Source organism: Toxorhynchites rutilus, chromosome 1 (assembly GCF_029784135.1).
Source record: "Toxorhynchites rutilus septentrionalis strain SRP chromosome 1, ASM2978413v1, whole genome shotgun sequence".
Lineage (NCBI taxonomy): Eukaryota > Metazoa > Arthropoda > Insecta > Diptera > Culicidae > Toxorhynchites > Toxorhynchites rutilus.
In genome coordinates this window covers 189,385,846-189,446,793 of record NC_073744.1, presented here as the reverse complement: position 1 = coordinate 189,446,793, position 60,948 = coordinate 189,385,846, and the positions used below count along the sequence as shown (strand labels likewise).

Here is a 60,948-nt window from a genome sequence, read left to right as displayed (position 1 = left end):
CATGATCAGAATTGAGATTATCGAAATGCGTTAATTAAATGGTTTAGCTATGTAAATCTGATACAAACGGAGTGCAAGCATGATGTTTACAGTATTTGCAAGCGTTATAATCCAGAAAAGGTCTGCATACGTGCCGAATAATCATCTGGTGATTGATTGAAAGTTAGCTCAAATGAGGGGCGCAGTGACATCAATAGAAGGTGGATTTTATAATCCTTTAAAACATGTGAATCCGTAAAAATATGCTATTGAACTACTGTGAATCATGAAAAAGACAATTTTATTTATATGTTTTGAAACTTTCGAATACCTGATTTGACACAGCTGCGCAGAATTAGAGCATTCAAAACAGTGAACAACCCATGATCATATTTTCGACTGGACAAACCAAAATCATTTACCCTACTTCTGCTGCGACCAGATTTTGTTGATTTGCTTACCAATCGAAACGGAAGTTGCCTAAGATTTATTTACATTACAATTTCCTAGTTTGTGAATAGTTGAAATTAATAAAAAAGTGGAAGCATTCCTATTTTCCCATAGATTTATTCTACATATTTGTGTACTTACCTTTTCGTAATAACGTCAATGACGAACAACTAATGCATCGGCGAGGAACTATCTTTAAAAACTCCCACGAATTACTCGTGCGTAATCGTAGATTGAAAAGTGTGACTATTAAGCGGATTGAATGTTTTGTTCATTCGAATTGTGGAATATTTGTTTTGGGTATTCACTAACAGATATTTAGAGTGCCGTGATATTATATATAAAATTTATACACTAAAACGGGTAAAAACATTGTACGATAAACCGTTTCCAAGACATACTGGAAATTCTAATTGATTAAATAAAATAAAAACATCAAAAATACGAAACAAAATAATCTTAAGCTGCCATACGGTACCGGTACTGTCTTTCAAATATTCTATGTATATAAAACAAATGCCAAGTTCCTTCTTCTAACATAATTTTCTAATATTGCTACTGCTTCAGAAAAAATCCTTCCGTTCATGTAAAGGAATGATAAACTCTTGATAAACAACGACTGTATATAAACATAGAAATCTCTAAACAAAATGGGTGCGTTCAAAAAACGCACCCATTCATTAACTTCTCTAAAAATACACCTAAGCTTTGGTAAGTGGAAATTTTGGCACAAGCTCAGGTACTTAACACTACCTTCTAAAAGTGGAGCTCCCCTAAAAAACTAAAACATAAATTCCCTGGCGACAGTTTCACTCGTTACTATTGATTGGTTCCTTCTTCAGCTGCCAGCTCGACGTGGACAGATTCAGACTAGTTTCCTGTTCCTGGGGCTGCAACTGCGACGGGACGAGTATTGGACTAATAACGCTGCCGTTGTTGTTGTTGTTGATGCAAAGCGAATTGTTGTTACCACCACCTCTGAGCACACTCTCGCTGGTGGTGAGTCCCAAGCTGACCGCTTCCTGCTGCTGGGCGCGCAACGCCGCCAGGCTGGCGTTCAGTTGCTTCATCGATTTGTAGTCCTTGCGCAGATGCTGGCGAATCTCGGTGTGGCAGTGTTCGTTGTTCGTCACGATGATATCACCCGTGTCCGTCGTCGTGACCCGTGCCTTGCAGTTGTATTTGCGCGACAGGTTGCACTGCCAGTACTTTTTGTCTTTGCGGATGTACTGGATGCCGAACGAGTGGCCGTCGTGCACCAGCAACGGCTTGCCCCGCTGGCTGAGCATAAACTGGAGCCGACCCTGGAACCATTTTTCGCCCGGGGCCACTGCAAGAAGCGAGAGGCGGAATATGTGAGAAAGGATTAGGTGAGTAGAAGTGTTCAAGAATGAAACTCTTCAGCAACTGATTGAACTTAGAAATTTCATCAATGGTCTGGATAATGAGAATACTTCCCTAACCCAGAATCAGTGGAACAAAGTGATTGATCTGGAGAAGGTCCTGTTTCATCCGTTCAACCTAACTAAAACACTTTAGCTCGAAGAACTGATAACTGGAAAGTTTATGTTGGAATGAAGAAGTCTGATTTTCCGCCCTAGTAAGATAGAATGACCAATTGCAGATGGAGTTGTACGGTCCATGGAGAGAAGAGAAAGTACACTTCTGGCTAACCTTAAATTGTTAGCAGTAATTTACATCGATCCAATGAGCAGAATTTTACTTAACGAGAGTCAATTGACGATGGCCAACGAAGCACTATATGGAACATCGGGACGGATGAAGGGTTAGTTGTTAACGAAGGAGGAGGATGAAACTGTCGGCGAATTTTGCGATAATCCCGAATCTTCATCTTCATCAGAGAGCACAGATTTCGATGCTTACCTAAATAACAAAAAGGGGTAAGGGGTTGTATCTAGGACACGACCGCATATTTTCGACGTAGAACTATGCAATCCACTTGGTTTTATTACATATTTTGCACCACAGCCAAGAGGAAACTGCTATCAATTAGATCAATGGCATTCCTATATTTGAAATTTAACTTGACAATTCCACGTTTTATGGAATTAACCGCATCGAAAATATTTTTGTTTCAAATTGGAGCATTTTAGACATCCAAAATATTGTTTTATTTGTTTTAATTTTCGCTTCATTATCCGAACTTCTATCTCGCTGTCAAAGTTCAGTAGAGAAGTATGCCGAAATCCATTGGTTGTTTCTCCATTGGAATGTTTTTGGCACATTTTTCTTAATAGTATCTTGATTAGCTTCATTCAAAACAACATTCAATTATGCTAGATCATTTCAGAAGTCTTCAGAAAACTTATGTTCGATAGACACTTGTTTCTCGAAGATTTTCTGCAGGCGAATGATTCTATTGCTAAATAAGTTTCTTTAGATGTTCTTTCATGCGTCATTTGATTATAGTTTATTGATTCAGCTGTGATTTTAAGATTACAAAAAAGATTTTTCCTAGATGCAGTTCTACTACCGTACCGTTTTAACCATTAGAAAAGCAGATATGGTTATTAGCAACGGTAGCAATGGTCGTTGGTTTTCTCGAATGTTCTCTAAAAGCCATTTTGAAGGAGCAATATTTTGGGCATAATACCAGTTATCATAGTGGAATTATTACATGAATGATTAAAAAGTTTTCCATACGCATTAGAACAAATGAGATGGAAAAGAACGAATTTTTGTTTTAGTAACCTTATTCCACCATTTCATACAGTTGCCATTACCGAGCTTTTCCAGCAGCCAACGATTTCACATATTCTCAAACTATATATTGCTAGGTAGAGGTGCAATCAATCAAAGAATAGAAAACAACCGCAACTATTAATGATGCCTATTCGCATTATTTTTCTTTTCAAAATAAGGTTTAGCATTATGATCCGAATAAAACGATTTCAATGTTGCAGGCTCCGGAAGTAAAGCAGTTTGCGTTGCATCGAAAGAAAGATGCGCTGCCTGAGTCAAGAATTGTCTAGTGTAATTGTGCCTCACGAGCACTCCGAGAGAAATCTGGATATTCAATGCAGAATGGTCGCTAGGAATTTGTAACAAAAACAAGTTTTTAATGCGAAAACAACCAAAATAATTGCTTTTGCAACTTTAATTGTTTTTTATCATTATAAAAACACAAAAACACTAATACTAATTTAAAATTGAATATAGACATAATGCAATTATTCCTTTTTTTCAATTGAAATATATGGAAGGATGTCCACGTGGATAACAGGGGGGGGTTTAGTCAATGTCCACGCTTGTCCACGGAGGGGGAGGGGGGAGTCTAAAATCGTGCTTTTTTTGTCCACGTGGTATGTGGACAGCCCCTTAGTAAAGATATAAAAAACAAAATTCGTTTTCAGGGGAATTCAGGGAAATAAAATAAGTTTTCAATTCGTCAGATTACTTAAAATTGATTAGAAATGGTTGCTCCCCTCTCACTTGCATTGGTTGGAGTTGTTCCTCTGTGACGACAGAGCTGGTTGCGGGCAACGGGCGGCTAAAGTGCGATTCACATACAACATCCACGTCACGTTCACGTACCGCCACGTTCCGTTACGTCAGTTATTCTACCATGCAATTCCTATGAAAACATTCATATAAAGGGTGTGTCACATCAAATTGCATCACGGGAAAACGGTGTAGAAATTCGCCCAGTAGACCGATCCTTTTGAAAATTTTCGACAGTAAAATAAAAACTATTAAACAACTTTTGGCATTTTCTTTTTATTCATACTTCGAGCCCAAGCCCGTATGCTCGCATCTTCCTCTTTACCCCGTCCATAAGATTCTGTACAACGTCAGGTTGTAGTTTTTTTTGAACAGAAATCCATTTTCTCTTGAAGTCCGCCTCCGATTTGACAACTTTTGGGTTCTTCCGGAGGGCCTGCTTCATAATCGCCCAATATTTCTCTATTGGGCGAAGCTCCGGCGCGTTGGGCGGGTTCATTTCCTTTGGCACGAAGGTGACCCCGTTGGCTTCGTACCACTCCAACACGTCTTTTGAATAGTTGCACGAAGCGAGATCCGGCCAGAAGATGGTCGGGCCCTCGTGCTGCTTCAATAGTGGTAGTAAGCGCCTCTGTAGGCACTCCTTAAGGTAAACCTGCCCGTTTACCGTGCCGGTAATCACGAAGGGGGCGCTCCGCTTTCCGCAAGAGCAGATCGCTTGCCACACCATATACTTTTTTGGCAAACTTGGATAGTTTCTGCTTGCGAATCTCCTCCGGAACGCTGAATTTGTCCTCTGCGGAGAAGAACAACCGGCCCGGCAGCTGACGAAAGTCCGCTTTGACGTAGGTTTCGTCGTCCATTACCAGGCAATGCGGCTTCGCCAGCATTTCGATGTACAGCATCCGGGCTTGCGTCTTCCCCACCATGTTTTGCCTTTCGTCGCGGTTAGGAGCCTTCTGAACCTTGTATGTACGTAGGCCCTCCCGCTGCTTGGTCCGCTGGACGGATGAACTTGACAAATTCAGCTTATTGACGACATCCCGGACCGAGCATCTAAACTCAAAATCACGTCTAAACTGCTTAACTACGCGCTTGTGATCTTTTTCACTGACGGAGCATCCATTTTTGCCGTTCTTCACCTTCCGGTCGATGGTTAGGTTACCGAAGTATCATTTTAGTACTCTGCTGACCGTGGATTGGACGATTCCCAGCATCTTATCGATGTCCCGATGTGACAACTCCGGATTCTCAAAATGAGTGCACAGGATTAATTCACGACGCTCTTTTTCGTTCGACGACATTTTTCCAAATTTACGAAAAATTGACAGTGAAGCATGGCCAACGTGATCTATACACTCTTATCTGATTATAAGCGGAAGCTGAAGATATAATTCCTAAAAATTAAATTTCTACAGCGTTTTTTCCGTGATGCAATTTGATGTGACACACCCTTTATACCGGCAACGTAACGGCCCGTCAGCATACGTTCAACGAAAACGACCGGCAGGATTTGTAGAAAAGAATAATTGACGGAGACGGACGGCTCGTTGAGTTTTTGTCTGGACTTTGTGTTTCGGCTTTTGTTTTGATTTTGGCTGCATTTTTTATGCCAACATATCTCCCAGTTTCAAATTTCTTAATCAAAATCAATTCACGACTAGCTGAGAAAAACAGTCTATATATTATTATTGTTAAAAAAGGGTCGGGACTACAGGTTTTAGGCATTTAAATAATATAGTTCGATGATTTTCATAGAATTTTTCTACATTTAGGACTGACTCTAGGCATGCTGATTCGAAAGAGGGCATTGTAATTTAAAATTGTTGTAGGTGGCGATACCATGAATAACATTAAATAAATCATTCATTTGACATTTGACGTGACGGTGCTGATGCGAGCATTGACTGCATGTGTGAATTGACGAAGACGTTGACGGAACGTGGTCGTTCTTTTCCGTAACGTTCTATGTGAATCGCTCATAACGCAACCACGGCAACAACCCGCCGTCAACCGGGACATTGCCAATATTGTTGGACCGATCGGGAGCCGACGGTTGCAGGTGGAAAAATCTAAAGTCGATTGTGTCGGTTGCAGACGGAGTCGATTGGACAGCGGGCATATGATGAACAGTACTGCAGGGAAGGCGGTTCATATGGTTGCGCCGTATTTGGGAAGCCTTCCTGAGCGGCATAGCGACTTAGCAGTTGTTGCGGATGGTTATATAGGGGATCATGTGATGGAGGCCCCACCAAATTGGAGTAAGTGGTCGGATTAATCTGATTGAGAACTGCCAGTGGTGCCCGTGGGGGTGGCGTTCGCTCATGATGATCGTTACCACCGTTTGTGTACACTAGTTTTAACGTGCTTTTGAGTAAGACGCTTTCCACGTGTACGAGTTGGTTGAACTGCGGGGTTATGTTGGTGAGGACCGTGATTATGAACACCTGTTGTCGATGTCAATGGCCCACTACGGGTAGTGCAATTAGCCCAACACGAGGAACCACGACATGATTTAGAACTGCAAAGGGTATCGACGGTCTGATTCCGTTTAAAAATATTATTTCCGTGGAGGATGGATGTGGATGAGAGCATGGTGTATCTCGAATCTGTGAGAAAATTTGGTTGTTAACAGACAACTGCTCTGTGGTTGATTAACTTCTAGATGCAAGAGCATAAGGATTCACAGTAAAAGAAGGATAGCCCACATGGAAAATCTACAAGTCTACGATAGGATAGAAGTCACCTATGTTGAGATGTAAAACTCATTAAACGAAAGAAGAGAGCAATATAATTACTGATAAGTGAGCGATAAAGGATAAACCTTAAGACTTTCCGATAAACCCTCGAATCGTTGGTGATAAGTGCGGCAATATTTTATTTCCACCGTTGCCTGCTCTGTGCATCGCTATCTGCTATTGACTCGTTCTCAATCGTCCATCACATTTGCAGCCAAGTGAGTCGGAGAGAAATTACACTATCATTCCTTTCCTCAGGCCGTTCTGTTCTTAAAATTCAAGAGTAGCGAACAAACAGAAAATAACATATATATGTTGTTATTCGTAAACTCTGATAATAACTTTGTACCCGTCCAAAGTCACACAAGCGTGGAAGGTTTAGTGTATTTTCGAAGTCCGCGTATTTCCGGCTCCTAATGATCATCAATCGGCGGCATGATAGCTGGCAGCGAGACCATTTGTTTTTATCAGCCCCAACAAACAAAAAAAAACGATCGCATTGCTCAACAGCTAGAGGTCCGCTAAGTAGAGCAAATAAGATCTAATACACACATCGGACCAGACACTCGCCGATCGCCGATCGTCTCCAGTGACAGCTCATCGTTTGGATGTCCTCACCAAATCGAACGTATACATACATACACACACACATACAGCGAGCGCGCGCTTTTTGATAAGAAGAAGCAGCATTCAAAAGATGCGATTCTCTTTCTAAGCAAGACGCGCGCGCACGTCTTCTATCTTCTATCTTCTATCTTCTGGCTGTGAACGATAATGCCTGCTCTCATGATCGCGTAACCACGCTGCACCACGCGTTACTGTGGGATTTCTGTCTGTTCTCTCGATCGAAGCGGAAAATAGGGTCATGACATGATCTATTTTTTTCCTTTCTTCCTTCTAGCTACTTGCTTAGATACGGTCCGATGGAGGGGCAAGATCGGCTGGAGAATTGGAATTTCGTTTGCGGGCAGGATGTTTTTGTTTTCGTCTGTGAGGAGCCTTGGAACACGTATCAGATACTAATGATTTTACGCGAGCTGGATGAACTGTGGGAGGAGCTTCTAGCTATGAAGTTAGCCATGTCGGAAAGATTCGTTCATACCGCACTATCGACATTCAGCTGTAACTACCCTGAGCAAATAAAAAACTGAATTAATTTTAGTTCTGTTTTCATAAAGTGTAAACTCCACGTTTATAAAAATAACAAGAATTTTCGATGATTTTCACACAGCTACTCTGAAAATGAAGTTTTCATCGATTTCCGGAAAAAATCGCCCCGGTACACAACTTCAACAAAAACAACCTCTCAGAAAAAGTGTAAAGTCGACTAGAAATATTCTGATGCGGAAATACATCATGAGTATAAGACGGTCTGTGATACCGTGCGTGAGTATACGAGTTATGATTTTGCGCGCTAAATGTCCAAACATCAAGTTTCTTCAGATCGTGGTGCAATAGTTTAGAATTGCAATGAACGATATATTTCAAAACAAAAATTAACCGGACAAATATATGCCATCCGACGTTCGCAAAAGCTCGGACGGACCTTGCTAAAGGATCGTATCCTATGTTTCAAACTAACCGGGCAATCAATGGAACACAGGATTGCGTTCGAGAGACCGCCGCTTCTGACAGCGGGTCGGCGGTCGACTCGGATCACGGGCCAAGCCGCCAAGATGAGGATTCCTTATCCTCGTTAAAAGGGGTCTTCGCCCCATTACGTTGACCTTAAAATGAATTTCATTACGAAGATTAAATATGTAATAAAAATTACGCCTTTTCCGTGTGGCATTTATACCCATGATGTTTTTTCTGCGGCATAATATTTCTAGTGATATTTTTTCTCAGCGGCTTTTTTGTCGCTTTGATTTCCTTCGCGATTTTTCCCGATCACGATTTCGTCTCGTTCCATAGTGGAACAAGGACAGTCGAAATTCGCGTGCGCCGTTCAACTCTTCCATGTTACAATCTTTTCATGTACTGTTTCTAGTAATCATATCCGGATGAGAATCGCGCCCGGCGGAAGTTCACTTCATCGTGTTGTGGAGGCGATCTGGCGTAGTGGTAACAGAAAAACGGTAAAAAAAATTCTTGAAGATTGGGGTTTCTGTAAAGCCAATAATCGAAATTACATCAATGGCTTTTGATAAAGAAAATTTTACAGCTTGGTCGTCAATGGGTTAAGAAATTATTCGATGTAAAACAGATAAAGTTGCGCGAGGATGTTCTGAGTTTTGTTACAAGATGCGATTCAATGGAGAATTTAGAAGAGCGCAGCTGTTCACCAAATCCACCAAATCACCAAACATTCACCCTTCAATCGACACTCAGTTTCAATTCATCCAAAAGAGGAATTGAGCTGGCGAGGAAAGTAAACATCGTCAAGAAGTTTCGACCCTTGATGCCTGAAGGTAAAACATACTATTGGGATCTCCTTGTAATCAACCATTAGATTGATGAATCTTAACTATTTAGTAACAATCTCTATGTGAAATATGTTATAGAGGAATTTCATGCCAACTCGTCTTAGGAGTTGGCAGCACCATCTCAGATAGTAGTGAAACGTTGTGGGTGTAAAGACATTTAAGGTCATTTAAGCAACTTTGCATACTTGCATACTTGCATTCGAAAAATAATTAGACTACTTTATGAAAAAAACTATTTTTTTTTCTTAATTTTTTACAAAAAATTATAGGGGGTCTTCGTAGCCACTTGGATACGCGTTCGCTTACTAAGCGATCGATCGTGAGTCCAAACTCAGGGCCCTCAATCGACCATCTGCTGTTCTATAAATAACCCAACAATGATCGATATCAACTGTCTCCGCTGTCCGGTTTGCTGAACAATGGAAGAACAGATAGAATACCCTTACGCCTAAATGGCTACTACAGTGTAATTTACCATAATGAAATGTAGCAGAAAAACCTAACGCCTAAATGGCTACTACTACTATTGTGTAATTTAAAATTTATAGAAACATAAACATATGTATATGTACACGATAAAAACCCGGCTCTGTTACAGATAGAATGCTAATGAGCCTGATAAATAAATAAATGGGATAAAAAAAAATGCAAAAAATTATAACTTAAAAACTATGATACCTACAAAATTCTTGTTAAAGAATGAAATGTAGGAAATTGTTTAATTTTTTACAAAAAAACACCAGCAATTTTTTGGAAGAAAATTTTGCTGACAAAAAAGTTATTTTAAAAATTAAAATTCATTTTTCTCAAAAACGTATTTTTTTGAATTCCCAAAAATATATGTATGAATAGCCCTTAAAATTTCCAAAAATCGTCCATATATCGGAAGATGGGTACTTTTACAGCGAAAACGTTTTTCGAACAACAACTTTTGCATGGTTTTCTTTGAAAAAAGTACAACTTATCCTAATTTTGTTCAAAGTCAAGATAGCGATATAGTGTATTCGACAAAGATTTAAATCTTTGTTAAAATGTAAACTTTTGTCGAAGGCATCAACTTTCTATCTTTTATAGTTTTTGGAATATAAGTCATTTTTGTATGAAGACTCCTGAAAAAAATAATGTTTTGCCCGTAACATTTTTGAGTGTAAATTCTCACGTTTGACATGTTCTTGACATGTTTCTAAATAGAGAAAAGTTAGCAGAGCATTTAAAATGCGATAATTTATACATAAAAATGTAACGAATTGAACATTAATAGCATTTTTTAAAAGAAAAACATGAAAAAGTTGTTGTTCGAAGAACTTTTTCCATATAAATGTGCCCATCGTTCGATGTATGGAAAACTTGCTGGAAATTTTAAGGGCTATTTATATCTTTTTTTTTCAGAATTTTAAAAGCATATGTTTTCGAGAAAAATGAATTTTAATTTTCAAAATATTTCTTTTTCGATTAATCTTTTTTCCAAAAAATTCTTTGATAGTTTTTGATGGAAACCAAAATAATTTCCTACATTTCATTCTTTGACTAAAATTTTGTAGGTCTGATAGATTTTTTTGCAGTTTTTTTTTTATTTTGAGTTTTTTCAACTTATTTTAGAAAAAAATTAATTTAAAAACTATAAAATCTACAAAAAGTTGGTCAGAGAATAGAATATAGGAAATTACTTAGATTTTCATTATAAGTTATCAAAGAATTTTTTGGAAAAAAATTCATTGAAAAAAAATATTTTGAAAAATAAAATTTATTTTCCTAGAAAACATATGCTTTTAAAATTCGGAAAAAAAAATTAAATATAAATAGCCCTTAAAATTTCCAACAAGTTTTCCATACATCGGACGATGCATTTTTATGTATGAATTATCGCAATTTACATGCACTGCTAACTTTTCTCTATTTAGAAACATGTAAAACGTGAGAATTTACACACAAAAATGTAACGAGCAAAACATAATTTTTTTCAGGAGTCTCCATACAAAAATGGCTTATATTCCAAAAACTATAAAAAATAGAAAGTTGATGTCTTCGACAAAAGTTTATATTTTAACAAGAACCAAAAGTTTGTCTAATACACTATATCGCTATTTTGACTTTAAACAAAATTAGGATTAGTTGTATTTTTTTCAAAGAATATATAAAAAATTGTTGTTAGAAAAACTTTTTTCCTGTAGAAGTGCCCATCTTCCGATGTATGGACGACTTGTTGGAAATTTTAAGCGCTATTCATATATATATTTTTGGGAATTTTTTAAAAATAAGTTTTTGAGAAAAATGAATTTTAATTTTTTAAATAACTTTTTTGTCAGCGAAATTTCTTCCGAAAAGGTTTTAGTGTTTTTTTACGAAAATTTAAACAATTTCCTACATTTCATCCTTTGACATGAATTTTGTAGGTGTTATAGTTTTTAAGTTATAAATTTTTGTAAAGAATTAAGGAAAAAAAATTGGCTTTTCTAAAAATAGTCTAATTATTTTTCAAATATTTCAAGTATGCAAAGTTGCTTAAATGACCAATGTTTTTACACCCACAACGTTTCACTACTATCTGAGATGGTGCTGCCAACGGCCAGTCGAGTTGGCATGAAATTCGTCTATAACAGAAATACATTCCAATCTAGGCTAAATTATTCCTTTAAACTGACTCTGATTTTGAGAATTTAAATTTTTAACGAGATTTTTAAACAGAGATTCTAAATGCATGGTCTGCAGTTCTAATAGGAGATGGTTATCATAAATGTAGCACTGCATGGGGACGGACTGTTTTCCACTGAAACATTCCACTGACGGACTGTTTTCCACTGAGACATAACAGGCTTTTCGAAAAAGTTATTTTTTACAAGAATGAACGCATGTGACTCTCATTATGCTAAACATCCATTACGAAAACTGTTGTTGTGTGAAATTTGCTGTCCCGGCTTGTCATTCTATGCCATCAGATCAGATCGCAAATCACATCGCATCACAATCAACTTGATCTTAAGAGGCTTGCGCCACCGCTCAGTGGAAATGGCCCTTACGCCTCTCTGTTTTCAAACATTTACGGGGTCATTTTTCCACATTTCGGGTTCGATTCCTGTTCTGGCCGGGAGATTTTTCGTCAAAGAAATTTTTACCGACTTGCGACTTGAGGTCACGCGTATTCTAGAGCTTGCCACTCCAGAATACTTTCAAGGCGTGTTATTCGGCATAGAAATCTCAATTAAGTATAACTGAAAAAAAAAGACGCAAGTAATACCTATGTTGAGGAGGCAAAAGTTCCACTGGGAACGTGACTTCACCAACGTTAGCGCCTCGCGATTCGACTCTGTACGATCAAACCGAGGATTACGGTCAATCCGCTCGAGAGTTAAAAATGCTTTTGAAATTTCCAAAATCCACGGTTTGTGGCGGAGAGAGTGATCATCGCTCGAAAACCAGGAAGTGCCTGAGTAGCAAAGTCAGTGAAAGGAAGATGAAGTAGAAGAAAGAAAGAAGCAGAAGAAATTGTACAAACATTAATTACAAAAATATGCTTGCGTTGTTGCGTGATAGTTTTCGATCAAATTCTTTATTTTTGGTTTTTCAAAAAAAAAAACTCAGACTTTGACCGCCATGCGCCACTCTCCCCTAAACTCGATTGAGCTGATATTTTGCATAGGGTGTTTTTATGGGGCAAAAAATTTTGAAATTCTATATGGCCATTTTCATTAGCTCCCTAGTTTACACTCAACAGTATGTTATCGGATTGTTTTCACACTTACTCATCACTGAGCAAGAGGCGCAGCATGGGTCGGAAAGGTAAAATGAAGGACCCCTATAAAGACGAAAAGAGCAAGCTTATCCAGCAGAGACGAATGAACTCTCAGAGTTTAAAGTCTCTCTAATTCAATACCTTCCTTCCTTCCTTATCCAGCACTTGCATAAGTAGGGTCAGCCATCTTACGAGATAATGGGCCGTATTATAGAAATCGAGGCGATGAGAATTTTGCTCGTTAGCCTCATTTTGCTATTATACATACCGAGAAAGTCGATAGCATCGAGCGAGTGAATGCTATCGGTACAACTGTCATAATTTTTCGAGCAATTTGGTTTTGGTTTGATTGTTGTTTTTGTTTTATGTTTTGATTCGTTCGTTTGTTTTGATCAGGATTTGTTTTACGGGGTGCCACAATAGTCTTTACAAGGTAAGTGTTCAATCCAGAATCATTTATATCAACATGTTAATATTTGCAATGCATAATTTACTTACAGCACATATTTCGGTGGCTGGAAATAAGTGGACAGAAGAAAAAACAAATCACTACCAGTTTGAACGACTCGAAGACATTGCTCGAGACTTTTGTAGAGGCAGATGAAATAAGATCCCGGTTAAGGAAAAGTGGGAGGAATTCAGTGAGGAGCTTAATGCACTGGGACACCCCATGCGTCTTGGCTTAGAATGGCAGAAAGTAAGTGTTTTTTTCTATGATACAAACAGTTCATACGTGACTGTTGTTTTTATTACATATGAAACAATGCATGCCTATTTAGCTTCATTCGAAGAGGCAGTATCAGTTTTCTCCAAAACATAACCATATTAACACTTGGAAATACATATATTTAAAATTTTCATAGCAAATATCTCAAAAAAAAAGAATAGGCATCTTTTCTATAGAGCTTTGTGAAATATTTAAAACCCGTTTCATAATATTTCAAAGCCATAGCTGACATTCGTGCAACAGTAACGAATCGAGCAGTTTTCCTCGATTTCTATAATTCCAGATTTTACTCGGTGTGATCCTCGATTCGATTTCTATAATAGGGCACAATAAGACTTCTGATCCGTATTCATCGCAAAAACCATTGATAAAGAGAACACTCTGTGGATTGTGCGAAAAAATTGACAATAGGTGCACCTTCACTAGCAAGGGAGCTGGACAGAAAAGGCTCAAAAGAATGTACTAAACACAATCCCAGAAAGAAAGAAATATTCAGAAAGTAGTTCAGATATGGGAGAAATTTTAGGTGCATCAAGAAAACTGCAAACTAACACCAATTTGAGAAGGAAAACTTTTGGCATTCAGTCATACTTCCTGACGGAAGCAAATACATTCTGTTAAATATATACCAGAAATTTGTAATTTCAAATCTTCCAGCTAAATATTTTTCAATTTTGTTTATGTTGGTACTACTGTCAGTCATTTAGAAAAAAAAACTTTCTTTTTGTTTGGCGATTTTTGATATGGATAATTCTCTGTTTGCAGAAAACATTTGGTAACTCAAGCTGGCCAGTGAATTAGATATCGTTCACGAGACCGTTCGTCATACTTTGGTTGATGCTTTGGGCACGAAAAAAATCGCAGCACGACTAGTACCAAAAGAGCTCATTTTCGTACTCGATTCGTACAATTTGCTGTTGTACACGCAGTTTGGTTTCCGCAGAGGTAAATGAAGAAATGAAAGTTAAGCGCTGTCGGAGAACACGTGATCTTTTTTCATGATAGATCGAAATCTTCAAGATATAGTTTCAAGCTGGAGAGGATACACTATCATTGCTTGCGTATAGCCATAAGTTGTTCGCATTCGATACATACGATTAGTCTCGAAACTTTGGCAGGAGTATCCCTCATTTGAATAATAATCATCTGCATTCCAATAGTTAGTATCTCGTATCAATTGCTAACCCAATTTACATAGTTTCAAATTGACTGTTCCGTAAACATGTTCTTTAATAAAATGGATAAAATTACTGGTTGAGTAAAGAGAAAAAATGTTTTTCTCGAGAAAGACCGAAAAAAAACTCAAACATACACTTCGGAGCATCTTATCATGGGTAAAACCATAAGAATAAGCCGTATGAGTCACCTCTCGAGGGATGCAATCCTGCCAGCTATCATTATTACCGTACTGGAATGTTCGAATAGTCACTGATAAACAGGCAAACATATTGATCATTTCCCAAGTCATCACGCCACGCTGTGTCCCAGTTATCTGAACTTTGTACACATCGCAACGGATCCGGAGATCACAAATCTCTCCACAGCAGCCGTTCTCTAAACCGACCTCTCATTGATAACAACCATACATTGGAAGACATCATCGGCGCTAAACCCGAGTAACCGCGCGCATCTTCGATTTTAGTTTGTTTTACCCTCTAAATTATTCACCCGATAACGCGTGTCTCGTCTCTATTTGCTCTGCATCAGTACGCCCTACCTCTCGCTATTTCACTTGAGCCGACTGAATAGACTTGCTTACATGAATGTGACTCCCGGACGACAGCAGCATCGGTGGCTATCGGGAACCGATCGTCGTGTCCGATGCATGTGTATCCTTCTCTCTTCTGCGCGCGGATTTGTGAGAGATGCTCAGTCACAGCATCAGTAGTGTGCATCCAGAGGCTGTTGTTTGTTTCTAATGTTTATTATTGAGCCATTTTGCCTCAATATCATAACATGTAGAAACCGCTGATGGCGGAAAGGTCTTGCCAGAGGTTAACGGACACACAAATACAACACATATTTGCCGTGGACGATCTATCTCCTACTTTTCTGTTTTACGACTTTTTTTTTGTGTCTGTGGAATCTCAGTCTGATATTGGAAATAATGATTGAAAGCTCGTGTAAATGAGGTACACGTGGCGCGTGATTCAATATTTTGAGGAACAAAATAAGAATGCCGAAACTAGTAGAAACACAATGTACCCCTCTTTTTTACTACGCAAATAGTGATAAAACGTGTTATTCGAAACACTTCCTACTTAACTTATGTATTTTTTTCATTGAAAAGAGTTTTTGGTCCTTGTAAAACACGGAAAAGTATTTAAAGAATAAACCTGTTTTTCATATGATGAAAAACTTATAAATTTGGAGTACTACCGAATAAGGTTTTACGTTTAAATCTTTTATGTTAACACTGCAACATAATGTACACATTGTACCTCAAGTTTCACCTTCATTTCAATTTTAATTTTATACTATAATTAGAGTAAAAACACACTTGAACTCCAATTAGTTGACTAGGGGCGAAAAGAGCACCTTCTACCGCCGAAACTAACCTCAAATTTCTCTCTGGTGACCTTGTCAGTATTTTTGTTTACCTCGTCAGTGCGCGTTCACAGTGATGGTGCGAACATACAGAAGGAAATCCGGAAGACAGAATTGTTCAAAAACGACCTGTTCCGTAAGGCGAGACGGAACATCAACGAAACGAGCCGCCAAGTACCATGATATTCCGCGGCAAACGCTAGCTCAGTATGTGAGAAAATACGATGCGGCAATGTCGGGGCAGGAGGTGAGCCGTATTGGTTCCTTCAAAACTGTTTTCACCACCGTTGGAGAACAAGAGCTGGTGGACCATATTTAGGATATGGAGGTTCGATGCTACGGTATTACTACCCGTGAAATCAGAAGTCTCACTTACCAGCTGACGGAGAAAAACGGAAAAGCCCATGTCTTCAATAACAAAACGTAGCTAGCTGGCTGGGATTGGTTGCTTGGTTTTCGTGAGCGTCATCTGAAACTATCTTCGCTTGCTCCAGAGGCAACCTCTGCGGCTCGTTTACAAGGATTTAACAGGGTAGCGGTCAACATTTTTTTCGACATTTCGACCCGGACGCTGGCGGAAGGCAACTTTTCTCCAAGCAACGTCGACGAATCATCCGTCCTTACCGTAAGTTGAGCAATATTCGTTTTCATTAGTTTATAAACTAGGTTTCATGTTGTTTTAGGTACAAACGAAAAGATCCAAGGTGCTTGCTTAGAAGGGACGCCAACAAGTCGGATCGGTTACATCTGCGGAGAGAGGGCTGCTTTCCACAGCATGCATTTGCAGTCAAGAGGAGGATGCATCTGCCAAAGTTGACACGCAATGGACTGCGTGCCGGTTTCTCTCCAAAGCATGAACAGTCCGTTTGAAAGTGTTGGAAATAACACCATTCCGATAACTTTACCGTGCCGAGCGAGCGATTTCAAGCTTTCTCCATCTGAAGTCATACCTCTACCAAAAACAAGCACCAGAAAAATCGTTCGAGGTAGAAGGAGGGCAAAAGCCTGCAATATAACCACAAGTCCTTGAGCTGAGCTGAAGTCAGTGCAGGCTTTGAAGGATATAGGGAACCTGAAGAAAGCCAAGAAAGTCGAGCAGAAATCCTTTTCTAACAATGGATCCGAAACCCCAAGCGCAAACAAGGTCGACCAAAAGGAGGTAAGAACCAAGCAAAAACGACGGTCATACAAGATTCACTTTTCGAACATTGTGGCAGCTGCTTCAGTCTGTCGGAGGATGGACCACATTGGTTAAAGTGTTCGAACATTCAACGAATATTCTACTAATACAGAGAAAAAAGGATTGATATGGATTGAATCATTCTATGGTAAAACAACATATAATAAAATAATAAAAAATAAAGTATGTTACTAAAAACCAGAGCACAGAAAGGAACAGAGAACGCTTTGCGAAGTGATAAACAGAAACAAAACACTAATGAACTCAACTCACCCGCTGGAATGTCCATATGTCCGGGGCCAAGATTTTGTGTGTAATCATTCGGGTAGACATCGGACGCTTTGACCGAGTTTCCATTGCCTCCAGGTCCTCCATTGCTGGCCGCGGAGGCACCCATCGACGCGGCGAAACTGCTTGTAATTCCGCTGAAACTGTTACTGTTATTATCGAGCGCGGCAAACATCGGATGCAGCGCCGGATGGTGGTGGGTTGGGGTGCTTGAGAAACCCATCCGCATACCAGCTGCAACGGCAGCCGCCGACGAGCAGCTGGCGGTGCTCGCCCCTGAAGTGGCCAAGTTGGTGGGACTTTGCTGCTGTGGCGACGAGGACGAATCGTTGATGTTTTCCCGCTTAACGCTGGCCAGATCGAACTGACGGGCCGACGAGGACTGCTGTTCGACCATCGAGATCTGTGGCGAAGCCGGTACGAACACTTCGTCCGAGCTGAGGTTGTCCATGCAGTCGGCCGAGTTGCTGTCCTGATCGATGATGCTATCCGTAGAGCGTTTAACGACTTTCTTCGGATAGTGTATGGGATACTGATCGGCGGCCTGAAATACGGCTCCCGCTGTTCGTTTGAGGGTTTCTTTTGCGGCGGCAGCTAAGTACGAGTTTAGTTTGGAGGGATCGAGCTGATGGCTGGTGGAGGGTCCGGCCAGTTCTTGTAACGGATTTCGATTGGTTTGGTTGTTATTGCTGCTGGAGTGAGCGGGCGCTGGTTGCGCCGGAGGCGATGTACTGCGACCGGTTTTGTGAGATGATGTTAGGCCCTTGATTTGGAGTGTTTCAGCAATTTTCATAAAGCTCTGCAGCTCGGAGTGTTTCACGTTGACTTCGCCTTGGTACATGAATTGGAGCAATTCTTGCATCACGTTCAACGAAACATCTTTCAGGACAACTGTAAAAGAAAATGCATTATTTTAAGTGATGTTGAACACGTGGTTATGATAGCTTCTAGACCAGCTGTACGCACCAACGGGCCGCGGGCCGCATGTGGCTCGACGAACTCTTCTGGATGTCCCATGTGGGGTTACTTTATTCCAAACTATTTTCTATTTGTAACAATAACGAAAGCCTGAGAAATTCTTATCTAGTTTTATGACAAGCCGAGTTTTTAGTTGAGTTTTCGAAATAGACCTTTTCCAAGCCTTGAAGCCTTGAAGAAAAAGCCTCTATAATTCAGACCATTATCATCATTATTCTAGTCGTATTCTCGTTCCCGCAAACAAGAAGCGATCTTTCTCAATACTGTTGTCAGACACAGCTGTTTTGCTCGACCCAATGGAAGAATAGAAGATAGATATCGCACACAATGGTACAATTTTGTCCGGTGGAGGCCCCGCGCCATTTTTCATGCCTTCTGGTGGAGAGTGCTTTTGTATTTTTGCACCACATCATTTCAGCGTCTGTATCAGAATACGATTCGATGCCAAAAATTTTTTGATGCCAAATGTCTCAAAATTGCATAAAACGTCGAGATCTAGTGTGATCTCAAAAATTTTTTTTTGTCAAAAATCGGCACTCTGGGACTTACTATTTTTATTCGGAATACGAAACGAAAAGTATGGTTTTTGGGTGCCAATAAAAATAGTTATCTCGATTTTTCATTCGGAACTTGCTACAAAATGTTGATTTGCACGATAATATACCCTATGCAAAATATTAGCTCATTCGGACTTCATTTACCGGGGTCACAAACATTAAAATTAGAGTTTTGACGTAGGATTACGTCTTTCGGGAACATATTGGGGTACAAATTGGAAATCGAAAATCAAGCACATCGTAAAAATTGTCCAATTTCAAACGCTTATTGCTCATTCATTTCATGATGGATTGATGAAATTTTTGCGTCAATCGATTTCGGCACTCCATAACAATTTTTTGCATTGAATAAAATAATATATGTCATGAAACTAACCATCGAACAATTGAAAAATCTCAACCCCTATCCTAACGGAAATACCCACTTCTGATTGGTCAAATTGACGACACATGCGACGGTTCCCTAAAAGAGACTTCAAAACTAAGCTGCCTGGGGGAAATCGACATTGCAAATACATAAAAGTAGTGGAGCTTTTGCTCCCACCGAAATGTGTTCCCTAAATCGGCATTGCAAATACTTGAAAGTAGGGGCAACTTTTGTTCCTACCGAAATGTGTTCCCTAACAGAGACATCTAAACCAAGCTGCTCGGGGGAAATCAGCATTGCAAATATATGCAAGTCGGGAGCATTTTTATATTGCAAGTAAGGTGAGTGAGTGGAACCTTAATGTTGGTTGCTTCGTGAAATTTCATATCAATGACCGATCTGTATTGTGAAAAATTTAGCACAAGTGTAAGGGTAAAACTGTATAAGGTAGCAGTTGTGTTAAAATGACTTAATATATGAAACGGTTTATTTAAAATTTCATAAATAAAAACCAAGGTATGTTCCCGCTCGAGAACGGGTCGTTCCGTTTAAGTTTTCTGTTTTGTTGTGTTCATTTTCACTCAAGGAAAGTTCGAGGAATGTTGGAAAAATGAAGAAATATTCGAAAAAGTGATTTCCCATATGCTCTACATATACTATTAGGTTTTGTTAGTCCAATTAAAATTCGCATTGGGTTGAATAAACACTCAGAAAGTAAAAATTATGTAAGAAATTTACCTTTTCCATCTCAAATATGTTTTCTCTATATTAAGGTAACATGTTTTACTGATGAGAAAAAATAATAATTGTGTTCGGTATTCATCTTATATTACATTGGTGAGTTTTTTTCTTTATTTCATCCATACATGACACAGGAGGCATCTCGTCTAGGGTTACGGAGGGCGGTTTTCATCATATCTCATTCCACTTTGGCATCTTCTATCTGATACGCACCATCTAACAACTAATTACGATCCTTCTGTCATCATCACTCGGTTGTAAACACTGGTGAAGAGAACAAACAATACCCAATAACCAAACGTCTCTTCTCAGGGCCATCAAATCATTATCAAAGAGTTTAATTCTTCAAACATATTCAAAATCAACAGATAGCCTAACGGAATCCTACGTCAACTATGCGGTCGTGTCTCAAACACAACCCTCCTGTGACTTTTTTTGAAAAATGAAAAATCATCGAAAATCGTGTTGCATGCTGAAGAAAATCATGAAACGGTAAATCATATTAGATCCTAATAAAGAACATATTACATCATATTGAAATGTCAATGAAATGCTTTAACATTGACAAGTCTCATTTCATAACAGCAATGTCTAAACACAAAAAGGGACTTCTGAATATCAGCACTCGAAATTGCTGATGTTCGATGAAAGTAACAACGACAAACATCCCTTCTAATGAAACATGCAGCAAAACGAAGTGAACTACGCCATTGAACGCCAATCTTAGATATATATACCACATCGAATTCGGCACATTGCATCGTATCGCTTTGCAAGATTGCCAGATTGGTTTATTATATTCATTATAATAGTGATCAAAATTTAGTAATTAGTGTTTGTAACGGAGCTTAGCGTTTATGAAGGGAATTAGTGCCGCACCTTATTACGATTCTTACGTGGATGTTAGGTGTTGCGGGTAACGGGGAACTCACCGGGCGGTACAACGGGGCGGGGTTTTTACGGGCAGCGATTCGTGAATATTAGCGGTACAAGGATAGACCCATTTGATATCTATCATTAAGTGACAAGGTTTTTTTACGCGGATTTCCCAATTAACGCGGATTTTCGAATTAACGCGGTTTTTTTTACGCGATTATTTTCCGAGGTACGTACCCCCGCGTTTTAGTACCTGCGTGTACTAAAATTGTAAATATTGGATAGAATGATTCTTTAAAGTCTTGACAGATGGGTCATTAATGATTTTGTACATCAAATTTTTTTTCCCATTCGAATTTCTATGTTTTCGAAACAATCTCTTATTTACACAGAGTGGGGGGGGGGGGGGAGAATGGGTCAAGCACAAAATTGAATTCCATGCCAAACCGATATAGTGATTGTCAGATTTTCATAAAAATTGGTAGTTTTATTCTTCATCGTAAAATATTAGACCCATTTTTTTTCATTAGGGTGGGCATTTCCATTTTATGTTGGTCCGAAAAATCAAATTTTCCCTCTTATGACGTAAAACTACGTCTTTCAGGAAGGGTGCCAAATCAGAAAACAGGTCACGTTTTTATGAAATATAGTTAACGTTAATAACTTTTTTCACTGTGAACGAATTCTCATGATTTGCATACCAATCGAATCGGAAATTTTGATTTGTTTGATATGCTATACATTACAATTCGCTAATCTCCAAACGGTTTAAATTCATGAGAACTGGAAGAACCTCCTCTTTACCATACATTTGTTCTGCCGATTTGTGTTCTAAGCCTACCCGTATTTCGAATGCTTATAACTCAAACATTTCCTAACAGATCGGAAAGATGTTTGCATCAATTGGTAGGAAATATGTCCACGGGGTATCACAATTAATAAAATATTATTTCATGAGATGATCAATTGAATAACTGTAAAATGTCAAGCGTTATCTAAACGCCCTAACTGCCAAGTTTTGATTGGTCCGATTTACGGGTTTGTGTCTGGGGGAATCCGCTTTGTCAAAACATGCATGTTGGTTTTTTTTCTCCACTGAGCTGTGTTTCCCTAGCACGCACTTCAAAATTAATGTGCCTGGGGGAATCCGCTTTTCAAACAAATGCAAGTCGGGGTATTTTTGGTGTTGAGTACTTTTGTACTCGCTTGTCGTTGTGCAGATCGAAATATGTTTCCCTAAAACGTATTTCTAAACTGAGAAGCCTGGGAAAATCATCATTTCAGATACCAGAGGTGAATGAACTTTCGCGGTTCGAGAATTACGTAAACACGAGATGTGGAATAATTTCAGAGGGAAATGTGAATTACAATGATCGTTTGACAATTCTTTCGTTTACATATTTTGGTAGTCCTAGATTCCTAAAGATTATGTTACAAACCTGACAACAAGTTGTATTTCTGTTATTCTTTGTCATGAAACTATCAGTCAGGCTGATCTCTACAATCGTAAACCGAAACTACTGATGTTCCCGTGACACTCCAGAATCTCATTGGAGATAATCAATGCCTTGTCAATACCAAGGCGAACACTTCAATGATTGAGCGTTGTTCAAGCTAGAATCCAACGGTGCACGTAGTTCAAACAAAGTAGGGAAACGTTCGTCGATGCCGATCAAGTTCTAACCAAGTAGCAAATCGACTAATATTTCCAAACCAATACGGTCTGAATGAAAAAACACATTGTACACTTAGCTACAACTGTTTTCTCTCAATCGATAATGTTTAATCATTATATCAAGCTTCAAATTTCCAAATGTATCATAAAATAAAGTGACCAGACGTCCCGCGTTACGCGGGACAGTCCCGCATTTCAACAAAATGTCCCGCGAAACGTCCCGCATTTGGCAAAAGAAACGAAAATGTCCCGCGATATCAGTATATTTCAATATCACAATCTAATCCTGTTGATTTTCTTAAATGGATGAACCTCAAAAAAAAAACTTGTATTTGGCAGACTGTTCAAGAGCGCTTCTAATACATCCTAAGACTAATACGTTGAGCTGGTTTCATCGCACCGACAGTGCGCTTTTTGTTTAGAGAGTGTCAACTGGAAGCGACAGCAACAAAAATGGAAAATGATTTTTATAAAAGTCCCTTATTGATCCGCAGGGACCAACGCGAGTCAAACGAAAAGATCATCTTGGTCCTCTAGCTCGGTCAGGGCTTAACGTTTTAAATAAGCCGGAAAAACTAGTGTATACTCGACAGGAAGAGGGAGGGTTGTTTGATGAAGTATCGTGAATGAAGCGCTAGGCGGTCTTACGGAAGTTGGTCGGAACCTCAACCATGGTCGATGAAAAGGTGTATGTCGGCGTGTTTTTTTACATTTTCGTGGCTTTAGTGGTCGACTGTCTCTCCATTTTGGCCATTCACCCAAAAGTTTTTAACGGTCGCAGTTAGGGAGTGTTGAGAAGGTTGGCGGTCTTCGCGACAATGTTTATCTCCAGCCGATCCATTCTCCAGTGATCTTTTGGCATAATGGGCTGATCCCAGGTTCGGCATAAAGACCACATCACCTTCGCAACTTCCGGCAATCACTTCGTACTATATATCTCCCCGTTCAAAATATGATTAGAAAGAAGAGCGGCTTGGACATTCGCTTCACATCTGTCAGAGAAGGACCTTCTTCGAGAACTTGGTGTGGATGATATATTCGAAGTCATCGCTTACCTGGGGAACGTAAAGTACCCCATCCCCTGCCATTCGTTAAATTCAAGCATCAAGTACGTCTCGTCTTTCATTATAAGCACGGAAAGAAGTTTTTCACCAGTGAAAAAGAAGTTTTTCACTTCTTTGGCCGGAAAGAGGATTTTCACCAGCACCTCAAGCTACTCCTTCTGGGTGATTGCTTGCTGCTCAGATACGGCCGGTCTCATCTGACGCTTCCACATAAAAATGTCCAGTTTGACCAGATTCTCCTTCACCGTTTGGCCGGTTGCTTCGATGTCCCGGCTTAAGGAGCAGCAGGGATATGATGTTGTAAATACCAGATCGGCTATATCTGGCGGACACAAAGTGCCTCAGGATGTCCAACTCCTTCGCTGTGGGGTGGAGCTTGCAGTATGAAAAAATCATCAAGTTGCTTGACAGTGCTGCTGCTGCGAATCAACAGCCTTGAATAATTTTTGTTTTAGGCTTAATAAACGAAAGATTTAAGAAAAAATTCGAGCATTCCATTCGGTAATATTCGTAATTTCTTTTTCAAAGAAAATTGTAGAATTCGAATCGTTCTTGCCAGGCGTAAATGCTCTGATTGAGCGAGTGATTTTCAGGCGCAAACAAAATCTAAACAACCGAAAAATCACAACTGAGTGCCGATACTTAGAAAAAAATAATACATATCAGTTCAGACTCGCTAAACTATGGTATATGTTCCCATAACGTATATAAATAACGTTTTGTTATTTGTGTCCCGCGTTAGACCTCTGACCATCTGGTCACTTTATCATAAAATAAAAGAGTTGATTTTTGGACATTAAAATTTGATGCGGCGTGATTTGGTAAACATACTTATGTTTATGTAAAGTAATACAAGATAATATTACAATCAGTAACAGTATTCTGGGATCAATACCCGGTCTCTAGGCTAGATTCCAGACCAGAAAATTGCATTGAGAACATTTCGAATTCTGCATGGATCTTTTCACTGTTTTTCGAGTATTTTCAAACACTTTCGATGCTTGGTCAAAGAAAATCCGTCCTTGATGGCATGCGTTGCTCTTTCAAGCTCCTCCTTCTTCCAACGTTGTCTGCCCGTCCCTTTTCTGTAATTCAACGGCATCTGGAATCAATTAGATCAAAGGAAAGCCTCAAATTTGTAGGACCAATTCACCCTACAGAAACGTGTGCATGTCACCCCACACAACATGCGAAAATTAAAATGCAATTAATTTCATTCATTGTTATCAAGCATACAGTTTCGCTGCATCAATTTGTTCCTCCTCTGTAGGCGAACAGAACTTTACTGTACAATACACTAAAAAAACATATGTAAAAATGGACATTGGACAAATCCCGGGTAGGCATCATATCAAACATAAAAGGACGTTCATCAAATTTATTTGTAACGAAGAACATGAACTATTATAAAAATTTCGGTGCATTCTAAAATAATATTCGAAGTGGTAAACAAGTGGATTGCATAATATAATTGCGTAGTTCTACGTCGAAAATATGTGGCTCTGCCCTAGATACAACCCCTTACAATTTTTTTTCAAAAATTCATAACATTTGAACTACTGGACCGATTTAGATGATCGATACATAAAATTAAAGCCAATGAGCTAGTTTTGTTTGGAAAACATTACGCTTGGGGAAAAAACCCGATTTTGTTTTTGTAATTATTGATTGTAATTGTTTTTCATAGCCTACACGGTTTCGGAACTAAGGTCACCATATTTTTCATGTTTTTTCTTGAAATCTGAGGGTTTTTAAGATAACATATCCGAATATTAGAGAGGTGTCTTTTTTGTTTTCGAATGATTTTTGACGTAGAACTACGTCTTTCATTAAGGGTGCCAAATCAGAAAATAGGTCACGTTTTTATGAAATAAAGTTAACGTTAATAACTGTGTTTGCCGCGAACGGATTTTGGCGATTTACATACCAAACGAATCGGAAATCCCCTAAGATTTGTTTGTTATTCTATACATCACAATCCCTTGGTGTGTAAATGGTTAACATTCATAAAAACTATAAGCGTTTCCATTTTCCCATACATCTGTTCTGCCGATTTGTGTACTTTCCCGAACAGAGCTGTCAATAACGAGTAACTTATCGATGAGCAACGAAGGGGAAATCCATGAAAAAAGGAAAGGAAGAAGAAAAAAGAGGAACATTTGCCTAGAGTATAAACAGTGGATCTCGCAAATTTTCAGTCTCGTTCTGTTTTCAAATCAATGAACATCGCTTGTTCTTCCTTGTTTTGCGTCATCACATGCCTTTGTTCGGGTTGAGCTGTGGACGCGACCAAGTTATTCATTCGCTGATGACAAATTGCGACATACGATCAGCTAGTGTTTTGTTCTGTGAGGGCAAGAACGAATCATCGATCAATTATCGTCAATTGATTCTACAATAAAAAAAACCATTTCAGGGCGATCAAACCATTCTACTAAACAGTTATTTCTAAAATTTCACAGCATTATAAAATAATATCCGGATTTATTAACAAGCGACTTATATAAAATAACAGCGTAGTTCTACGTCAACATTGCGGTCGTATCTTAGACACAACCTCTTAAAATTTTTTAAAGTTTTCGTTCAATATTCCTATGCGACTGGACTACATCTATGCGGCTAGAATCCAGTTTTTATGCATATGTGGTATTTCATGTAGATTCAAATTAGTATATCGATCATCAGAATTACCGGTCAATTTACAAGATATGAATTTAAAAAAAAAAGTCATTTTTGGAAAAAAGGGAACAATGATTTTTCGGACCATCGGTTAATTTTAAAAAATCACTTACATGTTGTTTAATTATCTTGAAATCATTGAGAAATTGATTTCTAAACACAATTCTTAATAGAAAGTAATATTCACTACATTGACCCATTGTCACCCCCTCTAAGGGGTGAGATTGGTTCAATTTTAATTTAATCTTAGTTCAGTGAAAATTTAATATCATTCAACAATTCCTTGAACACTTACGAGTGTTCATCATTAGAGAACATTTCTATGTAATCAGAATTTGGCTTTACTCTAATTTACGATAGTTGTGACGGTACCTAATGTTATCCCGTATAAGAATCGCTGCTCTTGGTGCAGTTTGTGTGCTATCGAAAAGAAAGCCTACATTTTCGTGTAGAAATTCCTCGAATCCTACAATTATTAAACCAAGTCTCCCTTGGCGAAATGAAATGAGTCTTCGTCGATCAAGAGGGTGAGAAGCTCGCTTACGATATCGGCCAACAGTGCAATTCAAGTATCGTACAGACGATAAGTACGATTAGATAAACCCCAACAGAAATCTCTATTCGTGGGTAACTCATACACTGGAGAAAAACATTAGTAAACCCAGCTACCAAATCTTTAGTAGTCGAATGATTGGTAAAATGTACACATTTTTAGTAAATATTACCAGAATTATGTAAAAACTATGTCAGATACAATATACATCTCTACCAACGATTCGTACATTTTACTTCAGAGGGTAAGTAACCTTGTTGTCATATTTGGGAAGTTGCGAAATGCGCACATCGTGATTGTGATTTCTCCGGTGGAAAAGAAGCCGGGGATGCAGTACGGAGGTGAACATTTGTATTTTTTCGGATACTAATCAAACCAGAGCCGTCCGATATAGTAAAGTATGGACATATTTCTCGAACCGTACCTAGTACGCACCTAGTGAAATCGTATCGCTAAAACAACGTCGATGTACTTGATTCAGAAGAGGAAGAGGAACTCATTGAGCATTAACTCATAAAATCTCTACCATTTGGTCGCACATCCGACGGAGCATGTTTTATACGATTTGCGAGGACAAATCATGGAGGAAATTGAGGTAATGTAATTGTTTTTGCCTGATTGGAAACAAACAGATATGAAACTGTATATTTCAGACACACATCCGTAAGGACATGTGCACACAATGTTTTATGTGATGGATTCTTCGTTTTCCTGGGATGATTGGCACAAAATTCACTAGGAAAATCCGCCTCGAGATATGTGGTTCTTCACGATAAGGATTCGCCCAGATACACTTTTCTTCAAGAACAAGTTTGTAATATAAATATTTTACGACATCAAGTCCAATGATATGGTCAGTAGTAGATGATTTTCTGTCTTTATAGTTGTAATGAATAGTTTGATTCGAATGGAACTTTCAACGGACAACTCAAAAACAAAGATACAAATACGAACAAATACAAGTGATTAAGTTTCGTCATTGCACATTGCAAGACACTTCTCGGTCACACAATATGCTTTTGCTAATTTCAGATGATTCCTCTCTCTGAATGACGAAAAGAAACAGGATCATGATCGAGTACAGATGGCAATGGAAGAATCTTATGGGATCGACTTAGTTGACGCTGCTATTAGACCTGTTCCCTAGTACTCTGCTCGTAGAATTATTGTAATGACAATTATTGTTTGTTTGTTATTTACTTATTATTGAAGAATTATCCCAACTGTATATAGAATACTATTGATGTATTTGAAGTATGTAGAATAACATGTAATAAAACATAGCATTTTGAACATAAATCATTTACAAAAAAAAATCCCTACCGAGAATACCTTACAAATGAGAAACCAAACTAGGCCAACAAATCCTATATAATTGAACCGACGTTGTGTCGATATTGATCCAACTTTGTATCAACAAATCGTGCTCTTGTTTGACATGCTGCCTACCAATTTTTTTCGTAGGATGTACCAATGATTAGTACGGTAGAAAATTACTAGCGAATTGGTAACATGTACCAAAAAATTTGTCATATTTACTAGTGTTTCCTCTCAGTGTATCGACAAATGGATAGGTGTTACCGAAATACTTATTCTTAGGAGAGAGGGAGAGATAAACGACCAATTGAATCAAAACTTTCGGTCACGGAACAAATGATAAATATTTATCTCTGAGCCCCACTTCATTACGCATCGATATGTTCGGACAAGGTTATAAACATCATTTATCGTTCTACCTACATGATAAAGGTACCCTGTTTCCCCCTCCCGCTAGCCACCGGTGACACTTTCGTTAACAATACATCATGTACGACAAGACGTTGTATCTGTTCGGGGCCTATCTATTGGCCCACTTGAGGCGATATTATTGGTTTTTATCTACACGTAAGATATAGCGATATCGACCGGGGTGAAGTTGCTAATCTTGGGCTTCTGCGTGTGCGAGTGATTGGTTGTTTGCGTTTCGATTTTAGGGGGGTAACAATTTTGTCTCATTGTGTAGATACTGTGAGTCATGACGTGCAGCTGTAGGTAGATATTTGGCATCTTCGGAGGAAGGATTCTATCAATGGAAATGATCCGATAAGAAGGTTCATCTTTATTTTTTTGAACAAAAATCAAAAGAGGTAACAATCATTGATAGAAAGGTATGCCAAATCATTATGGTATAACCCTAATTAATTTTATCATTTTGCTTATCTTAAAACTCATTTGGGCGATAAAGTTATGCTATTCAAATTGCCTATTCATATAGATATCGTAAAGCATCGAAGTCCGGACACTTATGCGCTTACGATGATAACTTCATCTACTGAAAAATATTGACATATCATTGCATGAAAAATTACCGTTCCCATAGAATTATAAGGTTTTCGTGTAAATCACGATTCACAGAATTGTGCCGTGATTTTAAATCCGGACACTATTTTATTCATTATTTGAATTCCGGACACTTCTGCTGCTCTTGTACAACTCCTACAAAAAGAAATTTCATCGTTTACTCATATCAACACATCTGGTGATCCTTTTTTTGGTATAGATAGAAGACGATATGGGAGTGCGTTTCATCACATGAAAATCCATTTCCAGTTTCGAACAAAGATCAATTTCGCTAGCGCAAACATAAAATGGACTAACAGCACTTGTCACTATCTTATTGTAGAACATATGGGAATTTAATTTTTCCTTTTTCCTTCAGAGTTTTCCGAAAATTTTCAATTGTCATGTTTGACTGGAATATTTTTGGTTGAAATATCTGTATTTTTTTTATGGGACCCTTCTCCGTTCCAGAGGAGGGAGGGGTGTCATACCATTATAGAAACATTTCTCATACCCAAAAACCCTCACATCCCAAATTGTGCTAGATTAGCTTTCGAGTTATGCAGAAATTTGTGTTTCATTTGTATGACAGCCCATCCTTAGAGAGCGGGAGGAGTGTCTAACCACCATAGAAATATTGATTGCACCCTAAAATCACAATATGCCTAATTTGGTTCCGTTTACTTGAATAATTCTCGAGTAATGCAGAAAATTGTGTTTCATTTGTATGGCAGCCCCCCTTCGAGAGGTGGGTGGAGAGTCTAATCACCATAGAAACATTTATTGCACCCTAGAACCTCAGTATGCCTAATTTGATTTCATTTGCTTGATTAATTCCCGATTAATGTAGAAATTTGTGTTTAATTTGTATGGCAGCCCCCACTTAGAGAGGGGGGAGGGGTCTCAAACTATCACGAAAACCTTCCCCGGCCCCAAAAACCCCTACATACCAATTTTCATGTTGATCGGTTCAGTAGTTTCCGAGTCCATAAGAATCAGACAGACAGACAGACAGACAAAAATCCATTTTTATATACAGGGTTTTCCATTTCGGGCTTCCGAAAGTACACAGCCCTGCGCTGACAACCGTTTGACATAGCTGTCAACCAAAGTGTCATATCGTTAGTTGAATGTCTGCCATTTTACAATATGGATCGTTTTAGCATCGCACAACGTGTTAATTTTGTTAAATACTATAAAAATTATGAAAAACCGGCAAATGTTTTTCGAGCATTACGGACGGATTTTGGTCGTCATGGACGGCCTACAGAGCACACAATCGCTAATGTAGTGCGTAAATTCGAACAAACTGGATCCGTAGCGAATATTGTGAAACATGTGCATCATCGTAATGTGCGTTCGGCCGAAAATATTGCTGCTGTTGCTGCCAGTGTGGAGGATGACCCGAATGCTTCGATTCCACGGCGTGCTCAGCAATTGGGCTTGTCAAACACATCATTGTGGCGAATTTTGCATTTGGACTTGCACCTACATCCATATAAAGTCCAACTGGTACAAAAATTAGAGCGTGGTGACCATGGAATGCGTCGGGCATACGTCGATTGGGTGAACGAACAACAGCAGCAAAATGCTGAATTTTCGCATCAAATTTTCTTCGGTGATGAGGCACATTTCGAGCTTGGTGGCTATGTGAACACTCAAAATTTCCGTATATGGGGCTCAGAAAATCCACACGTGATTGTTGAGAGGCCATTGCATCCGCCAAAAGTCACTGTTTGGTGGGCATTATGGTCTGGTGGAGTCATCGGGCCGTATTTCTTTGAAAATGAGGACGGCGAGACGGTAACTGTGAATGGTGAGCGCTATGGCCGCATGTAAACCGATTTTTTTTGCCACAAATTGAAGATATGGATACGGATGACATGTGGTTTCAGCAGGACGGCGCCACGTGCCACACAACACGACCAAACATGGCCATATTGCGAACGAAATTTGAGGGACGCATCGCGTTTTGGTGATGCCAATTGGCCGTCCAGATCATGTGATTTGAACCCGCTAGACTTTTTGTTGTGGGGTTATGCGAAAGACCGTGTCTATGCCAACTCTCCGCGCACTCTTGAACATTTTAAAGACAACATTCGTGAAGTTATGACCGAGATACCCCATATGTGCCGAAAAGTCATCGAAAATTACCTGTTCCGGATCAAGGTGTGCGAGGAAGCCCTAGGTGGACATTTGAATGATGTTGTGTTTCACACATAATGACATAAACCAAACTTTAATTTGAAATAAAAGTTTCATCGAAATTCGAATTCTAAGTGTGTTCTATTTCAATTTACTTTCGGAATTTAAATATGGAAAACCATGTATATAGATAATGAAAAAGTGTCCGGATTCAAAAGCATTACGGCATTCGATATAGGGCGCTTGCAGCGTGCAATATGTATTAGTGATCTGTTGGGCAGACAAAAGAGATCGCTGCACAGGATTTATATGGATCAACAAGATTGAGCTTTGTTGAATTAATTATTCTAGCAAAATACACTCGACAAAAAAATAAGAGGAACAGAGTGCGAAGTCGGAAATTTTAAATGATTTTTGACATGCTGTAACTTCGTGAAAAATCAACGCATATCGATTGGATGTACGTCATTTTGAAGCTATAACTTTCAGGTATTAGAATAATTTACGTACATATTTTTATCTTGTTGTGTATAGGTTTAGTGGGCAACAATATCGGGAAAATCGATTTTTCTTTGTTTTTTCAAGAAAATTCTGGACTAACACAATTTTTTGCTATTCAACTTAATAGCAAATCTAATTAATGTTATCAACCAGCTTTTATTTGGTTCCAAGAACGTTCCTGTAGGATCTTCCCACACAGAGATATTTCAATTTGAATTAAAAATTGCCCCTTCGTCTTTGATGATGAATAATTAAGTAAACAACCATTGCATCGCAAATCGAAAGGTAGTTTTAAAAATTCCAATAAATTTTGCACAAGGAAAATTTGTTACTTTGACGAAAAAAGAAATTTAAAGTTTTTGCATCGATTTCAAAAAAGTGCCAAAAACAGGATTTTTATAGTGCTTTACAAAATTCACTGTAATTGTGCAAATATCGCAGCAAGTCCTAATGTTTGCAGGCAAATTTTTAGCCTAGTGTATTCTCTAAATATCTGTGAACGTTTCATATTGATACGTTTAGCCGATTTTTCTAGCTGATTTTCAAAAATTTGGAGTAAATTAGACAAGCATTTAATCGCAAATCGTGTCACAAGTACAAAATCCTACGCGATTCAAATTCGATTCGAAGCCATATAAACGGAGAAGAATGGAAATTTCTGTTACGGTTTTGGTCCATATCAATGGAATCAGATTGATTATTCTATGATTTTCACAGAAACAGTGCAAACTGCACATTGCGATTGTATAGCCGGATTAGGTGAAGTGTGTTCCCATTTAGGCTTTGTGCTTTTTCCCCTGGAATGTTGGTCTCGAGACCTCTAATGAGCTATAATGAACAATCGTGTGCAGGTATCCTTAATCGGTGGTTAGTTTCGCCGAAAAAGCAGTTGATTATGTTGAAATTAAGGACATATTCAGTCAGAAAGATCAACCAGCCTTCAGATATGATTTTCGGATACCTGAATGCTCTACGGAGAAGTTAAATATGTTTAAAAGAAAATTGATCGGAAACGGAGAAAATCCATCAATTAGCCAATTCGTGGAAAATACAAGGAAGCATTCGAACGTGAGCTCGAGCCTCTGTGACTTTGATCTAGTAGCGAAAATGTTGATAATTTTTTCTGCTAATTTTTCGATTCAAATCTAGTGGGAAATTCGTTCAATGAACATCGCGAAATAGCTGCTAGTAAATTAACTAATTTGTGTTAAACAAAATCTCTTGTTCATGAAACAGCTTGCCTAACTGTTTCACAGAGTTCATGTTAGTTCTATGAAAAATCTCGCGCTAGTAGAAAGGCTGCAACTACATTTAAATATTCTACAAGAACGCCGATTTATAATAAAACCGCTTCTGCTGCATAGAAACTACGAATGTAAACAAGTGTGTGTGCTCTGCATGTATGTGTAGCAAGAGCCCTATTCTCGCTTCAAAAAAAAATAAACATATCACGTTTTCAATGAAATTGCCAATTTTAGTCACTGAACCAACGAAGCGCGGGAGTGTCATTACTACCGAAATATATTCACCTGAATTACACATTCCACAATCAAAACAGTAACCGCAACAGTAAACATGCGTGCGCAAATAACGAAGAAGTGAAAAAAACAACACTCACCGATTGGATGCTTGCAAGGATTGCTAATAAACATCTCCTGGAAGTACGGGCTACAGATCGCCAGCACGATCTTGTGCGCCTTCAGAAGCTTCCCGTCGCAGGCGATCGTCACATCCACCAGATCACCCCGCTCGTACAGATTCTGGAACCCATTGGCGATGTTATCCGCGAAGTTGTTCCAACATAGGGCAAATTCATCCATTCTAATTTTTTTTCCTTTCTCTGTCGATATTCACAAATCACAAGTATATCACTGTTATCCTGTTCTTTCCCCGCGGAGCCACAGGAAGGATGGTTACTAATCAAGAAACGGTCGAAGAAAACGGAATCGGTTAAACATCCACCGCCTGCTAGAGACGACTTAAGACTGATGCCGTCTACGCGCAACACGTTCAACTTTTCGACGACTCGCTCTTCGTGCTGTGACGAATCCTTATCAGTGATCATCGTGTTGCACCGGACTCTTCCTTGCGTTACGGGCGGCCGGGAGCTAAGATGCCGATGATACGGGGTAAGGAACGCACTAATTACGATAAGAGAGAAGGAAAAAGGAAAAATGATCACTATTTTACGAGCACTGTGACCTAACGAAGATGAGTAGTCATCGCTTTTGGTTTGTGATATCCTGCAGCAATCGAATTGGAAAAGCGATAAGAACGGAAACACACAAAAACCCGGCTTTGAAGAAAAACGAAACAGCTGAGGCAAAGTCAGGTGCGGGAACAATCACGTTGGGATGGCTTCTCTTCTCGGAGTGGAACTTCGGGGTGCGTTTAGCAATGCTCGTTGCAACGATAAAAAGTCAGTAGTTTTACCAAATTGATGATGATTTCTTTCGACAATAGGAACAAAAGAACAAAGAACCTTTTGTTCACCAAACGGCACCCTCGGGGTTATTATATGACGAAAGATGTACGCAGAAACCTAAGAATTTCACCAAGCTTGGAGTAGCGTGGAAGAACAAATCCGAATGGTGAAATGTATCACTATGTGTGAAGTTCGTGCCGTCTTCAACCGCAATCATACGCATTTTGAGGCCTGCGGGTGCATCATTAGGGGCTGTCCACATACCACGTGGACAACTTTACGAAAATGTCCACGATTGTCGACGGTGAGGAGGGTAGGGGTATAGCCAATGTCCACGTGGATACGTGAAATAAATATTTGAAAAAAAAAAACAATCACATCTATCTTCAAAAATCAACGAATTCTTTTTTTCATTTTCAAGAACTTTTCAAACTTTCCTATCATGCTTGTTCTGCGTATTTGACAATAAAAAGTTTGAGCTGCCTGATGTTTTTTTTTCTCAAATACTTGTTAGTGTAAAGTGACTTTTTTTTTACAACTTAAATGCATTTTTATTCAGATGTTTTGCTATTTGAATACATATTTTACAGTTCAAGTGACACAGTCTGGGCTTTACATCTTTGGTTCACCTTTTGGATTTAAAATCATACTGTTGAGCAAAAGTTCCTTATTTTTAATTTGACAGTTGTTCACCATTTTAATGGTATTGTTTGAATAGTGTAAAGTGACCAGATGGTCAGAGGTCTAAAGGCCCATTTATACGTTGCTAGTAGCTGACTTGACAATGAGCAGCTACTGACCCGGTGGACTCGCTTGACAATTGGTTGACTCGCCTTGTCCGTTCACACAGTGTGAGCTGCTGGCGAGAAACTAGATACTACGGCACGGGTTTACCAGGGATGCCAGGCGACTTTTCAAATGTCCATCAAATAGTCAGAAACAGCAATCAGGTCCGAATTTGTCAAATGATTGGTCCAAAATCGACTTCTTTATTGGCAGTTTGCATCTTAGGTTTTCAGTTGAATGTATCATCACACAATTTTATAGCAAAACAAACGCTGATCGTGTTTAAAAATACATACTTTGTGCTGAATTTCTTTGAACTGAAGGTACTATCCGAAAAAGCAGAAAGAGAAAAGGATTCGGGCCAGGAATTAGATGCAAAGAAAAGGAGCAACAAATACAATATTGAAGGAACTCTACGATGAGGATCCCCGTGATTACAGAGCAGTGTTGATAATAACACCTGAACAAGTGAAAAAACTGTTGGATTTAATTGCTCCACGAATACAACGCCAAGATACAGTCATGAGGGATGCTGTACCTGCAAGAGTTAAATTAGAAATGACATTGATGTGCCTTTGTTTTGGAATATCGTTGGGATGGTTGTCGATATTTTTTAGAATCTCGAAAACATCCATAGCTCAGATAATTCCGAAAGGATGTGATGTTATAAATGGTAGTCTAAAAGATTTTTTTTTAATTTTATTTATTTTGTGAAATGAAAATGACAGTCGATTTGCAGGTGCAATAAATACGCTTCAAAAATTTTAATAATGAATGAAAATGTACTTTTTTAAATCGAATATGTATTCTGTTTCTTAGAACAATACTTTTTTTTGTAAGTTGTGATCTGATAATGATTCTATATTAGAGATTCTCAAGAAAACTATCTCAAAAAGAAAGCGTGCCCCGCCAGCGTGCAAAACGAAATAACAATTATTTCGTTTAGAAACTATGAGGGTTTTATTTGTTTTTCCAATAATTTTCAAGTCTATAAATATCTTCACATATTTTCAAATATCTTAAAAATAGAGACATTTCATTACATTTGGCATCACTGATTCGAACGCTAAATTCTGTTTTTGACGTTGTGAAGCATGCAAGTGCGAGTAAATTCAAAAAACTTTGAAGTAGCTCGCACGCCGGATTTGGAAGCGTCAGACGTGACTGGCCGTATCCTAGCAGCAGGCAATCACCCAGAAGGAGTAGCTTGAGGTGCTGGTGAAAAACTTATTTTTCACTGGTAAAAAACTTCTTTCCGTGTTTATAATGAAAGACGAGACGTACTTGATGCTAGAATTTAACGAATGGCAGGGAATCGGGTACTTTACGTTCCCCAGGTAAGCGATGACATCGAAAATATTATCCACATCAAGTTCTCGAAGATGGTCCTTCTCTGACAAATGTGAAGGGAATGCCTAAGCCGCTCTTCTTTCGAGTCATATGGTAAACGGGGAGACATATAGTACGAAGTGATTGCCGGAAGTTGCGAAGGTAATGGGTCTTTATGCCTAACCTGGGATCAGCCCATTATGCCAAAAGATCACTGGAGGATGGATCGGCTGGAGATAAACATTGTCGCGAATACCGCCAACCTTTTCAAAACTCCCCAGCTGCGACCGTTAAAAACTTTTGGGCGAATGGCCAAAATGGAGAGACTGGAAATGGAGTCGACCACCAAAGCCACGAAAATGTAAAAGAACACGCCGACATACATCTTTTCATCGGTCATGGTTGAAGTTCCGGCCAACTTCCGTAAGACCGCCCAGTGCTTCATTCACGATACTTCATCAAACAACCCTCTCTCTCTTCCTGTTGAGTATACACTAGTTCTTCCGGCTTTTTTAAAACGTTAAGCCCTGACCGAGCTAGGGGACCAAAGATGATCTTTTCGTCTGACTCGCGTTGGTCCCTGCGGATCAATAGGGGACTTTTATAAAAATCATTTTCCATTTTTGTTGCTGTCGCTTCCAATTGACACTCTCTAAACAAAAAGCCCACTGTCAGTGCGATGGAACCAGCTCAACGTATTAGTCTTAGGATGCATTAGAAGCGCTCTTGAACAGTCTGCAAAAATAGAGTTTTTTTTGAGGTTCATCCATTTAAGAAAATCAACATGATCAAATTGTGATATTGAAATATACTGATATCGCGGGACATTTTCGTTTCTTTTGCCAAATGCGGGACGTAATCTTACGCGGGACATTTTGTTGAAATGCGGGACGTCTGGTCACTTTATGTTAGTGTGAACACAATGGTAGAATTCGTGGTTTTCGAAGATGCTTTAAACGAAATTGCTACGAAAGTAGATAACCTAGCAATTTGGTGTTAGAGAATTAATCATAAAGCAGTTTGTGAAGATTTATCAGGTTGATCAAGAGCTTTTTGATAAGTTACCAAATACCCTATGTACAGTGTTGGAAAGAAAAAAGTAAACAGCATTACGCAAAATACTTTTTCATTATTTTTTTTAGAAAATGAACGTATTTTTTACAAGGATGTAAACAAGCCATCGTTTGTATTCATTTTCAAGTTTACATAAAACTCCAACTCATTGGATTTTTTCATCCAGTATTGTGCATAGATGCTCTATGGGGTTGGGGTCTGGGGACTGGGATGGTCACTCAAGCATTTTAATCTATTTGGACTGAAAATAGCGCACCTTCAAGGTGTGTTTAGGATCATTGTCCTGTTGGAAGATATAGCTTTTATATTCATTTTCCTTAGTGACGGCTTTAAATTTCCCTCCAAGACATTGACGTAGGACTCAGCAGTCTTCTTTACATCGATCTTGACGAGATTGTCCACGCCATTCCAATAAAAAAAACCCCTCACAAGCAACTATTCTCCACCCTGTTTAACTGTTGTTTGAGTAGGCTGGATAGCTCAGACTTCAGGCTATCATTTCTTTCATACTCTAGTTGCAAATCAACCCACCCAGCAAACATTAAATCGCATAACAAGCGTATATCCCAGCAAACATTAAATCGTATAACTTTGCACATGATAAGTCACATATAATTTCGTATCAAATCACAATCGCATAAAATATCAATCAAAATATCGATCATATATATCTAAAATCGCATAAAATGCAAAAACACGATTTTCCATGTCATCGATGGATTGAGTGGTAACGTTGTCGTATCAAATCGCATATCAGTCCAAAAAGCATCGCATATCGTTATATACGGCTTTATATGCGTACAAAATATGGCATATACGTATATCGCCTCCACTTTTGTGTGTATATGCTAGTTATCTGCATCATATATCATACAAATGTGTCTTGGTTGTATGTATATCGCCTCCAATTATAGCTATTCATACGACTTAATGTTTGCTGGGATATAACATCATATGCCCTAAAATTTGGTTGGCATATAATGCGCCTAACTGGCATATGCATGCAAAAGTGGACGCCATATACATACATGGCAAATGCTTACCGAATTTGTTTGGATGAATATGCAACTTTGACCGGCTATAATAGCGATTATGTTGGAATTGAATTGCGATCTAATATGAATATATTCATGAATTGTCAAAGCACCAAATACGACTTTTGCCATACCTATATACGATTTATTACAGACATAGAAAAAAACAAATGGCGCAAAATATTTTCGTGAAACGTTTATTACAACCTCACGAATCGCCATTTTTATATATGAGTATTTATGTTCGTAGAAATAATTGTTTGATTGACTTGTGTTGGGAGTGGAATATGTTTAAAATGCCACAGATTGATGTTCGGTGAAAACTGCTCCGACGTGGGCTCGAACTCCGGTCGTCTGGATTATCATCCACCAGCTATCTCGCGCGGCTATCTGAAATTTCATTCAACACCGGTTAAAACTTTCGAGTGCATCAGCATTTCAATGACATTTCAATATGATGTAATATGTTCTTTATTAGGATTTAATATGATTTACTGTTTCATGATTTTCTTCAGCATGCAACACGATTTACTGCAGTACTGAATCGATTTAAATTATACGCTTATACGACACACAAACTGCATCAGCCTAATATACGCATATGATGCGGATTAAATATGTTTTACGACAATGTCCATCATAAAATTGATGTTTATTATACCGAATTACGACTTAATTTGATAATGGCATATAAAATCGAGTTTTGACATTTTATGCGATTTCAAATATACACGATACATACTTTGATTGATATTATATGCGATTATGATTTATTCTGATTTATTGTAAGACTTGGCACATGCAAAATTATACGATTTAATGTTTGCTGGGCAGTTTTCAAATGTTAAAATTTGAATGAAAATGTTCACATCATGTTATTTAATCACTTAAAACACTTTTTTCCGACTGTTATTTAACCCTTTGTCTATACATTTCCAACATCATTACTGAAACTTTTCATTATAATATAAAGTTGTCTTCAAAAACAATATCGTACAAGAGTTTTTTTCACCACCTGCAAACAAAAGTGTTTTTCATTTGAACAGAATGTCAAATTGGTACGGAAAGGTTATTTTTCATTAATTATTTAAATTTTAAAAACGTGTTCATTCCGCCTGAAAATCAATCAATTTTTTACGCTCCCCTGAACTAGTAAACGAAGCTCAATGCCATCAATGCGGATCGTTAACTTGTTTAACTTCAAGCGCAAGATAGCAACATTAAACATAAATCGGATATGACATCAAAACGAATGATAGTGTTTTCAGATCCAAAGTAAGCTCATGAGCATACCTGATAATAACGAAGTAAATACTTGATGAATGCTGTTTTATTCATACGAAATCAGCTAAACATCCATTTTCGAAAAGTAAATACTTTGTTGTTTCTTTTATTCATACCAAACGTAGTAAAAACTTAATCTCACTGCTCGACTGCTCGAATGAAGTAAAGTAAAGGTGAATTTTGTTTTTATTCATACGGCCTACTGTGTCTTATTGGACTAAAAAAACTGTATTACGAGCATCTACTCTCCCAGATGGAATCCCCTATCTTACGGGCTCTGCTTGGAAAATGCCAACATCTCAATTGCTAGTTGGCTTAAGAAACTGTTGAAGTGCCTAAATCTCAGCTTTCAGTGGAGTTCGAGAGCTGTCCAAGTGCCTACATAGTATCTGAACATTAGGGTGCCAATGAAAATGGTCATCACGACGGCGCCAGTGGTTGTGTGGTTAGCGTAACAGCCTCACAATCCGATCGGCCTGGGTTCAATCCCAGCTGGCGTCGTTGGGATTTTCTGAGGCGAAAAATATCTGGTTACGTCTTCCTTCGGAAGGGAAGTAAAAGAAGTTGGCCCGGCTCATGAGTTGTTGAGTCTGATAGGTAGGAACAGGTGGAGTTGCCTCCCTGATGTCGGTGATTGCACTAAAGTGGCGGAAATAGGCCGACGAAAAATAAGCGAAGATAAAAAAAAAGGTCATCACGCATTTCAAAAAGTTACCCCATAAAAAATGTTCACTACCTCAAAAAAAACATCCAATGCAAAATATAAGATCAATCGAACTTAAGGGAGAGTGGCGCAAAGCGGTCAAAGTTTGAGTTTTTTTTTTAAATTTGTCCTGGAGGAATTCGACCCCCATCATATTGGTTAGTTCTATACAAATCTTTACAAAATTTTCACCACCTCTAAAAAACACCTAAAGTTTAATTTCAGTTCAATCGGACTTAAGGGAAAGAGGCGCAAAGCGGTCAAAGTTTGATTTTTTTGAAAATCGAAAAATCACCCAAGAGAGAAAAGGAAATCGGGGTTTTCGAAAAAAAAAATTTATGTTAAATGTCTTAAAATGTCACATTCCGAATGAAAAATGAAATATGATGGGGGCCGAATTCTTCCAGGACAATGTCACATCTAATGTCTTGACTTGACAATCGAGCAAACATTTTTTGTTTTCTCTGGGACTCTACCTGCCGTATTCACCAGATATTCCTTCTTCAGATTATCATTTGTTCATGATCTTATAAGAACTGTGGCTCACCAGACAGCATAAAAATACAAAACGGTGCATATATAATCGAATAAAGGAATGTCTATAAAAATGATGCATTAGATTTTTTTCATAAAATCGGCACAAGTTTTCTGAGCAACCTAATATTTCCATTAATCAACGAATCTGTACAGAAAAATCTTGGTTAATGAAATCATCAATCACGATTATACTGCAGTTGGTTAGTTTTGACTAGGTTCATTGTAGCCGCCATGCACTACCCAACCAAGTTTTGTGTAATGTAAATAATGCTTAGAGGAGAAAATATTCTACATTAATAAACTGATCTTGATAGCTATGATGAATCTGCTGATCTGCTAAGTGGACGGAGTCAGAAATCAGACACTGACTAACATCTATGAGCAATTCGCCCGCAAAGCGAATTGAAAACTCAAAAAACTCAGAAAACTTGTGTCGACTTTTAATAAAAATGTGCGAGATTAAATCCATGACTAATATTTTCATATGGACTGTAGCGGACAAAAAAAAACTAAAAAGCTTCACGAACTCGGTAAAAAAAAAAAAAATAGTACAAACCACCAATAGTAATAGCTGACATTTTTACCAATATAAAATATAGAATTCTCGCGTAACTTTTGAAAAGGTCCTATGTAACAAATGTAAACAAATCGAGTTAATGGATGCACGCTATTAGTTTTCAATCATTGAATGTATTACAAAAACAATCGTTCACGTATCTATCTTCTTCATCTTTTTGTCGCCGATACAAAAAATATCCAATGTACAGATTCGAATTTTATACTTATGACAGACATACAGCTGTACTACCGTTGTACTTCGAAAATTGTATGTCTGTCACCATGTACAGCGCTAAAACCATGCAAGCAACTCGGTACTTGTTTTACCGCTGTACATGGCTACAGTTGTACTGTGCGCAGCGCCATAGATGGTTAGTGGTGGGTAGCATGAACAAAACGAATCAAAACATTTGGTATACATTCTTTTAATTGACTTTCTCTTGAGTTAATAACTCAGAGTGGAAACATATTTGTTGTGTTCGATAGTTTAGACGCTAAACCTTTTTCATTGAAATATTGGTGAAAATACAATGCAATAAATTCAAACTTCTGATTGTCAGTCTGACATGCGGTACAATGTACAACCAAAGTATGTGTGTCATGCTATCGCGGTACCTGTACAACGCTGTACACGTACAGCGCTAGTACAGTTGTATGTCTGTCCATGGTATTAAGCACCCGGCTGTTACTTCGGACGCCACTTTCCTCCGACGGCCGAAACGTCCGAAGTAACAAAGCAGTCAATACAACTCGCAGTCGTACTTCGATCGTTTTGGAATTTGTTTCTTACAGGTGTTGTTATCGATTTCAGTGCAATTCAACGAGTGATAACAATAATAATCAGTCTTTAGAACGAAATGCTGATATTTGGATTGTTGTTAGTTAGTTTCAAATTTTTATAGTGCAATGTAATATGTCCAATGTGCAAACGCGGACTGTCAAAACGTCCAATGTAACATGTTTCGCTCCGAGGCTTCAACCTTAATCTCAAATCACGGAACAATAGTTACGATTGGTTTTACGGAGTTATTCTTGAAAGCTAGTGGTGAAAACAGTGATAAAGATTGATAGCTTTTAAGACAATTCGCGAAATAATGTTCGGGTCTTCAACTACGTTTTTCTCGAGTTGGCGAAAATGTTACATTGGACCTTTTCAAAAGTTACGCGAGAATTGAGCATAGAAAATTGAATTATTCTCTCTAAAAAATGGAGAGATGTCCACAAAAGATAGGGAGGGTATCAGGAATATCCACGCTTGTCCACGGAGGGGGAGAGGGGTATCTAAAATCGTGCTTTTTCTGTCCACGTGGTATGTGGACAGCGCCCCTAATAATATTGACCTTCCGTTGCGGTAATTTCCATAGGTATAGCGTTTCCTTCAACAATGGGAAACATGGGGCAGGCATGGTTTTACGGTTTTTTTACGCAATTTTCTTATTTTCTAGTTTTGCTCGAATAGACAACTAGTTCTGCACAAATCGGGAAACAGCAAACCAGCAAATATGAGCAAATTGTTTTTCATCGCATTACAAAATATAAATTTAATACAAATTCAGACAATTTTGCAATTAATTACGTTACCAATCTATTCGAGGACTTTAATATCATACCTGTGTAATTGTCTATGTACGTTGGCTCTCATTTACCATTCCGCCATAAAACTAATTTCAATTTTTGACGTAGGACTACGTCTTTCATTTCTATACCGGGGTGTAAAATCAAAGTTTCGAAAACGAAAGCGTTACGCCGGAGACCGAGATTTTGAGCGTTAATAGCTCCTAAACAACTGAACGAAATGGTATGATAAACACTTCATTCGAAAGATAAAATGTCTACGCGTTCTATACTTGTTACTTTTTGATCCAAAAACTTGTTTCAATAGTCTTAAATTTGCTTTCAAAATAGGCTATTGAAATCACCAATCGGTATATAAGCGAGCGCCGCTCGGAAATCCACTCAGTTCTAATTGAACAGCGATTGGAGCATGTTGTCGCTGTTGTGGTGAAGCTCTTCGTTTATCATGAAAGCGCGGATGAACGGTGTCACCAAGAGCCTGTTTGTGCACCTTAGGCCAGAAGGGAATCCATCAGGAGGAGAGTGATGCCACAAACGGTTCCCCGGGAAGATCTCGAAGCAGCCGCCACACACACACATACACACACACACGCGGAATTCTTTCCGTTTGGATGCCAGAAAGATCCGGAAAATAATCTGCCAGTTCCTCTGGGAATTTAAAAATACATTCATGTGAAAGAGTTTATTTGAATGTTTTCTATCCATGTAACACTGTGACCAAATACATTTGGTTTTGTGATTTTTCAATCAATCGCAATTAACAGGATAGCTTCTGAAGATTATTCTTCCCCATCAGTAGGATATTTCCGTATCCAATATTGTATGCGCCCGCAATCGATTATTGCTCAGTCGCCGAAAGTTCCAAGCTCAGAGAGTTCATTCCCCTCTAGTTTGCTTTCCAAATTGCCATCGTAAACCACACCTTCTCTCGATTCAATCACACACAAAAAGCATACTTAAGCGATATTCTGGTGGTGAGACGCATTCATTTTTCGTGAGGACATCGACAAGACAACATCGTTGGCTAACGTGCTGGAGGAGGTGGACGGCGAAGGATCGAGATCTGCCCTGAAACGCAAGCAGTTTGTTTGAAACTGTGAGGGAGCACAGAGAAGCCGATCCTTCAGGAGAAGAGAAGGTGACCATCGAAGCAGCCGCTACACACACACACATACACGCACGGAATTCTTTCCGTTTGGATGCCATTCAGCATCGAGAAAGATCCGGAAAATAATCGGCCAGTTCCTCTGGGAATTTAAAAAAAAATCATTTGAAAGAGTTTATTTGAATGTTTTCTATCCATGTAACACTGTGACCAAATATGTTTCAATCAAGTGCTATTAACAGATGGTTATCGAGTTAGCATTAACCACTGGTGGGCTTCCAGTATCGAGGAAAATGTGAAAATATCTAATCGTTACTGAAAATAATCTGCCAGTTCCTCTGGGAATTTAAAAATACATTCATGTGAAAGAGTTTATTTGATTTTTTTCTATCCATGTAACACTGTGACCAAATACATTAGGTTTTGTGATTTTTCAATCAATCGCAATTAACAGGATAGCTTCTGAAGATTATTCTTCCCCATCAGTAGGATATTTTCGTATCCAATATTGGATGCATAAAACCTTGTACCTCCAACGTAACGCTCTCGTTTTCGAAGTCCCCCAAATATTCATTTATTCATTCATTCAGAATGGATTCAGATTCAACTTCAAACAAAGGATCACTGAATCAACGATAGTCCTACGTCACCATTACGGTTATACCATAGATATAACCCACTTTCTGTTTTTCTTTTTGGTTAGCAACCAAATGTTATTATTGAAAAACCATTTGTCCTATCATTATTCAAAAATCGTCGCATATTTTACGAAACATGTTCGCCATTACAATTTTCTACACGCCGCGGTACATTTTAACCGAACTACTTACGTAAATAATCTAGTACTTCGTTATGGGTAAATACCACACAGCTCTGTTAGCTCTTTTCAGTCTGTCAAAAATTTTCGCCTAGTGTTCCAGTGAAGACGGTAGTGAGGTTCGGTGAGAGAAATAAAATTCTGTATTCCACGGTATAACTGCATGAAAAAGCGTTAAAAATGACTTCAAAATACAAGGACAAGGATCGTGGCCGGGACCGCGATGGAGAATCGAGCCATTCGTTGGGAAAAGGACGCGACCGAGACCGCGAATGGAAAAGGTACGTCTGCGACAAAGTGGAAAAAAATGCCATCTTGAAACGGCGTGGCGCTACGCCATCGCAATTGGGTTCGATTGTATTGAAGGGAAAGAATTTGACTTATTTGTTTATTTTTTTTTTTCAGATCTCGTTCGGGAAGCCGTCACCGGGAACATAGGGACCGCGAACGTACCCGTGGCCACGAGCGTGACCGTAACCGTGACCGAGACGGTCATCGGCGGCGCAGCCGGAGTAAATCGAAGGAACGTCGTCGTCGCAGCCGCTCTCGCAGCCGTGACCGCAGGCGTTCCCGCGATCGGGGCTATGACCGGGGAGGAAGTCGTGCCTCGGATCGGGGATCAACGCGTGGACATACCGAGAGCCGGGACAATGATAATAGCGGGTACGATTACAAGGGATTGGAGTTTACGCAAAGTGTGATCGAGTCGATGATGTCAACGGCGGCGAATGCCAAGAGTTTTGCCGAGTTACTGAACAGTTACAACACGCAGCAGCAAATTCAGCAACAGCAGCAACAGATTCAGGCCCAGAAGGCACTGCTGGAAGCACATAATGAAAATAGTCAGTCATCGGATCTTGGCAGAGGTTGTGCGTGGTTATGATCAACAATTGAATCCGAATAAATGTGATTCTGTTTTTATAGATGGTCCCGGAGGTAGCGGTAACAATAGTGGCAGCGAAGCTGACAGCCGACGGAGAAAGAAGAAATCTCGCTGGGCTGGTGGTGATCACGATAAAACCTTCATTCCGGGGATGCCCACTATACTGCCAGCAGGAATGACACAGGACCAACAGGAAGCTTATTTAGGTGAGTGCGCATTTCCGATGCATCGTATCATTTTTCGTTTCAGTTTAGGTTCAGCGTCTGGATCCCATAGAAGAAGAGTCATCGAGACATCGAGTCAGGACGGATATTGGTTTTGTGGTCAAACAAACGATAGCTTGAATATTGAACTGATTCAATCGTACACACACTCCCTTTTCTAGAGTCACCGCAGGATGGTTCCACATGAGTTGGAACGGTTGAATCATGTGCCCCGGTCGTAAGTACTGGATCGAGTATCAATCGAGTAAAATATTTCCGTTTCTTTCTTCAGCGTTTTTATAGCCATTCTCAATCTAACAACTCATCTAATGGCAAAAATAATCTAACATCGGGGGGTTTACCCTCGATCTAATCTTTTTTTTGTACTTTCATGTTCACTACTATTATAGTTCAGCTACAGATTGAGGAGATCAGCCGGAAGCTTCGCACAGGGGATCTGATGATACCGCAGAATCCGGAAGAAAGGTTTGCAATATGTTTTCACTTTTTCCCCATAATTTTATCTTTTCCAAAAGCGAATCTAAATTTATCTGTTGATGAGCCTTTCAGCGTCGGGAAAACGGAACGCTAATCAGCTGTGTTTGGTCGGGGGAAAGCATGGTTGTGAACATGAGTTTTTTTTTCTTATAACTCGGTTTGCGCCTTTTCGCAATTACAGGGTCCGTCAGTTCAAACGCAGGAAAACGTATGTCAGCTTGACAGTGATGGCAAATTTAGTCATGATATTGCGTTCGATTGAAGGTTGTTTTGAAGTTATTGAAGAACGTTATTTTTCTATTTTCGTTCATTTGATGCAGGCTTCTGAGGCTTCGATTTAACAGAATCGGGTTGAGTTATGTACATGGTTATCTTAAACACGCTAATGGTAATTTGCACGCTATCGGCATTCCGGCGTACGAGATTTTCCTTTGTTTCTGTTGAGACGAAGCTTTCTTTGTAGTGTTTTTTATAGCATAAACAGACCGATGTTTCTTGTTGCAAGCAGCAGAACGTGTGTGGATGGAAAGCAATTTGACCTCCATCACTTGGTGATCGTTGAGTAGTTATTCTATAATAACACGCAAAGATAATCAATTGAGGACCACATGTTTTGAACTCATGATCTCGCTTGCTTGATAGTAAGCGGACATGGGCACTTACGTCTTAGCGCAACCAGAAATGCGCATTTGGGATATGCGGTACTTACGTATGAACGCCATCGGAGCGTAATTTTAATTTTTTCCGTAATTAAATTTATTCGGAGGACAATGTAATGGAGATTATCTAACGAAGATAACGAAGATAACGAGGCGGCCCCAAGTCGCCGAGGTGACGCAATCCGAGTCGGCCGCCAACCCGCCGCTCGAAGCGGCGGACTCTCGCTGGCAAACCTGTGTTCCCACGATTGCCCGGGTAATTTTAAATAAGGAAACGATCCTTTAGTTTGGTACCGTCGAGCTTTAGCAAGTGTAGGACGACACACGTTTCCTTGGTGCATTGCGTTGGCCCGGTTAAGTTTTGCTTTGAAATATGAGTGATATACCCTAGATCCCGAATATACATTTTCGTAGCACCAAAAAAATATCTAAACACTGTAAACAACAAGCATCATGAGCGTCCTCATCTTACAAATCCTGGTGAAAACAGGCGAATTCTACGCGCAGCTGGAACGCGAATGCAGCTGCTGTTTCATTCATTACATTCATTACATGTGGAAGATCATTATTGAAGAGTACAATGCTCAGATGAGCGGAAAGGAAGAGTGCAACGTTTAAGTGAAATGTCTTGGCGTGATCCTAGATGCTAAACTGAACTGAAACGCTCACTTAGATTCAATCATCAGTAAGGCCAACATTCCCCCTGAGCATGTTCTAAAATGACAGGAAAAACATGGGGCCTGAAATCAGAAATGATTATGTGACTATTGTGCGGCCTAGGATAACCAAAGATTAAGGAGACAATAGCTACTAAAAAGCTAGACAAACTGGTCACATGAGCATCATGAATCTCTTACCCGTTGGACCAGCCTCAGAGATGAACAGTGATTGGATGAAACCTAGGACTTATTTTGACATTCCATACAGAGTGATCGAACTTTCTCGTTCAGTTAGGCATGAAGGCGGACTCAATGTTCGTAATGGTGCAATAATGTTTTATACCGATGGATCGAAAATGGGTAACAGAACAGGTGCTGAAGTGTGTGGTCCAAAAATACGAATTTCTGTAGCTATGGGATACTGGCCAACAGTTTTTTAGGCAGAAGTAGCTGCGATAATAGAATATTTAAATGTCTGACTCAAAAGAAATTATAGACATGAATTTGCATCTTCTCAGATAGTCAAGTAGCACTGAAAGCTCTTAATGCTTTCGAGTGCTATTCAAAAATTGTCTGGGAATACATTTGCCTTTTACGGCAACTAAATCAGATAAGTTCGGTACAACTGTACTGGATTCGTGGTCATTGTTCATCGAGTATGAAAATTACTCAAAATTTTGACTTGAGAAAGACTTCAGAAAATCTTATAACAGGACACTGTCCGAGTAAATAGCATCTCAAAAACATAGGTTGAGCACAAGATAGTTGTCGCTTTTGTTATGCCGAAGGCGAAACCTCGGAACATTTGCTCTGCAATTGCAGATCTCTAACATGACGCCGACTTCAACACCTTGACAAGGCTATTCTGGTGCCCAAAGAAGTTTGTCGCCCATCAGGATTATAAATTTCATCAGACAGATTATTCCTGATTGGCACCTATTTCGCTATAGCTTTCTACTTCTTATCAATTAGCAGTAGATAAGTTTGAAGCGTAGTAGCAAAAAATTGGACATACCATAATGGTTCAAAATAATGGACGCAGTGGTTCACAACCAACAAGGAAAAAAATTTTTTAAGAGGTTGTATCTAGGACACGACCGCATACTTTCGACGCAGAACTACGCAATTATATTCCCCCTTATCCCACGCGGCGAGTGACGTGAGATAGCAAAGTTTCTCGCTTCATTGTGGAAGTTACCTAATTCTTTAACTTCTTTTTGATACCCGAGTCGATAACATATGAGGACATGACTTCAAATCTTACCTAGTGACAAACTATAGTCACGCCATTCGCCAACGGCAATGCAGTGACTTGAGCCATCTCATCGCCGCATGGAATAAAGGGGATTATGCAATCCACTTGTTTACCACTTCGAATATTATTTTAGAATGCATCGAAACTTTTGCAATAGATTATGGGCCTGATCACGAACGTCACTTCACGGTGAAAACGATATGAATTGCATAGAATACATTTCGTTTTCACCGTGAAGTGACGTTCGTGATCAGGCTGTATGTTCTTCGTTACAAATAAATTTGATGAACATCCTTTCATGTTAGATATGATGCCTAAGACTACCAAAATATGTGAACGGAAGAATTGTCCAACGATCACCGTATTTTACATTTCCCTCTAAAATATATATATAAGTAATGACCGAAGTGGCGATTACAATATAAAAAACAGGAAGTGGGTTATATCTATGGTATAACCGCAAGGGTGACGTAGGACTATCGTTGATTTAGAGATCATTTGTATGAAGTTGAATCTGAATTCATTCTGAATGAATGAATATTTGAAGAACTTCGAAAACGAGAGCGTTACGTTGGAGGCACAAGGTTTTATGCATCCAATATTGGATACGGAAATATCCTACTGATGGGGAAGAATAATCTTCAGAAGCTATCCTGTTGATTGCGATTGATTGAAAAACCACAAAACCAAATGTATTTGGTCACAGTGTTACATGGATAGAAAACATTCAATTAAACTCTTTCACATGAATATATTTTGAAAATTCCCAAAGGAACTGGCAGATTATTTTCAGTAACGATTAGATATTTCCACATTTTCCTCGATACTGGAAGCCCACCAGTGGTTAATGCCAACTCGATAACCACCTGTTAATAGCACTTGATTGAAACATATTTGGTCACAGTATTACATGGATAGAAAACATTCAATTAAACTCTTTCACATGAATATATTTTGAAAATTCCCAAAGGAACTGGCAGATTATTTTCAGTAACGATTAGATATTTCCACATTTTCCTCGATACTGGAAGCCCACCAGTGGTTAATGCCAACTCGATAACCACCTGTTAATAGCACTTGATTGAAACATATTTGGTCACAGTATTACATGGATAGAAAACATTCAATTAAACTCTTTCACATGAATATATTTTGAAAATTCCCAAAGGAACTGGCAGATTATTTTCAGTAACGATTAGATATTTCCACATTTTCCTCGATACTGGAAGCCCACCAGTGGTTAATGCCAACTCGATAACCACCTGTTAATAGCACTTGATTGAAACATATTTGGTCACAGTATTACATGGATAGAAAACATTCAATTAAACTCTTTCACATGAATATATTTTGAAAATTCCCAAAGGAACTGGCAGATTATTTTCCAGCAATGATTAGATCTTTCCGGAACTTTCTCGATGCTGAATGGCATCCTAACGGAAAGAGTTCTGCGCGTGTATGTGTCGATCCTTCGCCGTCCACCTCCTCCAGCACGTTAGGCAAGGATGTTGTCTTGTCGATGTCCTCACGAAAAATGATTGTGTCTCACCACCAAAATATCGCTTAAGTATGCTTTTTGTGTGTGATTGAATCGAGAGAAGGTGTGGTTTACAATGGCAATTTGGAAGGCAAACTAGAGGGGAATGAACTCTCTGAGCTCGGAACTTTCGGCGACTGAGCAATAATCGATTGCGGGCGCATACAATATTGGATACGGAAATATCCTACTGATGGGGAAGAATAATCTTCTGAAGCTATCCTGTTAATTGCGATTGATTGAAAAACCACAAAACCAAATGTATTTGGTCACAGTGTTACATGGATAGAAAACATTCAATTAAACTCTTTCACATGAATATATTTTGAAAATTCCCAAAGGAACTGGCAGATTATTTTCAGTAACGATTAGATATTTCCACATTTTCCTCGATACTGGAAGCCCACCAGTGGTTAATGCCAACTCGATAACCACCTGTTAATAGCCGCGCGTGTATGTGTGTGTAGCGATGTCTTCCCAGGGAACCGTTTGTGGCATCACTCTCCTCCTGATAGATTCCCTTCTGGCCTAGGGTGCACAAACAGGCTTGGTGACTTGGTGACATCCGCGCTTTCATGATAAATAAAGAGCTTCACCGCAACAGCGACAACATGCTCCAATCGCTGTTCAATTAGAACTGAGTGGATTTCCGAGCGCCGCTCGCTTATATACCGATTGGTGATTTCAATAGCCTGTTTTGAAAGCAATTTTAAGACTATTGAAACAAGTTTTTGGATCAAAAAGTAACAAGTATAGAACGCGTAGACATTTTATCTTTCGAATGAAGTGTTTATCATACCATTTCGTTCAGTTGTTTAGGAGCTATTAACGCTCAAAATCTCGGTCTCCGGCGTAACGCTTTCGTTTTCGAAACTTTGATTTTACACCCCGGTATAGAAATGAAAGACGTAGTCCTACGTCAAAAATAAATTTATTTTCACTAAATTTAAAGATTACACATCAACGTTCATACTAAGACTAAATGCTATCTTCTGTTCCCTGCCTTTTTATAATGTCGGTATCTCGCGTCAGCAGATTCCTTGTTATCCGTACGGTCGCGTTGTTTCCAGATCGGGTTCCTTTGAATGATGTCGCGTGGTCAGCCGTTGTCGTCAGTTGTTATGGCTCGCGATTGTCTTGATGGGAGGCCTCTGGATGCAATCTGATCCTGGTTGCATCGGTTGTTATGATTCGTTGTTGCTCTAAGTGGTCGTGTGGGGTACATCTGGTTGTAACGTCTCCCCCCTAAGTTTCAAGCGTCCTCGATTGAAGTTTCGGCAGCTCGATCCATGGTTTCGGGATGCATTTTTGCTCTGCCTTCTTCCCCGGAAGTAGGGATAATGGAATACTTCCGTTGTTTTCAGTTTCGTCCATCTGAGTAGCCACGAGAGGTTCTGGCGGATTTTTGGTTACTTCATTTCTTTTATTACCTTTTTTGTAGAAATATACAGAAAAGAAACAGATAAATGTTATTATGAGGAGGGTTGTACCTCCAATTGTTACCCGGTGTTGTGTGGTGTTCAAGTAAAGTTGAACTTCATTGAGTTCTTCCAAGTTCTGTATTCGTAGCATGACGTTTTCATCGTCAAGATCTGTAAAATTTCCATTTTGGAGGGGCTTGCTGTATATTGGGATCAGGTATTCTTGCTGGTAGATTACGTCAGGTTGTCCAAAAAATGTGAAATTTCGTATTTTGACGGTACAGTTTTCGGTTTCGATTATTGTGGCATCGCTAACCATCCTTGAATCTCCGCAAGAGTCTTTTACTTCTACGATTTCTGTTGTGTCGATCAGGATGATTCCTTGCTTGACTTCTTTGATTTGTGTTGTTTGTTTTGATTTTACAAACGAGCATTTGGGTGTTTTGGTGAGTTAATATTTTATAGATGCAATCGTCCTCAATTAGGTTATTTCCATCGCAAATATCGCATTCTGTTGGTTGGTAATAAACTGTGTTGCCATATTTCGTTACCAGGTTGATGTTCGTATCGATCCGTGAATTGTTAACTCTCAAAGTATGGATTTCTAACAAATCGTACGTCTTTTTATCCAAAATGGGGGTCTTTACTAATATGACTGCTTGATTGTTGCTGATACCGACACTCGCTGAGGTATATTGGAAAATTTCGTCTAAGTAATTTAGCTTTATTGTTTGTGTCTTAAGCCTGTCTAAAATTAACTGTTTTTCCTCCAATGAGTGTATGTTTTTGTTTATCAAGCCTACTCTAGAAAATTCTACTTGCTCCTCGATGTCCTCTAATATGCTGATAATTTTGTCCATATTCCAGATAAGGTTGACGAATTCTAAATCTGTTTTTATTCCCTGTACTGTGTTGTATTCCTTAGTAATTTTTGATTCAATTTTACTAATAGAGTCTGTAATATTATTCAATTTATTTTGAAAAAGTTCATTGATCTGGATTTGTTTCATCTGATTGTTCACTGATTTGTCTCCTTGTGTTTTTAATATTCCCAAACTTTGATGCATGACTATTAGGTCATCGTTATCAGGGTTTCCCGTGATGAGTTTAATGGCTGTTCCTAATGCGTTCATAAGTCCTCTTTTTATTCTATGTGGTAGGAGGCTCCTGAGTTTATCTTTTGCTAGTTTGGTTTTTTCTAGTAGTGTTTGCTCTAGGTGTTCTATAGTTTTAAACGATTTCATGATTTTTTCTATGTTTTCTATATTGTCATTTATCTTATGGGTGAGAGTTAATTTATCCGAGTCGGTATAAAGTATTTCTCTGTTGGCATCTATAACCCTTTCCAAAGCTTTTTTCTCCTCATCGTTCATGTGTTCACTCCTAAAACAGTATTTTCCTTTTGGTGAAATTTTTGGAATGTCCTTCAATCTAAAACAATCGGTTCCAATTTCAATTTCATTAGAGTTCAGTTGTACTGTTCTATTGGGGTAATGACTTTTTATTGCCACTATAGCTATGCCATTTTTGCTTTTGTATAAACCGGGGAGAATTGAAAAATAATCAAATGGAGTTTCTTCCTCAACAAGAAAGCTACCTTTTTGCTTTATTGGTATTTCTACAAATTGGAACTCTTGTTCCGAAATGTTGATTTTGTGGTTTCCTGGAAATTTCTTTTGGAGGTTAAAAGTTTTTCTACCAATTTTCAATTTGTTTCTGCCGATGTCCAACTGAGCATTGAGGTCTCTCAGTGTTTCGTACCCTATTAATCCATCGAAAAAATCGTGGTAATCGAATACATAAAATTTTACTTTCTTCCTAATTTGGAAGATGTCAAATGAAGCTGATCTATTGATGTCATGTTTGCCATTGATATTCGTGACGTGAATTCCTGTTTCATCTTTGCAATTTTCGAGTTTAACATGTTTGGGCGAAATATAATTTTTATTGGCACCTGTGTCCATTAAAAATTTTAAATTGCCCTTAGTTGTTTGGATAGTCAGATAAGGAATAAAATTATTATTCTTTGTGTTTTTTGCTTTTCCTTTCTTACCATCTGAAAATTTAATTCGTCGCCTTCAAAATAATCGTCGTCTTCTGATTCTAAAATTGAATCGTTCGACGTCAAATCCGCTTTAGGTTCCGGTTCGCGCACTTCATTATTATGAACCTGCATTTTCGACTGGTACGTCCTCATAGAAACGTCCTCGTCATTATTTACTTTTTGAGATCTGAATCTCTCAGATACGGGTTTATTATTCTGATTGGTTTTTGGATTATATGATTTTTGATTTTTTGAAATTGTCTGAGCCTTCTGCTCGGGAATTCTGTAGGTCGAAGGACCTTGTTTGTTTTCCAATTTTTGCCTGAATGCGGCATTGGAATGTTGCATAGTTATGTCATGGGCCTCTTCTAATGAATTCGGCCTATAGCTACGCACGTATATAGCCAGCTGATCCCCATTCAGTCCGTCTATGTACCTTGTAAGTGACATTAAACTTATTATCTTTATGACTACTTCCATGGAATTTTTATAGTCTTCCATGTGTGCAGCAGAAGATTTGATTGCTGAATCAATCGTCTTAACTTTGTTATAGTATTCTGTGAGAGATGCTTTCCCTTGTTTTACATAAAAAAGAGATTGGATATGTGAGGTGATATCTCTCTTGTCTCCAAACGAGTTTAAGAGAACCTCTTTAATTTCGTCCCATTCCGTAGGGTTACCGGAGGAAATCAAAACCTCTCTTGCTTCCCCAATAATTTTTGACCTAACAACACGTATGATTTGCTTGTAGGTTGGCTCGAATTTATAGTCACTGAATAAATCTAGTGTTTGCTGCGTGTCTTCCACCCACGCGAGCGTTTCTTTTCTATTTCCGCTAAAGTGCGGAATATTTTTCACGGGATCCGGCGTGACGAAATTTAAAAATGGATCCTTCGCTTTGTTTTCTAACTTAGTTATAGTATGAATTAGAGCGGCCTGGTTTTTCGTTAACTCTTGTATTTGAGCGATTAATTGCTCCGCTGTAATTTCCACTGGTAATTCAGCTTGCGCTGTTTCTTGCATTGTTTGGTTCTCTTGCGTGGACATTATGCTGGCTCTATGCTGTTGAAACCGTTCGTGTTCCGAATTTTTTCTTCTTGAAGCAATGGTTGCACTTGATCACTTTTTGGTTAATTAATAACGAGAGTGAAAATTACTTACAGTATCAGTAACCTCATTCCCGGAGTCTGTTAATGTTATCGATGAGCTTGTTTCCGTGAGTTGTTCGGCAGCTCCCGTAACTCCAGCGATGTCCTTTCGCGGATGGTTTCACTACACAACACTTTCACAAAGACTGCGCCAGTAATGACCGAAGTGGCGATTACAATATAAAAAAATAAATTTATTTTCACTAAATTTAAAGATTACACATCAACGTTCATAGTAAGACTAAATGCTATCTTCTGTTCCCTGCCTTTTTATAATGTCGGTATCTCGCGTCAGCAGATTTCTTGTTATCCGTACGGTCGCGTTGTTTCCAGATCGGGTTCCTTTGAATGATGTCGCGTGGTCAGCCGTTGTCGTCAGTTGTTATGGCTCGCGATTGCATATATATATATATATATATATATATATATATATCTATATATATATATATATATATATATATATATATATATATATATATATATATATATATATATATATATATATATATATATATATATATATACACAGTCAACTCTCCCTTACTCGATGAATTTCATGGACCTTTGATTTTACATGCTTTCTTCTCTCCCCAACTCGATACCTCCCTTGCTCGATGCCTCTCTTACTCGATGGGCTTTGTTTCATTTTTCCATGGATTTTTACCTCGCTAACTCGATTGATTTTCGCGTACTTGTTTTTGTGCGTTTCTAGCTGTCATTTCAATTGCTCTTGAAAATGGAGACGAAGTGTTCGTATTATCAAGGATTTTTTTTTTAAAGTATGGAAAACCAGGGAAAACCTTTCAAGCGAACGATTAAAACGCTAACCATAGCGCAACGTTTGACCATCATCGAGCAGGTCGAAAAGTATGGGCGAAAGGTGTCTGAAGTTGCAAAAGATTTCAGTATTGCACAAAGTACGGTGTCAACACTATTCAAGCAAAAGGAAAAATGGCATCGGATTGGAAAATTGAATGTGGATAATTAGAGGCGAATGAACTGAAAAGTTTAAACCCTCTTAAAGCCAAAAAGAAGAAGAAGAAGAATGTGGACAAAAAGCGTATAAGGTTGGTTGGGAACGAGAAGCTGGAACGGTCAATGGAAATTTTTGTCAATCAAGCCAGAGAGAATAATTTACCTCTCTCAGGTTCTATTCTTCGGGAGAAGGCTTGCGAATTTGCCCAGAAACTGGGAATTCCCAATTTTAAAGGAAGTTCTGGATGGCTAAGTAAATTTTTAAAACGGCAAAAGATGACATTTCGGAAGCTATGTGGCGAGAGTGCCAGTGTAGATCTCTGTGTAACGGACAACTGGATTTCGCAAACCCTACCCAGTATAATCGCCGAGTATGATGCACGTGATATCTACAATGCAGACGAAACAGGACTTTTCTACAAATGTTTGCCAGACAAAACATTTGCATTTGGATCAGAAACTTGCCACGGAGGAAAATATTCGAAACGTCTGACAGTCATGTGTGCAACCAACATGGACGGAAGCGATAAACTACCATTGCTGGTCATTGGAAAGAGTAAAAACCCACGGTGTTTCAAAAAGAAGAAATCATTACCAGTGATATACGAGAGTAACACCAAGCCCTGGATGACCTCTATTCTTTTTGAGAAATGGATTATGCAACTTGACGAAAGATTTTCCAAAGAAAATAGAAAGGTATTGATTCGGGAATTATGTGTAATGGGAATGTATCATACTTATATCTCTTTCTCCTCAAAGGTTGTCATGTTCGTTGATAATTGTACAGCGCACCCAAAATCTCTCCAACCAAAGCTTAAATCGATAAATTTGCAGTTTTTTCCACCAAACTCTACTTCAGTAGTTCAGCCGCTGGACTTGGGCATAATCAAGAACCTGAAACAGTACTATCGCCATGAATTAGTAAAACGAAGACTAGATTTGGAGGATACAACGGATACAACGGTATTTTTTTCCTTTTTACATTCATGTTATTCAGCACTCATACTGTATTCAAATATACTCTAGGACCCTTCAGATATATCGGTATTGGATGCAATTGAATTACTTTCACGCTCTTGGATAAACAAGGTTAAATCTGAGACTGTTCAAAATTGCTTCAGGAAAGCCGGATTTTCCATAAATGATGATGATGATATTCCGCTGGCAGAATTAACGCGTCGTGAGCTTGCTGCTGTCGACAGTGCAGTACCAAAACGTGATTTGCTGTGATCTAATGACTGATACCGATATACTGGAAAGTGTCGAAGAAGCTGAAAAAAACGTTGAAAATAGTAGTCCTATGGAGTTAGAGGAGGTTCAGGAAGTTCCAGCTGATTGTTTTGAAATTACACCTTCGAACGTTAAATCGAACCTAAAGAATATGTCCGAAATATTGCAATCAACTGAAAATGTTCCCGTGAAACTATTTGAACATTTCTTTGCGATAGAACAGTTCCTGCGTGATCGTTACAATTTAGTTTGAATTACATACATAATTAATATTTTCTTTGTTAACCTAGTTCCTTTTCCATTTTACAATAAAATTGGCCTACTAAACAAACATCCTATGTATTTTAAATTTATATTAAATTTTGAGAAAAGAATGTATAATAGTACATGCGCATTAGTACATATAGGGTAAATGTACTAACGCACAAAAACAAATCAATTATAGTAATATCCGGTATACGCGTATAATTATAGTAAACCCCATGTACCATAATTGGTTTATTCCTAATTGGGTCATATTTTTAAGCCCTAATATTGGGACACTTACCCTAACATCATATATTTGCAATTTGTGGCATAAAAAAAATATGAAAAAATGTTCTGTATATATATATATATATATATATATATATATATATATATATGTATATATATATATATATATATATATATATATATATATATATATATATATATATATATATATAAATGTGTATGATTCTACATACATTTACAAAAACTGAAAGCATTTCCAGTTTCCCATACAGCTGTTTTGTGCATTTCTGAGCTTCTAAGAGCTACAAGAGAGTTAGTTTCGATCATCTAATAGGCCTTTTTCAAGGCTAGTGGCGATGAATTTCAAAATCACTTCCTGCACACAACTCCCTATAATTTTGAGCGTTGCACGCGAAGAGTTGCAATAGAATGCAATTAACATTTTTATTAATAAAACAAAAATGATTTTTTTAAAGCATTCCTAAGAGCGTTTGGGAGACAACAATCATTGTTCATCCTAAGGCAAGTACGGGGGGGTCTCCGTGGCCACATTGGTTGCGCGTTCGCTTAGTAAGTGATCGATCGTGAGTTCAAAACTCAGGGCCCTCATTGATCATCTTTGTGTTGTTACAGAATAACTACGTCCACGCAACAATCATCAGCGATGGATATCGATCCACGGTCGAAATAAGATCGGATTCATCCATACAACTGCTCTGCTCTGCAAGACACATCGGGCTGCTGTTCTAAAAATAACTCAACAATGATGATCAATCAACTGTCTCCGCTGTCCGGTCTAACTTGTGGATAATGGAAGAACAGAAGGAGAAAACTCTTACGCCTAAATGGCTACTGTGTAAATGTGTACCATATGCAATGGTATAGAAGGGCATACTCTAACGCCGAAAAATGGCAACTGTGTAATGTGCTAATTATAGATATGATAAACATGTGACATGTACACGATTAAAATTCGGCTCTGTTACAGCTAAAATGCTAATGAGCCAAAAATAAACAAAAGGGATAAAAAAAAGGCAGGTACGAGTGAAAATTTGCCGTCGAAATTTCTGGTGACACTATAACTAGAAAGAAAAGAGCACAAAACGTTTGCCATATCTCTTCCGCCATTGACAGCTCACGGAAGGCCAATTCGGTTTGAGGTCATTAATTCGAAAATCAAAATTCAAAAACAAGAATTCATAATAATTGAACAAAACGGTGCCTGTACTATCTGTTTCAGATCATTTTAGCTATGATAAATGAAGTGTTAGATTTCATGCAAATATAATGCATTTTTTCCCACAACTTATACATGCAATATAAAAATTTCAACATTGTATTGATGTTTTGAAATCGATTCGTAGTGAAACTTGTGCGATATTATTTTTTATACATTCATTAATTAATAATTCAATCAACACGAACAATTTCCATTACAACTTTCCTGTGACTGAAATAGCGGACCCTGTATAATGTGCGAGAATCTGGGATTGATCGTTTGACTAAGCCGTAGCTAGGACACATCGGATTTCAATAGGCGACGGGGGGGAATTATCAATCGTAATGAAGGATATTAACCAGACACAAGTTAAATACTGTGTGAAAAATGTGTGCTTCGATCACGAGGATGTCTAATTATGAGAAACAAACCAAAGACTCCGAAGTATAAGCACGAACATTTTACTAATGCATTTTTTATTTGAAGCGTTCCTCGCGAGAACCGTGGATCCAGATCCAGCCACTGTTGTTGTCAGCTAAAAATATGTGAGATATGGTAACGGTGGAGAAACGACGACTAATTAACTATTTTTTTCTAGCACAAATTTCGCATAGAATCCTTCGCGACTTGGGTTGAATTTCTTTCTTCAACCGGAGTTTAGAAAACCAAATCGCTAATCTTTCTTTCCGTCTTCAGAATAGTGTGACACTAATAATCGTATATGTTTTCCGTTACGAAAGCAGCTAGCTCTCCTCCTTGTTTATCGTTCTCTTGCACCCGCAACCGACCGACCCACCAATGAAAACAATGAAACGTAAGCACAAGCGCATCCTTTAGTGAGAGTGTGACACCGATAAAAAGTGGCTCACTTCAATCGTGTTCGCAATACGTGTAGCGGAGTCGACCGGAAAACCTATCCATCGAGCTGATTAAAATGAGTTATCACTTGTTTTGAAACCGCACAGTGATTAATGATTTTTTTCTCTCATTCCCAGCCCAGTTGCTTGCGTGACAAAATTGATATTTAACGTGACTTTGTTTTACAGCCCCTTTGTCGCTAATGAAAATTTTTGTAGGTTCAACAGGCGGGTTTAAAAAATAAAAAAAATAAACTAATCAATTTTAGCAGGTCCAAATATGATTTCGCTATAAAAATCAAATATCACTATGAAATTTAAGGCTAATAAACACTCTTTTTACCTACAACAGCTAATGAATAATCGAATGCTAATTAAGATATAATTTGATTTTTTTTCCACGATTCAACCTTCGGAACGGCCTTCTAAATTGTTGTTTTCTTTTCGTTCTCTTTTCTCTGCAAATCTTTTAGATCGCCCTCTCCGGAACCTATTTATAGTAGCGATGGCAAGCGACTGAATACCCGCGAGTTTCGAACTAGGAAAAAGCTCGAGGAGCAGCGCCATCAGCTGATCCAACGCATGCAATGCATGAATCCGGAGTTCAAGCCACCATCGGATTACAAGTGAGTATTCGAAGCCAATCTTCATTTCCA

At 38.6% G+C, this 60,948-nt stretch overlaps 2 protein-coding genes across 3 annotated transcripts in view; one reads left to right on the top strand and one right to left on the bottom strand.

Moving 5' to 3' along the window:
- Window positions 1-797: 797 nt before the first annotated feature.
- On the bottom strand, window positions 798-34,344 carry LOC129761914 (protein abrupt). The gene is made up of 3 exons (XM_055759763.1): window positions 33,601-34,344; window positions 17,513-18,418; window positions 798-1,759 (listed from the first exon to the last, which is right to left on the bottom strand). The coding sequence occupies exons 1-3, from the start codon at window positions 33,800-33,802 to the stop codon at window positions 1,239-1,241; spliced, it is 1,629 nt and encodes a 542-aa protein (XP_055615738.1). The 5' UTR covers window positions 33,803-34,344; the 3' UTR covers window positions 798-1,238.
- Window positions 34,345-45,295: 10,951 nt separating this feature from the next.
- Window positions 45,296-60,948, top strand: part of LOC129767827 (splicing factor 1) — a 17,041-nt gene continuing 1,388 nt past the window's right edge. The window contains exons 1-5 of one of the 2 annotated variants that reach the window (XM_055769058.1): window positions 45,296-45,490; window positions 45,615-46,078; window positions 46,134-46,298; window positions 46,706-46,781; window positions 60,766-60,918. In XM_055769058.1, the coding sequence (XP_055625033.1) occupies window positions 45,390-45,490; window positions 45,615-46,078; window positions 46,134-46,298; window positions 46,706-46,781; window positions 60,766-60,918 (959 nt within the window). In that variant the 5' untranslated portion in view covers window positions 45,296-45,389. The remainder of the gene's footprint in view (window positions 45,491-45,614; window positions 46,079-46,133; window positions 46,299-46,705; window positions 46,782-60,765; window positions 60,919-60,948) is intronic. The other variant, XM_055769067.1, reaches the window with a different exon arrangement.

Excerpts from the sequence above, each read along its gene's own strand:
- LOC129761914 (XM_055759763.1), bottom strand. The coding sequence starts at position 33,802 with ATGGATGAATTTGCCCTATGTTGGAACAACTTCGCGGATAACATCGCC. Across the intron at positions 18,419-33,600 it reads TCCTTGCAAGCATCCAATCG|TTGTCCTGAAAGATGTTTCG; the intron begins GTGAGTGTTGTT and ends TTTCTTTTACAG. Across the intron at positions 1,760-17,512 it reads ACATATGGACATTCCAGCGG|TGGCCCCGGGCGAAAAATGG; the intron begins GTGAGTTGAGTT and ends CGCTTCTTGCAG.